At 39.7% G+C, this 72089-nt stretch overlaps 1 non-coding gene across 1 annotated transcript; it reads left to right on the top strand.

Annotated features, from left to right (window-relative positions):
• Positions 1-45145: 45145 nt before the first annotated feature.
• Trnat-ugu (transfer RNA threonine (anticodon UGU)) lies at positions 45146-45220 on the top strand. Its single transcript has one exon. It is a non-coding gene; the product is annotated as a tRNA-Thr (tRNA).
• The last annotated feature ends 26869 nt before the right edge of the window (positions 45221-72089 follow it).

The raw sequence follows: 72089 nt of genomic DNA, 5'->3' as shown, positions 1-72089 counted from the left end.
CAGTCACTACTCTTGATGAACTGTGGTATCGTGTTGAAGCTGCATGGGCATTTATACCTGTACACACCATCCAAGGTCTGTTTGACTCAATGCCCAGGCGTATCAATGACGTTGTTACGGCCAGAGGTGGTTGTTCTGGATACTGATTTCTCAGGATCCCAGCACCCAAACTGCGTGAAAATGTAATGTCAGTTATAGTGTAATATATTTGTCCAATTATTACCCGTTTATAATCTGCATTTCTTCTTGGTGTAGCAATTTTAATGGCCAGTAGTGCAGAATGGATTGCATATACTGGCGGAACACCCAGCGGTCGTCTGCAAAATGACCAGACAACAACATTATTGTATTATTCTTCGTTTTCGGAAAAAAAAACAAAGTTGCAGGCCGCAGAACAATATCAGCAGTGCAAGCAGTCTCAGCAGATCTGGTAAGAAAAGACAAATGTTTCTGAAGTCAGTACTAGTTCCTCAAATGTCCACAGCAGACAAATCGATGCTCGACGGTGCCTGTAAGAGCTCTCTTATTGCATTTGTCCATCCCACTCACGCAAATGCGAGGCACAGACTCATTAGTGGGTATCAAATTATTCTCAGCTCTATACCAAGAAGGCGCTATTGCCACGAAATGAACCAGGACACTGACGTTGTCCCACACAGAGTTCCAGGGGATCTGCGGCGAAGCAGACTGTGCGTATAAAACGATCGAGGTGAGGTCAGAAACACGACACCCTGTCTCCCTACCGAAATCGAGTATTTCAGTCTCGGCGATGGGAAAGAAAAGGGCGGCACGTATCGCGTATTAAGGCGAAACATAAAAAACAGCCCAAAATCCAGGGAGAGCAAAACCGGCGAATAGACCTTCTTGTAAAATAATATCACCACAGGAGTCAAATTGGCGCAATGGAGCCAAATGTAAATCTATTCAATCCTATGAACAATTAGGGTAATACAGATATGAAGCAAGACGAAAATTTAGTAGTCATGGGAATGGGGGAATGGAATGCTGTTGCAGGGGAAGGAGTAGAAGTAACGTTTGAAGGAGAAAATGGGCTTGGTACGACGAATCAGAGATGAGACATCTACAATAAATTGCAGCTAGTAATAACGAATACCCTGTTCAAGAATCACAACAGGAAGAGGTATTCATGGCAAAGGCCGGATGATATGGGAAGATTTCAGTTAGATTAAATCATGATCAGGCAGAGACTCCGAAACCATTGCTGGATTGTAAGGCGTATCCAGGATCAGATGTAGACTCAGATCACAATGTAGTTGTGATGAAGAGTGGGTTGGATTTTAAGAGATTAGTCAGGAAAAATCAATTCGCAAAGAACTGGAAGACGAAAACACTAAGGAATGAAGAGATACGCTTGAAGTTCTCTACGGCTGTGGATCCTGCTGTAGTGAATAGTTCAGAAAGCATTTCGGTTGAAGAGGTATGGACAGGTCTATAAAGGGCAATCACAGAAGTTGGAAAGAAAAACAGGAAAAAGAAGGTAATTGCGAAGAAACTGTTAGTAACAGAACTACCTCAGTTGGTCGATGACAGAAGCAAATACAAAAACGTTCAGACAAATACAGAAATACAAGTCACTTAGGAATTAAATAAATTGGAAGTCCAGCGAACCGAAAACAAAATAGGTGCATGAAAATGTGATAAAATCGGAACATAGATGATGGTCGCAAGGACTGACTCAGTACATAGAAAAGTCAAAACGAACTATGGTTAAATTAAAAGAAAGTGTTGTGGCATTAAAAGTGCTATGGGAATTCCACATTAATTGCAGAGGAGAGAGAGAGAAAGAGAGAGAGCAGACATGTCGGAAGCGCGCACCGAAGGCCTCTATGAGTGGGCAAGATTGGTCTGATGACGTGACGAAGAAGAAACAGGGTTCGATATATTGATAGGGCATCCAGTATTGGGATCAGAATTTGAAAAAGCTTTGCAAGACTTGTGGTCATGTAAAACAGAAGGGATTGATAACATTCCATCGGAATTCCCAACATAGCTGTCGGAAGTGGCAACATACCGATTATTCACGACGGTGTGTACGATTTATGAGTTTGGCGATAGACCACCTGACACTCACAAAAAAATATCATTCACTTAATTGTGAAAACTGCAGTGGTTGAGTGTGCGAGAATTATAACAAAATCAACTTGACAGTTCACGCAGCCAAGTTACTAGCTGGAATACAGAGGAATGGAAAATAAAATTGAGGATCTATTACATGACGATCAGCATGGCCTCAAGAAAGGTAAAGGTACCAGAGAAGCAATTCTGACTAATAATGGAAGCAAAACTGAAGAAAAATCAAGACACGTTCATATGTAGACCGGAGAAAACAGTTCGACAATGTAAAATGGTGCAAGATGTTCGAAATTGTGAAAAAAAATAGGGATAAGCTATAGGGAGAGACAGGTAATATGCAAAATGTACAGGAACCAGGAGAGAATAATAAGAGCGGACGACCAAGAACGAAGCACTCTGATTAAAAAGGGGGACTGACAGGGATGTGGTCATTCCCTCCTATTGTTCAATCTACACATCGAAGAAGCAATGAAGGGAATAAAACAAAGGTTGAAGGAGAAAGGAGGTGATTTGATGATCACGGGATGACGTTGTTTCCTCAGTACAACTGAAGAAGAATTGAGAATCTGTCTAGTGGAATGAACTGCGTAATGAGTACAGAACATGGATGGAGAAGAAATCGAAGAAAGAAAAGTAATGAGAAGTACCAGAAACAAGAATAGCAAGGAGCTTGACATGGCGACGGATGATCACATAATAGATTAAGTTAACGAATTCTATTACTTAGGCAGCAAGGTAACTCACGACCGACTGAGCAAGAAGGGCGTAAAAAGCAGGATGGTACTGGCAGAAAGGGCATTCCTGGCTAAGAGAAGTCTATTAGAATCGAAGATGGGCCTTGATTTGAAGAATAAATTTCTGAGAAGGGCGTTCGGAGCACGGCATTGTATGACAGTGAGGCGTGGACTCGGGGAAAACTGAAACAGAAGGGAACTGAAGCATTTGAGATGTGGTGATAGAGGAAAATGTTGGAAAATAGATGCAGTGGTTAGGTGTGCAGTAGTGACGAAGCAAGCTGGGATTATTTTACTTCCCCTCTTGTTCTGCCATCTGTCTCCTTAAAATTCGTTTTTTCATGCCTGACTAATTACCGTTAACACACGGTAGTATAATCTGCATTTTCATGAAAGAGAAAGGTTGGCTCTCAGTTTTAAAGAATATAATACCAGATCTAATTTTGTGCTTAGTTTTTTGTATGTAATTGTTTTTCTAATTTATTTCGACTATTCCAAGTTTGTATCTTTTGTTATAGGGTGAAATCAGTAAGTGTTTCGTAACTCAAATTCTATTGTTGACACATAAACAAACATAAATTCTGTACTAATTATGAACATTTGGAAGAAGTAGTACTAGTAATCTTGAAGTATTTATTTGGGTCTATTCGAAAACATGTTAGCAAAGCCAGCTCTTAATTAATTCCAAAGTAATTAACAGTTTTGACAAAAGTATTGTTTGCCTAACTACATCTGTTAATTTGATCATTTAAACAATTAATTCGACCTAACTCTTGTTGTAGAAGAAACTGTTAAAAAAGACGCAATTTTTCGATCTATTCAGTTAATTTAATGAGTTAAATTTAAATTGTTATTTCTGTAAATTAAACATCAAACAATGTGTAGTTTCAGTGCCCAATTTTTGGTCTCGAGACAGTGAGTCCACAGCCGAGTTTCAGACGAGGAACCCGTATTGGTTAGGTCAACAACAATGCATCCACTTAACTGTGGCCGGCCGCTGGTGGCCGAGCGGTTCTGGCGCTACAGTCTGGAACCGCGCGACCGCTACGGTCGCAGGTTCGAATCCTGCCTCGGGCATGGATGTGTGTGTTGTCCTTAGGTTAGTTAGGTTTAAGTAGTTCTAAGTTCTAGGGGACTTATGACCTCAGCAGTTGAGTCCCATAGTGCTCAGAGCCATTTGAACTTAACTGTGAAATAAGTGTAACAGGCCGTGTGCTAAAATAATGACAGAGTCTGTTCGATACGTACCATTTTATGTGGCAAGAACAGTGTGGTTAGGTTTTTACTGCTCTCAGATGTTCAACAGTAAACTATTGTAGCAGTATGTCGGTGTTTGCTTGCAACCTATTAATGAGACATCGAAAGTTAAACAATAGTGCACTGGCGATATAACTCTGTATTATTGGAGGGTTGTGAATATTGAAAGCAAAGAACTGTGAAACGCATATGTGCACCTGTTTGCTGCATCATTTAAAGTAATCAGTGTTGAACTTCGACCCCCCTATTTTTCAGCCAATGTAGCAACGCAGTAAGTCGACACCGAGGAGAATCAACGATGAAGTAAAGCAGGAAAACGTCGCACAATGAGGTGGTTTCCAGAGAACCGGCGAGAAAAGGAATACATGGTAACAGACGGGAAGAAGGGACAAGATGGTCTGTTAAGACACCACGGAATAACTTCGATGTTACTGGAGGGAGCCATGCAGGGTGAAAACTGTAGAGGTAGACTGATTTCATGTGGTCGGCCACTTGCATTCTACATCCTCGATTATATGCAGGATATATTCGAGTCTCTGTCTTAAGACTGATGACTCAAACAATAAAATAAAAAATACAGAAGAAAATAAAGATAAAGAAAAAAGAAAAAGGATAGGAAAAACTGGTGTAGAGTCATCAGTGAGGATAAGAACGGTTGGAAATGGCAGTATCTGGCTGCAGTCATGATTTACGCCGTCTATGCAGCAAGTTGTCCTCCACCGCCAGCGAGGTGAGAGCATCATTCACCGCATCCAAGTCAGTCGTAGCCGGCCCTGAATCCGGAAGCAGTCCGCACAGAACGAACCCCTACGAAAGCGACCGACTCACGTCAGCGAGGCAGTCCACTGGCGGATGGGGTGGACGGGAGACGACTCACGTGGAAGTGCCCTCCAGGGCGGCTCCTCCGAGAGCAAGGAAACGGAACCACCGTCTGGAGTACTGGACAGGGGAACAGGGAGGGGCTGCTCTGACTCGACAGGTGGGCCGAACGGAAGAGGCGACAACGGAATCGACACCACGTGCTCCGACCTCTCAAGAGGTCCAGAGGAAACATCTCCGGAAATGAAACTTCCTGGCAGATTAAAACTGTGTGCCGGACCGAGACTCGAAATCGGGGCCTTTGCCTTTCGCGGTTAAGTGCTCTACCGTCTGAGCTACCCGAGCACGACTCACACCCCGTCCTCACAGCTTTACTTCTGCCAGTATCTCGTCTCCTACCTTCCAAACTTTACAGAAGCTCTCCTGCGAACCTGTAAGGTTTGGAAGGTAGGAGACGAGATACTGGCAGAAGTAAAGCTGTGAGGACGGGGTGTGAGTCGTGCTCGGGTAGCTCAGACGGTAGAGCACTTAACCGCGAAAGGCAAAGGCCCCGATTTCGAGTCTCCGTCCGGCACACAGTTTTAATCTGCCAGGAAGTTTCATATCAGCGCACACTCCGCTGCAGAGTGAAAATCTCATTCTGGATCTCCGGAAATCTAAGGAGGACCTGGAGCCCCCATCTCAAATCTCGTCTCTATAGTCCTGACTCCATGCCCACCGTCTGGAGAACCTGCAGCTGCACGAGGTTGAGGGGAGCGGGGGACGACGTCAGCAGTGTCCTCGCTCCGTGTGCGGCGCCTCTGTCCTGGATCACTTGGGCAACTGTGCGATGGACTGGCGGGCCAGCTGTAACGGTGGAAAAATCACCCGAGGCGAAATTCGAATCCGTCGAGCGGGCTTCGTTAGCAGAAGAATGCGCAGTCCCTGCTTCAGTTCCACTGGAGACGAGGTCCGCGGCAGTTCAAGAGGACATCGCAAAACAGAAAGACCTTATCGGGCAATTGGTATGATGATGACCACTCTCTTTACGCAAGCCACTGTATACAACAGTGTACGGTAACCATTTACTTATAAATGAGTCGGGATATTCCGTTTCACCCGCATTTGTTCAGAAACAATTCCATAGTAAGTCATTCGCTGGAACGAAGACCCAGTCAGCACAGTTTTCAGTGTCTCCAAATTTACCTTAAAGATGTTTTGCTTAAACATGATCTACCTTAGCAGGCAGATTGAACGCACCATCATTTGTGTATTCTCTGTAGTGATTGATCTCTGTGATGGGAAGGAACTTTAGGACAATTTAGAAGCAGTAATGTTTTTTACTTGTAAAGGATTCGCAGATTTCTGTGTATACCTGATCCGAAGTATCTACCAATCAATCGTGCATTTTGCGTCGGTACCTAACGGTTTTCTACTGCACAGTTGCTCTTCTTAACAGCGTTCAGTACGAACGAACCAGTGCCGTCTTTTTTATTGTGGTGACTCATACTTCAGTTAGTTGGGCTATGCTCGGCCCTGTTTACAAGGAACAACTCGATGAAATCACATGGTGGAGGTACACGCCTGTTGCCACGCCCTGCAAATAATAACCAGGAGCTGAGATCCTGCAGTCAAATACTCTGTGCACTGCCTAGACCCATCAGTTATTAAATTATGTCGAAATACAAAATATAAGTTAAATAAACAATTTATTAGCAGGTGGTATCTAACGTCTGTAACTGATGTGGACGACCGATAATTACGTTGAATAAAAGGGAAATGCATAGGTCAAAGTTAGATATAGTGGGAATTAGTGAAGTTCGGTCGCGGGAGGAACAAGACTTCTGGACAGGTGAATACAGGGTTATAAATACAAAATCAAATATGGGTAATGCAGGAGTAGGTTTAATAATGAATAAAAAGATAGGAGTGCGGGTAAGCTACTACAAACATCATAGTGAATGCATTATAGTGGCCAGTAGTATAAGTTTATATGCCAACTAGCTCTGCAGATTACGAAGAAACTGAAGAAATGTATGATGAGATAAAATAAATTATTCAGGTAGTGAAGGGAGACGAAAATTTAAGTCATGCGTGACTGGAATTCGAAAGTAGGAAAAGGGAGAGAAGGAAACATAGTAGGTGAATATGGATTGGGGCTAAGAAATGAAAGAGGAAGCCGTCTGGTAGAATTTTGCACAGAGCATAACTTAATCAAAGATAACACTTGGTTCAAGAATCATAAAAGAAGATTGTATACATGGAAGGATCCTGGAGATACTAGAAGGTATCAGATAGATTATATAATGGTAAGACAGAGATTTAGGAACCACGTTTTAAATTGTAAGACATTTCCAGGGGCAGATGTGGACTCTGACCACAATCTCTTGGTTATGACCTGTAGATTAAAACTGAAGAAACTGCAAAAAGGTGGAAATTTAAGGAGATGGTACCTGGATAAACTGACTAAACCAGAGCTTGTACAGAGTTTCAGGGAGAGCATAAGGGAACAATTGACAGGAATGGGGGAAAGAAATATAGTAGAAGAAGAATGGGTAGCTTTGAGGGATCAAATAGTGAAGACAGCAGACGATAAAGTAGGTAAAAAGACGAGGGCTAGTAGAAATCCTTGGGTAACAGAAGATATATTGAATTTAATTGATGAAAGGAGAAAATATAAAAATGCAGTAAATGAAGCAGGCAAAAAGGAATACAAACGTCTCAAAAATGAGATCGACAGGAAGTGCAAAATGGCTAAGCAGGGATGGCTAGAGGACAAATGTAAGGATGTAGAGGCTTATCACACTAGGGGTAAGATAAATACTGCCTACAGGAAGATTAAAGAGACCTTTGGAGATAAGAGGACCACTTGTATGAATATCAAGAGCTCAGATGGAAACCCAGTTCTAAGCAAAGAAGGGAAAGCAGAAAGGTGGAAGGAGTATATAGAAGGTCTATACAAGGGCAATGTACTTGAGGACAATATTATGGAAATGGAAGAAGATGTAGATGAAGATGAAATGGGAGATACGATACTGCGTGAAGAGTTTGACAGAGCGCTGAAAGACCTGAGTCGAAACAAGGCCCCCGGAGTAGACAACATTCCATTAGAACTACTGACGGCCTTGGCAGAGCCAGTCCCGACAAAACTCTACCATCTGGTGAGCAAGATGTATGAGACAGGCGAAATACCCCCAGACTTCAAGAAGAATATAATAATTCCAATCCCAAAGAAAGCAGGTGTTGACAGATGTGAAAATTACCGAACTATCAGTTTAACAAGTCACAGCTGCAAAATACTAATACGAATTATTTACAGACGAATGGAAAAACTGGTAGAAGCCGACCTCGGGGAAGATTAGTTTGGATTCCGTAGAAACGTTGGAACACGTGAGGAAATACAGACCTTACGACTTATCTTAGAAGGAAGATTAAGGAAAGGCAAACCTACGTTTCTAGCATTTTTAGACTTAGAGAAAGCTTTTGACAATGTTGACTGGAATACTCTCTTTCAAATTCTGAAGGTGGCAGGGGTAAAATACAGAAAGCGAAATGCTATTTACAATTTGTACAGAAGGCAGATGGCTGTTATAAGAGTCGAGGGGCATGAAAGGGAAGCAGTGGTCGGGAAGGGAGTGAGACGGGGTTGTAGCCTCTCCCCGATGTTATTCAATCTGTATATTGAGCAAGCAGTAAAGGAAACAAAAGAAAAATTCGGAGTAAGTATTATAATCCATGGAGAAGAAATTACACCTTTGAGGTTCGCCGATGACATTGAAATTCTGTCAGAGACAGCAGAGGTCTTGGAAGAGCAGTTGAACGGAATGGACAGTGTCTTGAAAGGAGGGTCTAAGATGAACATCAAGAAAATGAAAACGAGGATAATGGAATGTAGTCGAATTAAGTTGGGTGATGCTGAGGGAATTAGATTAGGAAATGAGACACTTAAAGTAGTAAAGGAGTTTTGCTATTTGGGGAGCAAAATAACTGATGATGGTCGAAGTAGAGAGGATATAAAATGTAGACTGCCAATGGCAAGGAAAGCGTTTCTGAAGAAGAGAAATTTGTTAACATGGAGTATAGATTTAAGTGTCAGGAAGTCGTTTCTGAAAGTATTTGTATGGAGTGTAGCCATGTATGGAAGTGAAACATGGACGATAAATAGTTTGGACAAGAAGAGAATAGAAGCTTTCGAAATGTAGTGTTACAGAATAATGCTGAAGATTAGATGGGTAGATGATATAACTAATGAGGAGGTATTGAATAGGATTGGGGAGAAGAGAAGTTTGTGGCACAACTTGACTAGAAGAAGGGACCGGTTGGTAGGACATGTTCTGAGGCATGAGGGGATCACAAATTTAGCATTGGAGGGCGGCGTGGAGGGTAAAAATCGTAGAGGGAGACCAAGAGATGAATACACTAAGCAGATTCAGAAGGATGTAGGTTGCAGTAGGTACTGGGAGATGAAGGAGCTTGCACAGGATAGATTAGCATGGAGAGCTGTATCAAACCAGTCCCAGGACTAAAGACCACAACAACAACAACAAACATTATTCAAGAAAGGACGTCTCAAATCTACAGGAAGAGATCCTATGGTAATCAGTTAAAATGCAGAAAAGTTACATTGAGAGAGTTACAAGAATGGTGGAAAAATCTCCAAATAGTCACCAGAGACATGTGAAAGCTAAGTACATTTTGTAATCACAATATATGAAATATTCATCAGCTCGAAGCAGTTCAGAATTAAACACAATGATTCACATATTTATACACGAGACATGACAAGTAGTAATACAAACGGAAGAAGTTAGAGTGCTACTCTGGACCACATTCAGACATCTCGAAATATAAAGTCCTTTGAGAAAAAGTATGGTAACAGTTGTTCACTGCCCAGAACCAATCACTCAATCCATCAATAACCACATTACACCACACGCAGATCCGCCTTCTTCCATAATGAACATGCAAGTGTTCCGAATTACTCCGTTGAGCTGTTCATTCTGAAAGTCCCAGTCTCCAGTTGACTGCCATAGTGTTCGGCTACTCTCTGCTTTTCCATTGCCTGAAGGCTATCCCCACCAAAAATAAGTCGTTCGTAAGTTCTACAGACATATTAGTTTAGACTGGGAAGTGGGCAATTAGAGTCAAGTGATGTTACACATTCTTTAAATACAGAAATGTTGTAAACGTTCTGTCACATTCAGACCACTCACAGTAAACACACTTAACAGCCAAAGAAACAGGTACGCCTGCCTAATATCGTGTACGGCCAGCTCGAGCACGCAGAAGTGCCGCAGCACAAAGTGTCACGGACTCGACTAACGTCTCAAGTAGCGCTGGAGGGAACTGACAGCACGAATTCTGCAGGGAGTGTACAGCACTTTGCAAGGCATCCCAGATATGCTCAATAATGTCCATGGTTGGGGAGTTTGGTGTGTGTGTGTGTTTGAACTCAGATGAGTGTTGCTGGGGCCACTCTGTAGCAATTCTGGACGTGGGAGGTGTGGCGATGTCCTGCTGGAATTGCCCAAGTCCTCCGGAATGTACAACGGACATGAATGGGTGCAGGTGATCAGACAATGCGCTTACGTACGTGTCACCTTCCAGAGTCGTATCTAGACGTATCAGGGGTCCCATATCACTCTAAATGCACACGCCCCACACCATTACAGAGCCTCCACCAGCATAAACAGTCCATGCTGACATGCAGGGAAACGAGACTCGTCCGACCAGGCACCATGTTTCTATTCATCAGCAGTCCAATGTCGGTGTTGACGGGCGCAGGCGAGACGTAAAGCTTTGTGTCGTGCAGTCACCAAGGGTACACGAGTGGGCCTTTGGCTCTGAAAGCCCATATCGATGATGTTTCGTTGAACAGTTCGCACGCTGTCGCTTCTTGATGGCCCAGCATTGAACAATTTCCGGAAGTGTTGCACTTCTGTCACGTTGAAAGATACTCTTCAGTCGTCGTTGGTCCCGTTCTTGCAGGATCTTTTTCCGGCCGCAGTGCGATATTTTACCGTATTCCTCATATTCACAGTACACTGGAGAACTCGTCGAATGGGAAACTCCCTACTTCGTCGCTACCTCGGAGTCGCTGTGTCCCATCGCTCGTGCGCCGACTACAGCACCACGTTCACACTCACTCCACTACCACTGTAGCAGCAGCAGCCGATCTAACAACTGCTCCAGACACTTGTTGTCTTACATAACCGTTGCCGCCTGCAGCGCTGTATTCTGCCTGTTTACATATCTCTGTATTTGAATACGCATGCCTATACGTTTCTTTGGCGCTTCGCTGTAAATAAACGCTAGGATTACAGGCAAACGTGCATTTCCCCTTATTTTCACAATTTTTTTTCATTGTAGGTAGGATTTCTAGTCGAAGCTCTCTTTTCTGATTTTCGCTCATTAGATGAATACATAAAATGCTGTACGTACGAGGGTAATCCCAAAAGTAAGGTCTCCTATTTTTTTATAATTACATAGACCTGTTTATTTCTACAATGGTTTACATCAGTTTACAGCTTGAACATTTAGCTATATTTCGACATGATCACCATTTCTGTCGACGCATTTTTGTAGACGCTGTGGCAGTTTTTGTATGCCCATGTCATACCAGCTCGCCGCCATGCTGTTCACAAAGTTATGAACCTCTTCTTTCACCTCGTCGTAGGAGCTGAATCGCTGGGACCACAATTAACGCTGACAGGTACTGCGAGACTCTGAAAAAAAAAAAACCAAACGGGCAATTCAGAACCGGAGCAAGGGCGTACACATTCTCCACGACAGCGCTCGCCCGCACATCGCTCGGCAAACCGTTGCTCTCCTGCAACAGTTTCAGTGGAACGTAATCACCCACCCACCTTGGCGCCCAGTGACTATCACCTGTTCCCTAGGTTAAAAGAACATGAGGCCGGAAAGCGATTCGGCCCCGACGACGAGGTGAAAGAAGAGGTTCATAGCTTTCTGAACAGCATGGCGGCCAGCTGGTATGACATGGGCATACAAAAACTTCCACAGCGTCCACAAAAATGCATCGGCAGAAATGGTGAATATGTCGAAAAATAGCTAAATGTTCAAGCTGTAAACTAATGTAAACCATTGTAGAAATAAACAGGTCTATGTAGTTATAAAGAAATAGGAGACCTTACGTATAGGATTACCCTCGTAAGATGCCAGTCAATTAAATGAACGACCAATGGAAAACCAATATGGTATTGAGCGGCGTAGTAAAAACTGAGAATTTAGAACTTTATTTTAATTTTCAGCTGGTCGGATTCTCTCTATCGCGAAGAAGTTCTAAATTTTCAGTTCTTATCACAGTTCTTATTACATTGTAGCCAAGATAGACAGGAAGTCGAAGCCTACCACAGTAGTACAAGTTTATACGCCAACTAGCTCCGCAAATGACGAAGAGATTTAGGAAATCTACGATGAGGTAAAATAAATTATTCAGATACTGAAAGGGAGACGAATATTTAACAGCGGTAGGTGACTGGAATTCAGTAGAAGGAAAACGAATAGAAAGAAAAGTAGTAGGTGAATATGGAATGGGGGTAAGGAATGAGCAAGGAAGCCGTCTGGTAGAATTTTGAACAGATAATAACTTAATCATAGCTAACACTTGGTTCAAGAAACATGAAAGAACATTGTATACATGGAAGAGGCCTGGCGATACTAGAGGGTTTCAGATCTAGGAATCAGGTTTGAAACTGTAAGACATTTCCAGGGGCAGATGTGGACTCTCACCACTACCTACTGGTCATGAACGGTAGATTAAAACAGAAGAAACTGCAAAAAGGTGGAAATTTAAGGAGATGGTACCTGGATAAACTGACTAACCCAGAGCTTGTACAGAGTTTCAGGGACAGCAAAAGGGAACAATTGACAGGAATGGGGGAAAGAAATATAGTAGAAGAAGAATGGGTAGCTTTGAGGGATGAAATAGTGAAGGCAGCAGACGATACAGTAGGTAAAAAGACGAGGGATAGTAGAAATCCTTGGGTAACAGAAGAAATATTGAATTTAATTGATGAAAGGAGAAAATATAAAAATGCAGTAAATGAAGCAGACAAAAAGGAATACAAACGTCTCAAAAATGAGACCGACAGGAAGTGTAAAATCACTAAGCAGGGATGGCTAAAGGGGAGATGTAAGGATATAGAGGCATATATCACTAGGGGTAAAATAGATACAGCCTACAGGAAAATTAAAGAGACCTTTGGAGAAAAGAGAAGTACCTGTATGAATATCAAGAGCTCAGATGGAAAACCGGTTCTAAGTAGGGAAAGGGAAATCAGAAAGCTGCAAGAAATATATAGAGGATCTATACAAGGGCGATGTACTTGTGGGTAATATTACGAAAGTGGAAGAGGACGTAGATAAAGATGAAATGGGAGATACGATACTGCGTGAAGAGTTTGACAGAGCACTGAAAGACCTGAGTCGAAACAAGGTCCCGGTAGTAGACAACATTCCATTGGAACTACTGACGGCCTTGGGAGACCCAGTCCTGACAAAACTCTACCATCTGGTGAGCAAACTGTATGAGACAGGCGAAATACCCTCAGATTTCAAGAAGAATATAATAATTCCAATCCCAAAGAAAGCAGTGTTGACAGATGTGAAAATTACCGAACTATCAGTTTAATAAGTTTCGCCTGCAAAATACTAAGACGAATTCTTTACAGACGAATGGAAAAATTGGTAGAAGCCGACCTTGGGGAAGATCAGATTGGATTCCGTAGAAATGTTGGAACACGCCAGGCAGTACCGACCCTAAAACATATCTTAGAAGATAGATTAAGGAAAGGCAAACCTACGTTTCTAGCATTTTTAGACTTAGAGAAAGCTTTTGACAATGTTGACTGGAATACTCTCTTTCAAATTCTGAAGGTGGCAGGGGTAAAATACAGGGAGCGAAAGGCTATTTACAATTTGTACAGAAACCAGATGGCAGTTATAAGAGTCGAGGGACATGAAAGGGAAGCAGTGGTTGGGAAAGGAGCGAGACAGGCTTGTAGTCTCTCCCCGATGTTATTCAATCTGTATATTGAACAAGCAGTAAAGGAAACAAAAGAAAAATTTGGAGTAGGTATTAAAATACATGGAGAAGAAATAAAAACTTTGAGGTTCACCGATGACATTGTAATTCTGTCAGAGACAGCAAAGGACTTGGAAGAGCAATTGAACGGAATGGATAGGGTCTTGAAAGGAGGATATAAGATGAACATCAACAAAAGCAAAATGAGGATAATGGAATGTAGTCGAATTAAGTTGGGTGATGCTGAGGGAATTAGATTAGGAAATGAGACACTGAAAGTAGTAAAGGAGTTTTGCTGTTTGGGGAGCAAAATAACTGATGATGGTCGAAGTAGAGAGGATATAAAATGTAGACTGCCAATGGCAAGGAAAGCGTTTCTGAAGAAGAGAAATTTGTAAACATCGAGTATAGATTTAAGTGTCAGGAAGTCATTTCTGAATGTATTTGTATGGAGTGTAGCCATGTATGGAAGTGAAACATGGACGATAAATAGTTTGGACAAGAAGAGAATAGAAGCTTTCGAAATGTGGTGCTACAGAAGGATGCTGAAGATTAGATGGGTAGATCACATAACTAATAAGGAAGTATTGAATAGGATTGGGGAGAAGAGAAGTTTGTGGCACAACTTGACCAGAAGAAGGGATCGGTTGGTAGGACATGTTCTGAGGCATCAAGGGATCACCAATTTAGTATTGGAGGGCAGCGTGGAGGGTAAAAATCGTAGAGGGAGACCAAGAGATGAATATACTAAGCAAATGCAGAAGGATGTAAGTTGCAGTAGGTACTGGGAGATGAAGAAGCTTGCACAAGATAGAGTACCATGGAGAGCTGCATCAAATCGTCCCAGGACTGAAGACAACAACAACGGCAACAACAACAACAACAACAACAACATTACAGTACTGAATACCAGCACTGGATTTTCATTGGTCGTCCATTTAATTGACTCGCATATTGCCTACAGCATGTTATGTATTCATTTTATGAGTGAAAATAACGAGAAAGAGCTTTGACTACAAGGCCTACCTAAAATAATGTGAGGAGAAGGGAAGCTGCACGTTTCCTGGTAATCGCAGCTTTTATTTAGCTGGATTACTTTTGAATACATTACGGGAAAGGCAGTGGTCAATGTCTTACAACAGATAGAGGTTACTACTCAATGGTCTGAAGATGACCACAGTAGTGGTCGAAACCGGTCACATTGATAAATAAATCGTGATCAAGACTGTTTTAATGGTAAATACTTCAGTCTGGAACCGTGCGACCGCTACGGTCGCAGGTTGGAATCCTGCCTAGGGCAGGTTAAGTAGTTGTAAGTTCTCAGAGCCATTTGAACCATTTTTATTTAGTTTCGGTCTGTGACAGGGGCCAGGTGGGCCTCCGTCGGCCCGCACGGGCCAGGACGAGTAACTCGGGCTGGCCGGGCCGAAACCCGCACCGTGTGCCACTCTAGAGTCCATATTGTGACGCATAACCTGTCTGCCTGATGCAACCCCCGCACCGCTGACGACACCCCGCCTCCGGCTGCAGACCGCGCTGAGAGCCACGCCACTCCGGCGTAAGCGCGCTGCGGCCGGCGTTGGCGTACGCAACCCCTTAGGGCGCCTCTGCGGCGGCGACGCCTGTCAGCTGCCGTCGCGACCGTGTCTACTTGCCGTTCACCGACCTCGTTCTTTGGACGACACCACAGTAACCTTTTCCGTCTTTTTTTAAAATCGGAGTACTCTCCAAGAAAAGTACAAGAAACGGTTAATTTTGGGTAAATGTTCTGCGGAGGAGGAGTTGTATACATTATTACCTCTCTTGCCCAGCAAGTGTCTGGTATACCTAACTCTGAACGCCCTTATAGTTTGTCTCATTACATAATGTTCTCTCATAACTTTCCAAAATGTTTAAACACGTGAGTTGGTAACCGAAAAAAATAAATGTCGTGTGGCTAGAGCCTCCCGTCGGGTAGACCGTTCGCCTGGTGCAGGTCTTTCGAGTTGACGCCACTTCGTCGACTTGCGCATCGATGGGGATGAAATGATGATGATTAGGACAACACAACATCCAGTCACTGAGCGGAGAAAATCTCCGACCCAGCTGGGAATCGAACCCGGGCCCTTAGTAATGACATTCTGTCGCACTGACCACTTTTTTTTTCATTTTGTTCGTTGTTGATCGTTGTGTTTGGTCGTTGCGGACGTCACATGACATCCGGTCAAGTTCGTTTGTTGATCTTTCCACTCGGTTTTTTTATTACAGAGGCCAACCAGCTCTCTGACCGGACACGCTGAGCTACCGTGCCGGCATCACTGAGCTACTGGGGGAGCAGAATTGGTAATTGCATCGACCTTAAGCCCATCCGTGTGCAGTACATTTTTCTTCAAACTGCTGTCGGTAGAGATTGACATACCCTTGCGATCCGGTGGACAAAGCGTTAAAGTTATGACGCTAATGACCGATAATCACGCAGTATTTTTTTGCCGATCTCTACATATGGGCAACTGACAAGGGAACCTCCCCATCGCACCCCCCTCAGATTCAGTTATAAGTTGGCACAGTGGATAGGCATTGAAAAACTGAACACAGATCAATCGAGAAAACAGGAAGAAGTTATGTGGAACTATGGAAAAAATAAGGAAAATATAGAAACTGAGTAGTCCATGCGCAAGATAGGCAACATCAGGGAGAGTGTGAGCTCAGGAGCGCCGTGGTCCCGTGGTTAGCGTGAGTAGCTGTAGAACCCGAGATCCTTGGTTCAAGTCTTCCCTCGAGTGAAAAGTTTTCTTTATTTTCGCAAAGTTATGATCTTTCCGTTCGTTCATTGACGTCTCTGTTCACTGTGATAAGTTTCTTTATTTTCTCAAAGTTATGATCGGTCCGTTCGTTCATTGACGTCTCTGTTCACTGTAATAAGTTTAGTGTCTGTGTTTCGCGACCGCACCGCAAAACCGTGCGATTAGCAGACGAAAGGACGTGCCTCTCCAATGGGAACTGAAAACATTTGATCGCAAGGTCATAGGTCAACCGATTCCTCCACAGGAAAACACGTTTGATATATTCTATACGACACTGGTGACGGCATGTGCGTCACATGACAGGAATAAGTTGTCGACCCACCTAACTTGTACACTTGGCGAATGGGTAAAAAGATTCTTCTACCTTGCCCGATTGAGGTTTTCTTGTGGGTGTGATAATCACTCCCAAAAAAGTGATGAAAACATAAGATACTTGAAAAAAGAGACAGCATTGGTCGTATATTTTTACTATTGCAAAATCGATTTTCTGTCACTGAGTGACCATCTTCAGTGCTATATTGTACAACTTAAATTGGGATGCACTGTTGACACTATGCTTACGGCGATCACATAGACTCTGATATATTCTATACGACACTGGTGACGGCATGTGCGTCACATGACAGGAATATGTTGTCGACCCACCTAACTTGTACACTTGGCGAATGGGTAAAAAGATTCTTCTACCTTGCCCGATTGACAGTGCATCCCAATTTAAGTTGTACAATATAGCACTGAAGATGGTCACTCAGTGACAGAAAATCGATTTTGCAATAGTAAAAATATACGACCAATGCTGTCTCTTTTTTCAAGTATACCTGTTATCTGGTCGTTGTGCACAAGACAACATGGAGTCGCCAATCAAGAAAACATAAGAGTTTGTCACATAAACTGCAACAAATGAATGCAGCAGTTTACAGTCGCACAGTTTTCCCTGTGCTCTGTCAAAACATATGTTTTTAACGTTTTCAAATTTTTCCGTGTGTAGACCGTCAAATCCTGCATATGTCCAAGCAAATATGAACATGTTCTGGAATTTTGGAGACCGAAGTTGATTATGTGTGAGAGCCTGAACTTTGATACTTGTCTGAAAATAAAAAATTAAACTTTTCAGTCGAGGGAAGACTCGAACCACGGACTTCTCGTTCCGCAGCTGCTCACGCTAAGCACGGGACCACGGCGCTCCTGAGGTCAAATTACCCTTGATGTTACCTATCTTGCACATGGACTACTCAGTTTCTGTTGTTGTTGTGGTCTTCAGTCCTGAGACTGGTTTGATGCAGCTCTCCATGCTACTCTATCCTGTGCAAGCTTCTTCATCTCCCAGTACCTACTGCAACCTACATCCTTCTGAATCTGCTTAGTGTATTGATCTCTTGGTCTCCCTCTACGATTTTTACCCTCCACGCTGCCCTCCAATGCTAAATTTGTGATCCCTTGATGCCTCAAAACATGTCCTACCAACCGATCCCTTCTTCTAGTCAAGTTGTGCCACAAACTTCTCTTCTCTCCAATCCTATTCAATACCTCCTCATTAGTTACGTGATCTACCCACCTTATCTTCAGCATTCTTCTGTAGCACCACATTTCGAAAGCTTCTATTCTCTTCTTGTCCAAACTAGTTATCGTCCATGTCTCACTTCCATACATGGCTACACTCCATACAAATACTTTCAGAAACGACTTCCTGACACCTAAATCTATACTCGATGTTAACAAATTTCTCTTCTTGAGAAACGCTTTCCTTGCCATTGCCAGTCTACATTTTATATCCTCTCTACTTCGACCATCATCGGTTATTTTACTCCCTAAATAGCAAAACTCCTTTACTACTTTAAGTGTCTCATTTCCTAATCTAATTCCCTCAGCATCACCCGACTTAATTTGACTACATTCCATTATCCTCGTTTTGCTTTTGTTGATGTTCATCTTATATCCTCCTGTCAAGACCCTGTCCATTCCGTTCAACTGCTCTTCCAAGTCCTTTGCTGTCTCTGACAGAATTACAATGTCATCGGCGAACCTCAAAGTTTTTACTTCTTCTCCATGAATTTTAATACCTACTCCGAATTTTTCTTTTGTTTCCTTTACTGCTTGCTCAATATACAGATTGAATAACATCGGGGAGAGGCTACAACCCTGTCTCACTCCTTTCCCAACCACTGCTTCCCTTTCATGCCCCTCGACTCTTATAACTGCCATCTGGTTTCTGTACAAATTGTAAACAGCCTTTCGCTCCCTGTATTTTACCCCTGCCACCTTCAGAATTTGAAAGAGAGTATTCCAGTCAACATTGTCAAAAGCTTTCTCTAAGTCTACAAATGCTAGAAACGTAGGTTTGCCTTTTCTTAATCTTTCTTCCAAGATAAGTCGGAAGGTCAGTATTGCCTCACGTGTTCCAACATTCCTACGGAATCCAAACTGATCTTCCCCGAGGTCAGCTTCTACCAGTTTTTCCATTCGTCTGTAAAGAATTCGCGTTAGTATTTTGCAGCTGTGACTTATTAAACTGATAGTTCGGTAATTTTCACATCTGTCAACACCTGCTTTCTTTGGGATTGGAATTATTATATTCTTCTTGAAGTCTGAGGGTATTTCGCCTGTCTCATACATCGTGCTCACCAGATGGTAGAGTTTTGTCATGACTGGCTCTCCCGAGGCCATCAGTAGTTCTAGTGGAATGTTGTCTACTCCCGGGGCCTTGTTTCGACTCAGGTCTTTCAGTGCTCTGTCAAACTCTTCACGCAGTATCTTATCTCCCATTTCGTCTTCATCTACATCCTCTTCCATTTCCATAATATTGTCCTCAAGTACATCTCCCTTGTATAAACCCTCTATATACTCCTTCCACCTTTCTACCTTCCCTTCTTTGCTTAGAACTGGGTTTCCATCTGAGCTCTTGATATTCATAGAAGTGGTTCTCTTCTCTCCAAAGGTCTCTTTAATTTTCCTGTAGGCAGTATCTATCTTACCCCTAGTGAGACAAGCCTCTACATCCTTACATTTGTCCTCTAGCCATCCCTGCTTAGCCATTTTGCACTTTCTATCGATCTCATTTTTGAGACGTTTGTATTCCTTTTTGCCTGCTTCATTTACTGCATTTTTATATTTTCTCCTTTCATCAATTAAATTCAATATTTCTTCTGTTACCCAAGGATTTCTATTAGCCCTCGTCTTTTTACCTACTTGATCGTCTGCTGCCTTCACCACTTCATCCCTCAGAGCTACCCATTCTTCTTCTACTGTATTTCTTTCCCCCATTCCTGTCAATTGTTCCCTTATGCTCTCCCTGAAACTCTCTACAACCTCTGGTTCTTTCAGTTTATCCAGGTCCCATCTCCTTAAATTCCCACCTTTTTGCAGTTTCTTCAGTTTCAATCTGCAGTTCATAACCAATAGATTGTGGTCAGAATCCACATCTGCCCCAGGAAATGTCTTACAATTTAAAACCTGGTTCCTAAATCTCTGTCTTACCATTATATAATCAATCTGAAACCTGTCAGTATCTCCTGGCTTCTTCCATGTATACAGCCTCCTTTCATGATTCTTGAACAAAGTGTTAGCTATGATTAAGTTATGCTCTGTGCAAAATTCTACAAGGCGGCTTCCTCTTTCATTCCTTCCCCCCAATCCATATTCACCTACTATGTTTCCTTCTCTCCCTTTTCCTACTGACGAATTCCAGTCACCCATGACTATTAAATTTTCGTCTCCCTTCACTACCTGAATAATTTCTTTTATCTCGTCATACATTTCATCTATTTCTTCATCATCTGCAGAGCTAGTTGGCATATAAACTTGTACTAGTGTAGTAGGCATGGGCTTTGTGTCTATCTTGGCCACAATAATGCGTTCACTATGCTGTTTGTAGTAGCTAACCCGCACTCCTATTTTTTTATTCATTATTAAACCTACTCCTGCATTACCCCTATTTGATTTTGTATTTATAACCCCGTAATCACCTGACCAAAAGTCTTGTTCCTCCTGCCACCGAACTTCACTAATTCCCACTATATCTAACTTTAACCTATCCATTTCCCTTTTTAAATTTTCTAACCTACCTGCCCGATTAAGTGATCTGACATTCCACGCTCCGATCCGTAGAACGCCAGTTTTCTTTCTCCTGATAACGACGTCCTCTTGAGTAGTCCCCGCCCGGAGATCCGAATGGGGGACTATTTTACCTCCGGAATATTTTACCCAAGAGGACGCCATCATCATTTAATCATACAGTAGAGCTGCATGTCCTCGGGAAAAATTACGGCTGTAGTTTCCCCTTGCTTTCAGCCGTTCGCAGTACCAGCACAGCAAGGCCGTTTTGGTTAATGTTACAAGGCCAGATCAGTCAATCATCCAGACTGTTGCCCCTGCAACTACTTATAACTAAATCTGAGGGGGGTGCGATGGGGAGGTTCCCTTGTGAGAACGATTATGTGTGCTTAATCACGCCCCCGTTTTCTCGTCTATTGATCTTATACAAGCCACTCAGTACCCTCACTCGTGTATCTCTTGCGGTTTACACATGTGGTGCTCTCTATACGGAAGTTACAGTGATCAGCCAAAACATTATGATGACAGGTCACTGCGACGTTGCGGGCACGTGAAGGCGTAACAAAAGTATGTAAGCGCAACAGGGGCGGACGAGTTATCACCCAGTCTGACATATGCGATGTTCGCCCCTGCTGGCTGAGTGGTCAGCGCGACAGTATCTCAATCCTAAGGGCCCGGGTTCGATTCTCGGCTGGGTCAGAGACTTTCTCCGGTCAGGGACTGGGTGTCGTGTTGTCCAAATCATCATCAACTCGCCGAAGTGGCGTCAACTCGAAAGACTTGCACCCGGCGAACGGTCTACCCGACGGGAGGCCCTAGTCACAGGACATTTATTTATTTAGATATGCGATTCAAATAGGGAAATCCACTGTGATAAGCGACTTTGACAAAGGGCAGATTAGCGTTACGCAGAGCCTGTGAAAGGATATCTCGAAAACGGTGAAGCTGGTCGAGTGGTCACGTGCTTCTGCCGTGAGCATCTACGGAAAGAGTGAAACCTACATTATATGTTAAATGATTGTTCGTACAGGACTCTTCACAGAACGTGGTATTCGGAGGCTTGTCTGCTCTGTAAAGTAGCATAGACGGCGACCTGCGACATCTCTGCCGAAAAAGAGCACAATGCTGGTGTAGACCACCCCTACGTGTTCACATGTCGACCCGACGAAATCGTCAATAACGATTGCAGTGGCCACGGGGAAATCGGGATTCGACCGTCGGTCAGTGCAAACGTGTCGCCTCTTCCGATCAATCACATTTTTACTGGCTCAACAGTCGTCTCCACAAACGAGGTGAACGGCGACTCGAAACGCACAGCGCGTTGGTGGGAGCAGTGTTAAGCTGTGGCAGACATTCTCCTCCGCTCGCGTGTTGACCTGCGGTATTAATCAGACGCGCTGACGGCTGCGAACCACGTGCATCCCTCCGTGCCGTGTTCCGCGGCGGCGACGTCTTCTTTCAGCAGTACACATGCCCGTGTCTCGGAGCCAGAACCGTACAGCAGTAGTTCGGGGAGTATTATGGCGAACTCTTGTTTTCATGTCTCGGCGATCAGATTCGCCTGACGTAAATCCAGTTCGACCCATATGGGTCGCTGTCGGGAGCCACAACCGCGTACGCGTATCAGCTGACCGTTATTTACGCGTGTGCGTGGACACCTAACGGCTCGTACCTGCAGAAAGCTACCAAGAGACTGTCGGATCCGCGACAAGCACAATTAGGGATAGGTTTCGTTCCACAGACGAACAAGCTATTCAGTAAGTGGCCATAATGCTGTGGCTCCTCAGTGTACCGTAGCTTAGCAGCGTAGTGTGTCAGCCATTTTGCGAGGTACGTGCATTACTTTGGCCACACTCTAAATTCTGTTTCTTACGCAGGTATTGCTATGCATGGCTGACAATGAGCGAAACCGTGTGACTGAGTATTCTCCGACTGGCGGTAGAACAGCTTTGCTAAAAACCTTTCAGTGGAGACTCTGCCGCAATACAAAGTTACACGCATTGTATGTTGAGCGGTGTTCAGTAGCAGACGCATTTTTGAGAAAGGTCAGCAAATTTTCGTGACAATTGTGGTGCGATATCGATGGAATTAGAGTATGAAGAATTTTTCTTGCAATTATGACGAGAGAAGCTAAAGAGACTATCGGTAATTTTTCTGGAATGTAGAGGGATTGAGGTGAGCACGCAACCGCGTGTACTCTTTTGTGTAACTAAGATTGTAGCGACGAAGTTCAGATAGTAGGATTGTTATTTGGATTGCTCTGATACGAAGATCAGATTCCCTTGCTTAACGTTATTTCTTGAAGCCATGTTATGTAAACACTATTGTGAACATTCAGTTGATTTTAAAGCATTGCTTTTCAATATTGAGTTTCATTTTAATTTTGTCAAAAGACATTTCTTGACAGTTAAAATTCCCACTCTTCATTCCGTTTATTATTTACATACGCACATCGCGCTTTGTGGTACAATATTTTCAGTTTTAGTTTTTTATGTTGCTTTGCTGCTGTATACCGTACGCCGTTGCAGAGAAATCCACAAAAAATTTTTGTCAAGACACGAGGCAAGTCAAAATACAGTTCAGGGCCAGGAATTTCTTTGTAAGTTCAGTCGCGCATTTATTTCTGAAATCAGTCTACATTCAGAGTAGCACTGCAGTTTTATAGAAACATTTAGCTTCGATTTGTAGACGGTGTTGAGCAAATCGTATTAAATCCTTATACAGGGTGTTACAAACAGGTACGGCCAAACTTTCAGGAAACATTCCTCACACACAAAGAAAGAAAATATGTTATGTGGACATGTGTCCGGAAACGCTTTATGCCTAACGTTCATACTGGTGTTATCGGATGACCTATACCTAATATTAAATAGTTTTCGAAGTGAATGTTTACCTCATAACAACCAAGCGACTTTATTCTAATGTACCTTTCCACCATCATTTATTTTATCTGGATTTGCTACTTCAGAAGGAAACAGAGTCACTTGGAAATTACTCTTTGGTACAGACGGTTTATGTAAAACTGAAGAAAATTATAAAATTATCGAATTGTAGGTCAGGGTTCAAATAAACCAGTGTTTTCCATCGTCGTCGTTATAGTTGCTGTCACAGCCATGATAGAGATTTTAAAATCCAACAGGAAGTTTCTTTGAGCAAAAAATTCTTAATGGTAAAGGCTCAGAGCATGCCTGTCTATCCGCTGCAAGTGTGGAAGTGGTTCACTACTTTCCACAAGTAAGTCATCGAGTGGGATACATTCCATGGCACCAAGACAATATCCGAAGCGCTTTGTATTGCACCTTATCAACTTTCATATTATGTGTATTGTGTTCTTACAAGTGGACTTGCCCATACATCATGTTGTGGCTGTCACTGCTCTTAAACACTTGAACTTTCCTACCACATTTTTCTCCTACTTGATTGATATATGTTGTCCAACTTCGCTTACAGTCATTGTATAGGACAAGGTAATTCACCACTGGCTTCACCGGGAGAAGATACGCTGCTGGTCTCACAGACAGTATCTCTTGCTTCTGGTATGTGACTCGTTCTGTGAAATGGTTAGTTCTCCTGCATCCTGGCAGTAGCCGAGGGCTGCCACTTGTGTGTGCATTTTAAGCTGTCTTCCTCCTAGGGTGTGCAACTTGGTTCCTCAATTATTTGCTGGATGTATTCCAATCCCTGTCTTCCCCAACAGCTTTTAACCTCTACAGCTCCCTCTATTTCCATGGACGTTATTCCCTGACGTCTTACCACGGGTCCTATGATCCTAACCCTTCTTTTTGTAAGGCTTTTTCATATATTCCTTTCGTCGAAGACTCTGTGCAGAATGTTCTCATTGCACACCTTACCAGTCCACCTCGTTCTCAACATTGTTCTCTATCACATCTCAATCGTTCCCATTCTCTTCTGTAACAGTTTCCCTGCAGTCGGTATTCCACTACCATACAATACATACAGAAGAATGGAAAGACTAGTAGAAGCCGACCTTGGGGAAGATCAGTTCGGATTCTATAGAAATGCTGGAACACACGAGGCAATACTGACCCTACCACTTATCTTAGGAGACAGATTAAGAAAAGGTAAACCTACGTTTCTAGCATTTGTAGACATAGAGAAAGTTTTTGACAGTTATGACTGGAATACTCTGTTTCAAACTCTGAAGGTGGCAGGGTCAAATACAGGGAGCAAAAGGCTATTTACAATTATTACAGAAACCAGATGGCATGAAAGGGAAGCAGTGGTTGGAAAGATAGTAGGACAGGTTGGTAGCCTATCCCCAATGTTATTCAATCTATATATTGAACAAGTAATAAAGAAAACAAAAGAGAAATTTGGAGAAGAAGTAAAAACTTTGAGGTTTGCCGATGACGTTGTAATTCTGTCAGTGACAGCAAAGGACTTGGAAGAGCAGTTGAACAGAATGGACAGTTGTTGAAAAGAGGACATAAGATGACAATCAACAAAAGCAAAACAAGGATATTGGACTGTAGTCTAATTAAATCAGGTGATGCCTGGGGAATTAGAATAGAAAATGAGACATTTAAAGTATTAGATGAGTTTTGCTATTTGGGAAGCACGATAACTGATGATGGTCATAGTAGGGAGGATATAAAATGCTGACTGGCAATGGCAAGAAATGCGTTTCTCAAGTAGAGAAATTTGTTAACTTCGAGTATAGATTTAAGTGTAAGGAAGTCGTTTCCGAAAGTATTTGTATGGAGTGTAGCCATGTATGGAGGTGAAAAATGGACGATGAACAATTTAGAAAAGAAGAGAAGCATTTGAAGTGTGGTGCTACAGAAGAATGCTGAAGATTAGATGAGTAGATCACATAACTAATGAGGAGGTACTGAGTAGAATGGGGAGAAGAGGAATTTGTGGCTCCACTTGACCAGAAGAAGGGATTGGTTGGTAGGATACATTCTGAGGCATCAAGGTATCACCAGTTTAGTATTAGGGGGAAGTGTGGAGCGTAAAAATTGTAGAGGGAAACCAAGAGATGAATACACAAGCAGATTCAGAAGGATGTAGGGTGCAGTAGTTACTTGGAAATGAAGAAGATTCCACAGTTTAGAGTAGCATGGAGAGCTGCATCAAACAAGACTCCAGAGTGAAGACCACAACAACAACAAAAATTCTGCGCCCCAAACGTACATTCTCAGAAATTTCTTCCAGAAACTGGCGCCCGTATTTGATAATCTGTCATGGCGGAAAGTGTAAACTGCGAGAGTGTTAGCTCTACAAATATAAACGTAAATTGAACAAAAAAATCTACGACATACGTAAAAATCAGTGAATACTGCAATCGTAAATGCACTGTGCGTGATATTATAACTCAAGTGTCCGGAAATTCGGTCTAGAAATAGTGACCTACTGGTACGTATATGAAGTCAAATGAAATGGCTCACGAGTGTGATGTGTGCAATGTTCTACCAAACGGAAATACAGCCGTTGAAAGTAAAAATATACCATGTAAAAATGTGTAACAGATATTGAACATTTAAAAGAGTGTATCATAAGCATGCAAACAGTGATTAACACTTTAAAGAATGATTTAACGAAACTTCGAAATGAAAATACCGAACTGATAGGTTATCTGAAATCGAGTGCACCAATCAAAACAAAACCGACAAAAACTGTAAATAGTGAGAAAGAAAAGCAGCATGAATGGATCAGAAGCAAAAATACTACAGCGAAGGACTCAAGTGCTTGTGTTATGAAGTGCCCTTACAAAACCAACAGCGTTAACACAAATGGAAACTGTAAAAAAAAAAATGCAATCGACCAGTGCCCCAAAAAATGATACACAGAACAAAAGACAGAACGTATTAATTCTTTCTGACAGTCATGGTCGTCACTGTGCAAGAATTATGATCAGTTCTCAAAATCAAAAACACTACATCTCTTCTGTAATAAAACCAAACGCACAGTTAAAGGACGTGGTTTGTAACATAGACGGGAAGACGAAAGAATATACGAAAAATGACAGTGTCATCATTCCAGGTGTGCCTTAACAGATTCTCTTCAAAAGACAATCCACACAAAAGTTATCTTGTGCACAATTCCGTACAGATACGATGTACCAAAACTGAACAACAGAATCTATGCTGCAAACGAATTCTCAATGAGGACTGCAAAAAATTATGAGCATGTAATGGTAATGGACGTCAATACATTGCTCAGTAGAAGCGATTATACAAAGCATGGACTTCACTTGCGAATGAAAGACAAAGAGAAATTATGTAGACATTTACAACTAGCAGTAGGTGCCAATCTGCAAATACCGGCTCTAACATAATACAATGTGAAGACTTTTCAGCAAATATGACAGTGAAAACACAAGAAAAATCAGCAGCAGAAACGGACTTATCCAACTCGATAGTTATGAAAGATAAATGAGAAGGCGCAAAAAAGAACTGTACTACACCTTCATCTCTCAAAGAAGGCACAGCGAAACAAAACTACCATCGACTAAACCAGGCTGTGATACCGGCAAAAGCATCTAACCCAAACAAGCAGCAGAACCAAGTTCCACACCCGAAGATATTCAAGATACAACAAGAAGAACTGGGCACTGGAAACCAGAAGCAGTACCTACGAGAGACCCACTACGGACATCAGCAGATCCAGTCTCAAAAGCATCACAAAGGACAACTAATTTTACATGTATCAGTGAACACCAACAATCCACCCCAGCAACAGGAGGAAGTTCAGCAATTCAGTGAGAAGAAATGTAAGGCGACCATGTCATCTACAAGATTTTTTATTCCCAAAAAGCATCAAGACCAAATCTGGATAACTAGTGCACCTATCAACACCACCTCCAGTAGGAGTCCTTGTAGCAAAAACAGAAACCACCTCAACATCGACCACACAAGTACAATGACCAGAGAGATGGAGAACTGCCCCTTTTCACCATCAGGACATTTTCTTATGACCAATGTAAAAAACCATCCCGCACTTCTAGATGAGAACGAAGATTTCTCACACAATTTAAATTCAGGAATAAAGGTAAGTGGTCAACCAAGTACAATCAGAACAAACCTAAAATCTCACCAGGTCACTCTTCTTCATCAGAATATACAGTCACTTAGGAATGAAGTAAGAGAGCTTGAAATCTTGCTATCAAGTGAACTCATATACGTTAATATACTGTGCTTAACAGAACACTGGCTGAAAGAAAATGAGTTAAAGACAGTGAAAATAATGGATTATGTGTTAGCAGCACAAACTTGTAGAAATAAGTTTACACGTGGAGGGAACTGCATATACATAAAGAAAGATATCGAATTCAGTAACTTAGACAATGTTGAATCCTTAAACACTGAGAAAGGTTTTGAAATATCAGGCATAGAAATTCCAGCATTCAAGTTAATTGTAATATGTTTATATAGATCTCCAGATACCCACCTAAGAAAATTCAATACTCGGCTTGATACTTTACTAAATAAACTAGTAACAAATCGAAAAACAGTTCTTATGTGTGGAGACCTAAATGTAGACTTTAATAAGCGAAGCAATTCAAAATCTGAGCTGATAAACATACTGACAGCCAATAATTTGGAGATTACAATCCACTCCCCTACACGTGAAACGAATCATTCTAGCACTACCATAGACCAAATAATAATAATAACTTCCAAAACAAAATATAAATCAGTTGTAATTAAAGCTGGACTGGCAGACCATCATGCACAGCCTATAAGCTTTTGTGTAAACACTAATCCATCCTATAATTATATGAGGAAGACTACACACATGGGCAGAACTTTCAGTAATACTGCAGTACAAACATTCCAGAATTATCTCCAACAAGAACCATGTATAACGATATGTTTACGTAATGTGTATAATAATAATAATAATAATAATAATAATAATAATTTTACTGTCGTTCAGCTGATTACAGCAATAGACAAAGTCAAGAGCATATATTTCTACATAAACTTCTAGCCTATATCGAAGTGAATTGGTTTACATTCAATAGGTACACGTTAGAATATAGTATTTTCATCTTCAAAGAATTCATCAATGGAGTAAAACGGATTGTTCACTAGTAGCTTGTATAATTTAGCTTTAAAGATATTTACAGGCAGTTCTTTACAGTCAGCACTTAGTCTATTAAACATCCTTAGTCCAAGAACTAGGTAAGAGTTATGCGATTTTGATAATCTATGATATGGTATGTCTACAGATGTTCTGTTTCTAGTATTATGGCTATGAATATCACTTCTCAACACAAAATTAGACACATTGTTTCTAATGTACATTAAAACATTGTAAATGAATATGTTTACTACTGTAAGACACTGCAATTTAATAAACAGGGGTTTACAATGTTCTGTTTTATCAGAATCCGTTATTATTCTTATTACTTTCTTCTGTAAAAGTAAAATGTCATTTACATGACAGCTGCTACCCCACAGTAAAATTCCATAAGAGATGATGCTTTGGAAGAAGGCAAAATATGCTGATCTCACATACTCATTGGGAACATGTCTTTTTAAATTTCTAATTAGATAAATCACTCTTGAAAGCCTAGCCAATATATTCTTAATGTGTGGTTCCCACGTCAATTTATTGTCAATAGTAACACCTAAAAATTTAACAATTTGTAATTCCTGGTAGTTAGGAATCTCTCTGAGGCTAAAGTAAAGTGTCTGGGTTTTGGTTTCATTTAGCAAGAAGCCATTAGCTTTGAACCATACTGAGGACTGAGCAAGGGTATTTTCGGTCAGTGTTTTCAGTGTACCTAGATCAGAGCTTTTATGTAGAAAAGTTGTGTCATCAGCATATAATATTGTATGAGATTTTATGAATAAGGGCAGGTCATTAATCATTAGTATAAACAGTAAAGGTCCAAGCACCGACCCTTGAGGCACTCCGTACCTAACATTAACCAAATTTGATTTCTCCCTACCAATGCACACAACTTGTTGACGATTCTCTAGAAAAGACCTGAACATATTTATACTGTTGTCATCAAAACCATAGTAAACTAGCTTATTCAGCACAGTGTCATGCTCTACACAGTCAAAGGCTCTGCTCAGGTCACAAAATGTAGCCTGGGCATAGTCCCTAGCCTCGAACACATCTAGGAATAATTTTACGAGGGAGTCCATTGCATCTGTTGTGGATTTACCTTTCCTAAATCCAAACTGTTTATCACTAATTATATTTAGTTTACCCAAGTAGGCACTAACTTGCTCATACATAATCGTTTCTAAAATTTTTGAAAAAACTGGGGTCATGGATATAGGTCTGTAGCTAGCGGGACAGTTCTTTTCCCCTTTTTTGTATATGGGCACAACTCTAGAAATTTTTAGTATGTCGGGGAACTTACTTTCAACTAGGCATTTGTTAACACAAAAGGTTAAAGGATAAATCACACAATCAATAACATCTTTCAACAAATTACATGACATATCATAGTAATCAACACTAATTGAAGGTTTGAAATTTTTCACTATTTTTAGGATATTATTTGGGCTCACTTCTGTAAAAGTGAAGGTGCTTGGGGGAAGCTTTTCAAAGCAGCTGTCCATAATACTACGTGCATTTTCAGGTGGTTTGATTATTGAACTACTAATTTCTTCAATAGACTGAATGCAATATTTATTAAACTCTTCTGGGGTAATGGTAATTTCCTCTTTGTGTTTAGTGTGTGCAATGGAGTTTATTACACTCCAGGCCTTCTTGCATTTATTGTTAGATTTTTCAATGTTTACTATGTTATGCAGTTTCTTTGCTTCATTTATTGCCTTCCTGTACTTGCATTTAGCTTTAGCATACAGGTCTTTATACAGTTCTGATTTACTGGTTTTGTACAGACTAGAATACAGCATAACAGTATTTTTCAGTTGCCCTAACTGTGGAGTATACCATTCCTTCGTTTTCCTTCTCTTGTAATTAGTACTAATATTCACTGTACATTTTTTCAGAGGGATGCTATTTTCAAATACATTTAAAAAGATGGAGAAAAACTTTGTGAATACAATATCAGCTGAACAGTGTTGAAGCCTAATAAAACATTTGTCCCAACTGAAATAAGTGAGGGCATGTCTAAACCTATCCATCCTCTCTCTGCTCACTGGTCTAGTAATCACAGTTTTAGATTCTGGTTTGGTGCAGTCTGAAGTTACATTATTAAGACTAAGATATACTGCATCATGGTCTGAGAAAGGGAAACTAATTACATCAGTGGACATACAAGATCTCTTAACATTTGTAAATATATTGTCTAGACAGGACGAGCCTCTGGTAGGTTTGCAGTTAACATAGTACAGGTTAAATTGTCGAAGCACATTTTTGAGCTCTATCACAGTTTTTCTGTCCTGCAGGACATCAAAACTTGAATTGATATCCCCTCCAATGACAACATTGTATTTTTTCCATTTCGGTATACATAAGTACATTAAGAGTTCCTCAAGTTTCTCCAGAAAGATATGGGGGTCACCACTAGGTGGCCTGTACACTACTACTACCATTAGCTTAAGGTTCTCAACTACTATACCTGACATTTCAAAATGCATTTCATCACAAAGGGTATTGAGATCTATCCTGCCACAGTTTGGTGCAAGAGGTGTTTTTGCATATATTGCTACCCCACCACGTAAGTGCTGTTTTCTGCAATAGCAACTAAGTAGTGTGTAATCATCCAATACTTTGTACCCAAGCTCATCCTCTTTACACCAATGTTCACTTAAACATAGAATATCTATCACGTTTTCATTTGAAAATTCGTTGACAATTAAGTTTTTATCTGCCATGCCCTGAATATTGAGGTAGCATATTTTAAACTCTACTTTAGGCATTTCTTTTTTTGCGTATTCTCTTAGTTGACATGACCTACTGTTACTGCATGAAAGTTGACCAGGTTGTGTCCTTATGTTACTAGAACACCCAACCTGGTCTATGCATACAAGTTTTTTGTCATACATAAACATACAGTTATAAATGTCCCCGTTCGTAGTCTCTAATTATAACAATATGTTTACTTTTGTGCTGTAACATATAGCTATAATCAGCGGTGGAAACATATTTGCGAACGCCGACCGTGTGCGGCTGTTTCTCGTTGGATCGTCTGATCAGTCGGAAGTTGCATTGCAGAGGAGAGTAAATGCCTATTCAAAATATAATTATTTTGGATAGCTCAACATGAATTTCCTAAGGGACCGTAGTTTATCATGCATTTACCAATAGAATATGGCGCGGAGAAAATATTTCGCCGTATACAACTTCCGTCCGAACTCGACGAAAGAATTCGTGACTGTGAACTCTCTATTTGGCAGAAACATAAAGAAAATTAAATAACTTCATGAAGGAGTGAGACATAGATTCTATATTAAATAAATAGTCCATACACCAGTTCCATTTAACTCTGAATTTATGGCAAGTAATAGACAAACTTACACTGCAATGACGGATTTAACATGGATGCCGTTTTGACTGGCACTTCTCTTAATGAAAACAATTCCTTTGACGTTTTCACATACACGTCGCACAATAAATCTACTGCTAGGCACTTTTAGTATTACACATTTTCTTTACACTAGAACAATATTAATTTTGACAATAATAATACGGCGGCAAGACATGCGCGTCCGACACAAGTTACAGGAGACAAGAGAAGAATGAGTAACTGTTCATCGAGAATATCTCGTACATCTAAACAAAATGTGTAAAAATGTTCTTCTTCTGTCCGTTTTTCGCGCCGCGGTTTTCAAAGTCAATAACTCACAGCATCTCTGACGGCGCTTCGACAATAAACAAGTTACATCACAGGTCGTTCACCTTTTACATTTTCGCAACATTATTTGCTAACTGTAGCTGTTGCCGAGCGACTGCTCGATTAATGAATGATTTAAAATGATAAGGCAATCACATAATGTTACACATGGGAGATAGTGTATAGTACAGAAAATATTTCTGATAAGTTTCAGACATTCATGAATATTTTTAAATATTATTTTGATCTTGCTTTTCCATTAAAAGCCAAAACAATGCAAACCACTAAAAGCAACAAGTGGATTACTTGTGGTATAAGGAAATCTTGTGCTAGAAAATGGTACCTTCACAATATTGCAAGAAGCTACTACACAACTCAGGAATTTGATAGTTACTTTAAAAAATATAAATCTATCTTAAATAAAATAATAAAGGAGGCAAAGAAATGAGACAATGGCAAATACATAGAAGATGCTTCAAACATAACCAAAGCAATTTGGCAAGTTGTAAAAAAAGAAACCAAATCTTACAAAAGTAGTGTTAATAATATAGTATTAAAGACTGGCTTGGAAAACATTAATAACCCACAGGAAGTAGCTAATATGTTTAATAACTATTTTATAAATGTAACAGAGAAACTACTACAACAGACTTCTAATAGAAAACAGCATACAGAAACAGGGAAAAAAGTCTCAAGCAGATCAATGTTTCTGTACCCAACAAATGTAGAAGAAATACAGGTTACAATAAGAAGTCTCAAAATGAAACACTCTGCAGGTGTAGATTATATACCTGATTTCATTATAAAGAAGTGTGGGGACTTGATTACTGAACCCTTAACCCACCTATGCAACCTGTCTTTTACTACAGGAACTTTTCCTTCATGTTTGAAAATAGCAAAAGTAAAGCCATTATACAAGAAAGGAAACAAAGATGATGTTTCCAACTACAGACCACTGGCACTACTTTCTGTTTTCTCAAAAATATTAGAAAGACTTTTCAATAAGAGGCTAACAGACTTCTTAGAGGTAAATGGCATTCTGTCAGAATCTCAACATGGATTTAGAGCAAACCGCTCAACAGAATCTGCAGTTCACTCCTTTCTATTAGAGGCACTGATAGTATTAGACAACAAAAAAGTTACCATGGGCATATTTTTAGATTTGTCAAAGGTATTTGACACCATAAATCATGACAAATTGCTACACAAGCTAGAAAATCTTGGCATTAGGGGAACAGCTGACAACTGGCTCAGCTCTCATCTTAAGAACAGGGAACAATATGTGGAAATATGGCAAGAAAGGGGCAATGTCACTAGGAAATATAATTCCAAGCTACTGACTGTTAAATGTGGAGTGCCACAAGGATCAGTAATGGGTCCTGTTCTGTTCTTACTGTATGTAAATGACCTAAACATAAGCAATGACAGCAGTAAAATATTTCAATTTGCTGATGATACGAGTGTTCTAATTACAGGAAACTCAGAAGAAACTCTTGTAAAAAACATAAAAGACAGGCTAACATGTTAAGAATGACTTAATAATAGACACTGAAAAAACTGTAGCTATGGATATACACACAGCACAAACAAAAAGTCTGGTATCACCCAATCTAGAGCTACATGGACAGACAATTGCCAAAACAGCCTGTACCAAATTTCTTGGACTTCACCTACAAGACAACTTGAAATGCAAAGCACATATTGAGCAAATGAACAAAAAATTAAGTACTTCTTGTTTTGTGCTGCGTACATTAAACAATTGTGCCAGCTATAACACCCTTCAGTGTGTATATTATGCAGTTGTACACTCTCACCTCCAGTATGGAATTATGTTCTGGGGAAATTCTGGAGATGCCATCAAAACCTTCAAAATTCAAAAAAAATTATAAGAATAATGGAAGGGATAGATAATCGCAAGTCTTGTAAACCAATGTTTCAAAAAAGGAAGATCCTGCCACTTCCTTGCATACATATACTTCAAAATATAATGTATTTAAAGCAAAACTTACATACAAAAAGACCACTCATCACTCAAAATCACACAATACACAGCTATGATACAAGACAAAAATTGGATGTACATGTTCAACGTGCCAACGCAAAGTTACTTCAAAACAGCCTTATCCATCCTAGTATCAAACTATACAATGCCTTACCAGATACCATTAAACACATACAAAACATTGGTCACTTCAAATTCAAACTGAAGTTGTACTTGGTTGATCACTGCTTTTACACAGTAACTGAATACCTACAAAACTAAATTTTGGTGTGTTTACCCAATGTAGTCTCATTCAGAAGAACATTTGTATTTTATCTCTCTGTATATAGCGTAACAACATTTATTTAAGTATTCATCATTAATTGATATATTAATGTGTGTTATTATGTACAGATATCAATATAATAGAGGGAAACATTACACGTGGGAAAAATATATCTAAAAACAAAGATGATGTGACTTACCGAACGAAAGCGCTGGCAGGTCGATAGACACACAAACAAACACAAACACACACACAAAATTCAAGCTTTCGCAACAAACTGTTGCCTCATCAGGAAAGAGGGAAGGAGAGGGAAAGACGAAAGGATGTGGGTTTTAAAGGAGAGGGTAAGGAGTCATTCCAATCCCGGGAGCAGAAAGACTTACCTTAGGGGGAAAAATGGACAGGTATACACTCACACACACACACACACACATATCCATCCACACATATACAGACACAAGCAGATAGTGAGGACAGAGGACTAGATGGTGAGGCTTATGTTCCAAAACAGATCCATCCTGGGGCTGGAAAATGTTCAAGATAAGCAAATTGGCTTGCATAAATTAGTGATAAAACTATTCTACAGGTGCGAAAGGTTGTCCACTATTTATGGCATACCAATGCAGTAAACAGTATGTAGAATGAGCATATTCTTGGTTGCAATATCAAAATTACTGGTTATTTATTCATCAGTGATGTGTGTTTTGCATAATTCAAGACATCTTCAGATTTGCTGATATGTGTTAAGTTGTGGATATCAATAAAACATCCCCATGAAGGAAATTTATTTTTGTAGATGTTTTATTACAGATACCGTCATCTTGCTTTTCATCACAGCCAAGACTGCTTTCTTCTCCTTATTCTGCAGGTGTAAAGCTGAGCTTATCTTCACTGTAAATATTGTGAGTGAGGCTAAAAGGTTTTAATAATTTTTAGATGTTTCCTGTGTCTGAACTTCATTCACATTTACATCCATGGTCTGCAAACTTCTGTTAATAAATGCAGGGTAGAAAGTATGTCCCATTGTGTAACTTTGGCTACTTCCTGTAGCATTTTGATGCAGTGTTGGGATGGATGATTACTTAAGTACCTCTGTACATATTGTAATAAATAATCCAGTTCTCATGGTCATCATTGGAGAAATATGTGTATGACTGTAATTTTTTTTTTTTTTTAATTTGTCGTTCCTTACTCTTGAAATTTCTAAAGCAGTGTTTTGTGGGATAGCTGGTATCTCAAGATCCTGCCAGTTTTTCAGCATCTTTGGGATGCTCTTGGATGATAAAAGTAAACCAATAACTATCCATGCTGCCCTTCTTTGTGTTATGTTAATGTCCTGCTAGTGGTGTTTAGTATGGGCCCCACACATTTGAGCAATATTGTGGAATGTTTCTCATGTATTCATGAGCAGTCACTTAGGAGACAGGCCCAGCTGTAAGGTACAGGAAAAGCAGTGTTTGTTAACATGATTCTGTGTCCCAAAAGAAAGTTTACACCAGGTATCTGAAATAGTCAGCTAGTTAAAATGTTCACACTCTCACTGCAATTGTGAGAGACACCTGCACTTTGTGGAAAGTGTTCAGTTCTCCAAACTACATAAACAATTCACTATTCCTATAAAAATTTGTGGGGAAGGAATCTGGTATTTTAACTGCCACAATGCTGCTAATCTGAAAGTTGAAGGATGCTTCGACCGGATGTAAGTAATTCTTTTGTATGCTCATATGTGTAAAAGGAAAGAGTGGCTAACTACTGGTATAAAAATATCATGTAACAAAAATAGAGATCTGTATGTACAACAGAAGACTAGTAAAGTTACATTACAAGACATACTGTAAAATTCTAACAAGAAGGCAAAACAGTTGCACTATGCACAAATAATTAGCAACTCAAAGAATAAAACAGAAACCATATGGCACATCATTAAATGTGAGACAGATAGGAATATAAAACCTGACAATAATAAACACAAAGTTGAAGCCTCAGATTTCAACAACTTTTTTCTCTCTGTAGCTGAAAAAACAGTGAGCCATAATAAACAGTCTCACACAGAAGCTAGTGAACTACTTAACCACATGCAATAACATCTATAGTAGCACTTCATGTCAGAAGTACAACGCCTAAAGAAATTTAAAAAACCATAAAATTACTCAAAAACTCAGGTTCCTGTGGATAAATGGTATATCAAGTAGGATTTTAAAATCATGTGCAGACTTAATCAGTTATATATTGTGCTATTTGTGTAACCAATCTATGGAAACTGGTGTGTTCCCAGATAGATTAAAACATGCAGTAGTGATGCCAATCCACAAAAGTGGAGCAAGGGATGAAATATCCAACTCCCTGCTGCCAGTATTCTCAATGGTATTTGACAGAACAGTGTATGATAGATTTATAGTCACACTACACAAAATGGCTTACTAGCTCCTACACAGTCGCCTTTTGTAAGGGCTCCTCCACAGACAGAGCTATATTTAACCTAACAGATAAAGTTTTAGGTGAACTAAATTACAAAAGGTAAAAAATGGGGATATTTGTAACCTTACCAAGGCATTTGATTGTGTAGATCACAACACACTCTTCAAAAAGCTTCCACATTATGGCATTAAAGACAAATCTTTGACTTGGTTAGAATCATACTTACAGAACATGAAGGAAAGGGTTGTCTTAAGGGGGGCAGGTACAGCATTAAACTCAGACTGGGAAAATATAAAGTATGGAGTCCCACAGGGCTCAACTCTTGGGCCCTTAATTTCCTTATCTACATTAATGATCTACCAATCACAATTAACAACAGAGCAAAAACAGTAATGTTTGGTGACGATACAAGTATCCTCATAAAAGGACCCAACTCCACAATGCAGGATACAGCCATGACAGTCTCTACTCAAGTACACAAATGGTTCCCTGCGAATAGCCTAACCTTAAATCTTTCAAAAACCAATTTGATACAGCTTCTGACAAAAAATAAAACAAATAAAGCTCCTGAAATACATGTTAACAATCACAAAATTAATGAAACCACACACACAAAATTCCTAGGTATCCAGATAGACAGTCACCTAAGATGGAAAGAACGAATTGATCAGCTGGTCAAGAAGCTTAGCTCATCGTGCTTTGCACTAAGGGCTCTCCATCAGTTAGTAGACAGAGAAATAATGTTGTTGTTATATTTTGTATATTTCCATTCTGTTCTTCTCCTATGGCATAATCTTCTGGGGAAGTGCTGCAGGTGTTGAAGAAGTCTGCAGAATACAAAATCGAGCAGTGAGGCTAATATGTGGGGTCCCTAATGGGACATCGTACAGAGGTCTTTTCAAATCTCTCAGTTCTAATTATATTCAAATCAGCATATGAATAAACACAAATTATAGAAACAAAACTCGACAGAAACATAAAAGAATGAACCAACCACCAACAGTTATTCAGCAAACAAAGTGTTGTAGCCAACAACAGCTTCAGAAAAATTGTGACATCCACAACCATGACACAAGACAGGTGAAAAATTTTCACCAAGGCTCTGCAACTCTCACTAAAGTACATAGGGGAGTTACTGAGTCAGGTATAAAAGTCTTCAATAAGCTCCCCACCAATATAAAAAAGGAAATAAATAATGTACAAGTTTTCAAAAGGAAACTAAAATTATTCCTCATCGAACAAACTTTCTATAAAATGAATGAATGCTTAGTTATACGATATAAGAGTGGAGGAAACTGCCTAAGAAAAGCACTCCCTTAAAGATAAAGTGTGATGCTGTTACTTGTAGTTTAACTGAAATTGTGGTGATAAAATGTAAATTTATCTTTTTAATTACGAGAAAATGTGAACTCCCATGTATCCCACTTTCTTGAGCATTCACTTAAACCTCTTCTTAAGAAATGCAGTTAAAATTTGTATTCAATTCAAACCACAACCATTAAGGAAATTTACTTCCTTATATATGTCAGTAGCATAAAAATATGCACTGTCACATATTCTACCATTTTAAACAATCACTTAAACTGTTTTTGGCAAAATGCAGGCGTTAATACTGCATGCAAGAAATTGTTCTTGTCAAATAAACCAATGTCTGTGCAATGTAATTTATAAATGTTCATGTACTACTGTAATTGCATCAATCGACTTGTCCTGAATTACTTGTACACTGGCTGTATAATATGTAATCAACAGGACCAAAAAATAAATAAATAAAAAAAATAAAATAAATAAAAGACGTCTATAAGGACTTCAGGTGTTCAATATGAAATCAAAATTAAATGCAAGAGATGATTGCAGGTTTTTATACAACCAGCCCTGATATTCCATAATACTCATATTTAGGCCCCCTGATCAGTGTAAATTGGGGGGAATCCAGTCTTGTGAATAGTCCTAACAGGAACCGCAATTAACCCTTTCACTGTTCCAGACGTAAATATACGCTAATCTTTTCAGTGCTCCAGACGTATATATACTATTTGCTATAAAACATACTTACAGCGGTTACCTGCTACAGTCGTATAGTTACGTATAACGCCAACATTCAGGCCAGCGAGTCGGAGGTAATTGTTGCGCAAGTATGCAGTTTAATTGTTGGAATGCAAGGAAATACCTGAACAACTATTGACTGCTGAATTCTCTTTCTGCTCAGTTCATTTGTATCGCTATATTACCTAGTTTGTGTGCGGCCGTTTCCACGTTAATGAATAAAATGATGCGACGTTACCGTTCGTTTACAGATGATGACCTGCTGAGTATTCTAAACCAAAGTGACGATGAGGATATCATCATGCCCAATCCAGCTGATTGTGGGTGGACCGATAATGATGACGATGAGCTGGCAGATAAATCTGTCACCACAAATATAAAAAAATATTTGTGAACCAACAAACGTTGAACCAGTAAATGCAGATCCAGATTTTGATGTTATTGTCGATTCTTTCTCCGATTTCGGAGAAGAGCCAGAGCGTGTGCCTGAAAAATGTCCTAAGAGACACAAAACAGTTGATTTTAGATGGAAAGACACTGGTTTGGACCCTAAAATGTATAATTTTGATAAAAGTGGTTCCGGTTGCAAAATCGTCTAATTAGATGATTTATGTACTGTATACGACTGCTTCCAAGTCTTTTTTTAGCCAAGAAATTGTGGGGTACATAGCTGAGCAATGTAATTTATATTATGAACAGCTTTGCAATGATACCAGTGAAATATCAAGACTGTGACATTGGAAAATCACGAACAGTGACGAAGTTTACTGTTTCCTTGCTGTAAATTTTCTGATGGCTCAAGTGAGAAAAAATGAAATAAACAGTTATTGGACCAATTATCAGTTACTGTCTACTTCAATGTTTGCACAAATCATGCCGAGAGATAGATATCTTCTGTTACTTAGAATGTTACATTTTGCTGATAACAGTAGGGATCCTGGAGATGACAAAATCTGGAAATTACGTCGAATTGTGGATCACTTAAGAAAAGTATTTCCAGCTGCTTTCTATCCTTTTAAATATTTGTGAATAGATGAAAGTTTAGTTCTCTTCAAAGGTAGTGTCTTCTTCAAGCAGTACATTTCTTCCAAATGCCACAGATTTGGTGTAAAATTTTTTGTGTTATGTGATTCTGAAACTGATTATATTCTTGACTTTATTATTTATGTGGGCGCAACAACAGATGTAAAAAAAGAAGCTTACTTTGGTGTAAATGTTGGAATACCTGGAAGCATTGTTCTCACTTTACTTGAACATCACCTTGGTAAAGATCACACATTATATGTTGACAATTGGTACACTAGCCCAACATTATTTTCTTATTTGCATGACAGGGTGACTAATGCCTGTGGAACTGTGAGAACAAATTGCAAAGGCATGCCTGCTTTATCAAAAAAACTTATAAAAGGTGAGATCGAGTTTATATCAACAGATAAACTGATAAACAGATTTAAAAAAAAAGGAAATGATTTACACTGACAATACTGGATTTTGCGCCTCATTTTTATCTCAATAAAATGGTAGACTGGTACAGTCATATATATATACACTGGGTGAAAATAATGCGCACAGGGCAGGAGCCACTGAGAGTAAATGCACAGTGAAAGGGTTAAATAACTGGTGTCCATAGATTTCTGGCTTACACAACACTACCTCTCGTTCATCAACCAACAACTGACATTCAGGTTTTAATGTGGTCCTGAAAGTTGTCTGTTGATGGATGAAGGGCTTGTCATGTAAACCAGAGATTGACAGACATGGATTATTTAATATTGGCTCCTGTTGTGACTGCACGCAGGATTAAATTCCTCCCAGTTTACATTGGTCAATGGGCCTGAAGATCATGTAATGGAATATGAGATCTAGTTTCATAATTAACATGCAAAAGAGATGGCTGCAGCAGTTTTAGTTTTCATTTTATAAGTTAATTTGATTGCACTAGCAGTTGTAGTGTGGACTGATCAAGCACTGGATACTTAGTTGGTGTCATAAATCTCGGTACCACTAAGTCGACAGTATACTGTATACTGCAATGGTTAGATAAAAATGCTGTATATCCAGTGGATCTGTATGGGCATAGTTGTTCTTTAGATACCTGTGCATCTCCTTGTCATGCTTTATGAGGCTGGACGAAATCTGTTACTCTGAAAGTTGTACACTTTGATGTGAATCTTAGTCTTGCACTGATGTTGGACTAGGTAGAACTTAATTGTTCTCCATAATGAGATGTTTGATGTGGCAAGGTCTCTGGCTTATGGTGCCCATTTTAATGCAGCTGAAGAGTCACTTCATTGGCCTCAAAACTGCTGCATGCAGAAACTCTTGTACCTGAATAGTTAGGTGTGCTGTTGTAATTGTGGGTCATGGCTCCCATGTCATTGGCCTGAGGAGTCAACAGAGTTTGTAGCATATGTGAATAAAAATTTCCCTTATGTAGACTTCAAAAGTCCAAGTATGTTGACATCTTGGTCCATATCATGTGAAGTGAGTTCTTTTCTGACTCTTGCACATCCTGAAGGTTGTCCTTGGGCCAGAAAACAACATTCCTCCTATGTGAACTGCAGTAGGTCACACATTTGTCAGAAAATAACAGAATGTGGCATTGCATGGAATTTGTACATTATGCCTACAATGTACTGCAGGCTGCAACTTGCTGCTCTCAGGTAATTAAAACACATTTCATTATGCCTACATTTTTCAAATATTTTGTCATTTGCATTTTTGACCTCATTAATGTTTCAGCTGACATATTGTGAATAGATTTCTTTGCTAACTGCTCAGTTGGTCGAGCAATGGTAGCATATGTTTCCTTTCCCATGTCAACCACATCATCTGCTTGACACTGCCTGAAACTAAACCAGGCTTATCCAAATTAAGTAGGGGTACTTTCATGTGGTCCTGCTAAAGTAGTATCTACAAGCATTTATCTCCATCTGCCTTTTCTGTAGTTGCTTGATCAGCCCACACACATGGCACTAGTGACTCCTAAAGAATGTAACTGTATTGGCTCTGTGTAAATGTGTTGGCATCATAGCTGAAACGGTGAAATAACCCACATTACAGTAAAGCCAAAAATGCTTCTCCTAGTCTTCAGTGTGGGTATAGCCATGAAAGAGCTATTTATTGGCATATTTGTAAAATGTCAAGAGGGGACAGAGACATAAGATATGCTTAAATTGATTACGTGTAAGCCGGGTGTGTCGCAGCAGCTGGGAAGGTTTGAGTGCACCTTCCATGTGACAACAGGTGGATGACAATGGTTCATCTGTTTTAAGGTTTCCCAAGTTTGCTAATACCAGGAAACTTGGACCCTTTGTACACAGAAAGCTGGCAGAATGTGTGTTTCCTGCTGTGCTCAGACCTGCACCACTTTTTAATGTTAATTCAGTACCTTGTCTGCAGTGCTGTGTTCCTAACAAAACTAGGACTCACCTAAAGATCCTGTGACGTGAAGTATCACTCACTGCTGCACATGTTGATTAGCCTTGTAGCACTGGTTATCCTCAGTATGCCTGTTTTCATCCCCACTTTGATGTAATTTTTGGGGTTCCCTATATGTAGCAGAGGTCCCGTAACTGAAATAAACATCAGAGTAGATTGCAAAAAAGTGAATTATGCAGTGTTGTCAAAACTGTATGGAAGGCTCTTTCTCTGATGTAGTACAGGGAGTACATAACCACAAACAAACTGGTTTTAGGTTTTCAGGAATGTTCCCTCCATGGTGTGCAGAATGTCTAAAACCTTTGGTAACATTTGAAAATTTTCAAACATTCCTAATTTTCTTGCACTTCTAGCAGTGGGCTGCAATATCACAGAGCCATTTCTTAACGTACAAAATATTGATATCTTCCATGAAGGATTTGAATTTCTTCATTTGAAATTAGCCTTTGCTTCATTGTCACTAATGCTCTGACAGAACTGTTTCCTATTAATTTGGGAAGCCGTCTTGCTTGATTCTCTTCTAGGAACCAGTGAAATATTTTAAAAATGTCCTTCTAAAATAGCTTTCTCTGCTTCCTTCATTCAAGCACCTGCCTTTCCTTAAATTGTTCAAAGGCTTTTACTGACCTCATAATTGCCCTATATGATGGAATGTACACGAATGTCCTTTCAGAGGTACTGAGAAAATACTAATCTCCAAAAAATTCCAGAAAGCAGTACACTGTTACACACAAACTTGGGACTTGATAGTGTTTTCTGCAAGCTGTTGAACTCTTCCCTCCTACTTCATTTTTTTTCATCTCATTTGAACATCTGTTAAAATTTATTCACACTGACGTTTTCAAACTACTGATAATGCTACATTTGAATCTAAATTATTTTTGATTTACTGTACATGCAAACTATGAAAAATTTTTCATGTTGCTAGATGTTTTGTTTTTAGATTCTTATAGAGCATTGAGAAGCTATCATTTTCCTATGGTCAGTTCTCACTTTTCCCAAAAACTATATAGTCATAATTTTTATCTAGAGTGTCCAAACAGCAAATTGCAATTATTTCCACAATTCATTAAAATAGTTTTGGAGGCCTCATTTTTCTGTTTGTTAAATGTATACTTCTATTTATATAACAGAGGGAAACATTCCACGTGGAAAAAATATATATCTAAAAAGAAAGATGATGAGACTTACCAAACAAAAGCGCTGGCAGGTCGATAGACACACAAAAAAACACAAACACACACACAAAATTCTAGCTTTCGCAACCAACGGTTGCCTCGTCAGGAAAGAGGGAAGGAGAGGGAAAGATGAAAGGATGTGGGTTTTAAGGGAGAGGGTAAGGAGTCATTCCAATCCCGGGAGCGGAAAGACTTACCTTAGGGGGAAAAAAGGACAGGTATACACTCGCACACACACACACATATCCATCCACACATGACGAGGCAACCGTTGGTTGCGAAAGCTAGAATTTTGTGTGTGTGTTTGTGTTTTTTTGTGTGTCTATCGACCTGCCAGCGCTTTTGTTTGGTAAGTCTCATCATCTTTCTTTTTAGATATATACTTCTATTTAATTATACAAGTTTAAAGCATACTATCTCTAAACCTTTTGGTGTATTTTGAGAATCATGTACAGTGTTATCCCGTAAAATAGTTCCTCTAATGTTGCCATTTCTTAGTTGTACAGTTCAGTATTAAACTTCTTTACCTATATATGACAGTAGTATCTGTTCCCGGAAGAACACATACTGTGGATGACCATGCAGCTTTGCTAGAAATGAAATGATAATTAAATGGACACCCTAGCTGCAAACAGGCGTTCATGTACTTCATTGGGGACATGTTGAAAATGTGTGCCCCGATCGGGACTCGAACCCGGGATCTCCTGCTTACATGGCAAACGCTCTATCCATCTGAGCCACCGAGGGCACAGAGGATAGTGCGTCTGCAGGGACCTATCCCTTGCACGCTCCCCGTGAGATCCACATTCCCAACATGTTCACACCACTACATTCGTAGTGCCCCTAATAGATGTTTGCCCATCATACTCATTACTCGTGGCAGATTAATCTACCAAGTCCCGTACGAGTTCGGGTATAGCGTGTGCGTTCACACAAGAAGGTCAATGGCCGGGAAGCCATATTTTAACTATATATGACGGTAGTATCTGTGTGTCTGTTTAATTATCATTTCATTTCTAGCAATGCTGCATGGTCATCCACGGTATGTGTTCTTTCGGGAACAGATACTACCGTCATATATAGTTAAAATACGGCTTCCCGGCCATTGACCTTCTTGTGTGAACACACACGCTATGCCCGAACTCGTACGGGACTTGGTAGATTAATCTGCCACGAGTAATGAGTGTGATGGGCAAACATCTATTAGGCGCACTACGAATGTAGTGGTGTGGACATGTTGGGAATGTGGATCTCACGGGGAGCGTGCAAGGGATAAGTCCCTGCAGATGCACTATCCTCTGTGCCCTCGGTGGCTCAGATGGATAGAGCGTCTGCCATGTAAGCAGGAGATCCCGGGTTCGAGTCCCGGTCGGGGCACACATTTTCAACATGTCCTCAGTGAAGTATATCAACGCCTGTTTGCAGCTAGGGTGTCTATTTAATTATCATTTCACTTCTTTACCTAATATATCTTTGTTGCTATCTTCTGTTTAATAGCTAAATTGTAGTAGATGAGTATTTTACATATTTATAGTTTTTGCAATTCATTTATCTATAAATAGGCATCATGCACAATGCATCACACAGTTGCCAATACACAAATCTATGAGTTAGGACCAAGCAATGAACTTATGCACAGTCTATGTTTCTTTGCATAACTTGTCAGTGCCCCACAGTGAAATTGTAAACATGCAGTTTTCAGAGAGTTTGAATCAGGTATTCACTATGCGATCTATCTTAGTATTACCACATTAAAACCATGTTAAGAATCTCAGATTATGAGATGGGAGAAACATGTTGAACTATTGAATAAAAACCTTAGTAAATACTGTTATATATTAAGGAAACTTAAAGAAAACTGCAATTTTGAAACAGTAATATGTACCTGCTACTCGTACATACATAGTAATCTAAGATATTGTATTATATTTTGGGGAAATACACATTTCACAAAAAGTTGTTTTAACCTCCAAAAGAAAGCTATTCCTATTCTGAAGGGTATTGCCTAAAGAGATCCATGCAGAGGACTCATTATTCATATATGAATCAGCATGTTTCCAGAAGTCAAATCAAGAATTATCTTCTCTAAAGGGTGAAGTACACAACTATCGAACCAGAACTAGGCATGATTTCCTTAGAAACATACATTCACAATCCCTGAACAAAAATAGTTAGATGTATCTACCCACAATAATGTTTAATGCCTTACCAAAAGAAATAAAAAGCATACATATATTTAAAGAGGCTAATATTAGGTCAAAGTTTGTATAATGTTGAAGAATTTCTTTGCTATCTAAACAGATAGTGTTCATATTTTGATTTTTCTGCATAAACCTTAGTTTTTTCCAACTTTCATGTAAAAAGAAGACAAAATATGTGAAGTGTAATGAAGAAAATGTTAAAGTGTAACTAAGACAATGTTATTTCCCTTTATGGATTTTTTTTGTATAAACCTTGTATTTTTTTTCTCATCTTGCACATAAAAAGAAGACAAAATATGTAATGCGTAACTAACAAAATGTTATTTCCCTTAATTGTTAAAAATATAAATCATGCTCTCTCTCTCTCTCTCTCTCTCTCTCTCTCTCTCTCCCTCCCTCCCTGCCCCACCCTCTCTCTCTCTCTGTCTGTCTCTCTCTCTCTCTCTCTCTCTCTCTCTCTCTCTCTCTTCCTTTCTATATGACAATTCCTATATCATGTATATGATAAAATGGATGATAATAAATTGAATCGAAACTTTTTCAATATTACAACATGAAGCAGAAACATTCTGCAGTATCCATGAATTTTCAGAAATTATCTCACTAGGCTCTCTTTCTATCATTTTCCAGAACACTTAGGCATGAAAATTCCTCTTACCTGTAATGTTCAACACAGACTAATTTTGACTTTTCCAGTATTTAGATAGATGATAGTGTTCTGTGTAGTGTCATAAATGCATTCAAATATTGTCTAAAAGTCTCAGCCAAGTTGTTATGCTGAAGTCCACTGTTAATTTTTAAAGTTATCCTTAGAATCATCAGTTTGTGTTTAGTCTATTTAAAAAACTGTGTGGACTGGTGGCCTTTGCCTACTGTATTTCTGTGGATAAAAATCATAGCTAATACAACAATAACTATGAAACCTGTAACTCAATTATATTCATGTTAAAAATGTTAATAAGATGTATTTTACTATCAAAGAGTAACTGTGCAATGTAAAGACATTCTATGTAACTATGAACATCTCATTAAAAAAGGGCTTGGTACAAAGACTGACTACTACTTTTGTCTCCGCTGTTTAAGAATTGAGTCGTTTAGCTATTCTGACACACTAGGTATTGATGTCTATATTTTCTTTTGTAATATATGGCCAAAAGTGAATTTCTCCTCTTCTTATTCAAAACATCTCCCTCCCTGTGGAAATATTTAAGTAAAAAATAATTTAAAGTGAGTTGTGTAGAAGATGGTCCACTCTTAACATGATAAATGCTTAGAATAACAATACTTTTCAAACATTAATATTTGCAAAGTTCATTTTATCTGACCTGAGTCGAAACAAGGCCCCGAGAGTAGACAAGATTCCATTAGAACTACTGATGGCCTTGGGAGAGCCAGTCATGACAAAACTCTACCATCTGGTGAGCAAGATGTATGAGACAGGCGAAATACCCTCAGACTTCAAGAAGAATATAATAATTCCAATCCCAAAGAAATCAGGTGTTGACAGATGTGAAAATTACCGAACTATCAGTTTAATAAGTCACAGCTGCAAAATACTAACGCGAATTCTTTACAGACAAATGGAAAAACTGGTAGAAGCGGACCTCGGGGAAGATCAATTTGGATTCTGTAGAAATGTTGGAACACGTGAGGCAATACTAACCTTACGACTTATCTTAGAAGAAAGATTAAGAAAAGGCAAACCTACGTTTCTAGCATTTGTAGACTTAGAGAAAGCTTTTGACAATGTTAACTGGAATACTCTCTTTCAAATTCTGAAGGTGGCAGGGGTAAAATACAGGGAGCGAAAGGCTATTTACAATTTGTACAGAAACCAGATGGCAGTTATAAGAGTCGAGGGGCATGAAAGGGAAGCAGTGGTTGGGAAAGGAGTGAGACAGGGCTGTAGCCTCTCCCCGATGTTATTCAATCTGTATATTGAGCAAGCGGTAAAGGAAACAAAAGAAAAATTCGGAGTAGGTATTAAAATTCATGGAGAAGAAGTAAAAACTTTGAGGTTCGCCGATGACATTGTAATTCTGTCAGAGACAGCAAAGGACTTGGAAGAGCAGTTGAACAGAATGGACAGTGTCTTGAAAGGAGGGTATAAGATGAACATCAACAAAAGCAAAACGAGGATAATGGGATGTAGTCAAATTAAATCGGGTGATGCTGAGGGAATTAGATTAGGAAATGAGACACTTAAAGTAGTAAAGGAGTTTTGCTATTTAGGGACTAAAATAACTGATGATGGTCGAAGTAGAGAGGATATAAAATGTAGACTGGCAATGGCAAGGAAATCGTTTCTGAAGAAGAGAAATTTGTTGACATCGAGTATAGATTTAAGTGTCAGGAAGTCGTTTCTGAAAGTATTTGTATGGAGTGTAGCCATGTATGGAAGTCAAACATGGACGATAACTAGTTTGGACAAGAAGAGAATAGAAGCTGTCGAAATGTGGTGCTACAGAAGAATGCTGAAGATAAGGTGGGTAGATCACGTAACTAATGAGGAGGTATTGAATAGGATTGGGGAGAAGAGAAGTTTGTGGCACAACATGACTAGAAGAAGGGATCGGTTTGTCGGACATGTTTTGAGGCATCAAGGGATCACAAATTTAGCATTGGAGGGTAGTGTGGAGGGTAAAAATCGTAGAGGGAGACCAAGAGATGAATACACTAAGCAGATTCAGAAGGATGTAGGTTGCAGTAAGTACTGGGAGATGAAGAAGCTTGCACAGGATAGAGTAGCATGGAGAGCTGCATCAAACCAGTCTCAGGACCACAACAACAACAACAACAAAAAATCCTTATGCTATGTTGGTGGTTGTATCATATATTTGCAACAACTAACTTAATGGTCAATAACAGTAATAGTTTCATGCTACTTCTGATTATCTTCAAGCTAGCCACAAGTTTTGCTAATGTAATTTAACCATTACAAACAAAACTGTACCCATTTTTACTAATATATGTGCCTGCATGGCAACCTTAATTACCATCAGCATATTTGTAAACTGCATTTATGAGTGTGCAGAATATATGCAATGCCAACAGTGTATTAAATATCTTTTACTTTTTTCCCAACAATCTCGACCACATCTTACCTTAAAATCAAAGCTTTTCATACAAAAAAAGAGAGAGGGAAAATGAAAGGCTCTGCTTTGTGATGGAATTTATGCAACAGTGTTCAAGCAAATGAATGGAATGAATACTGCACAAGATTTCTTATGTTGTTGTTGTTGTCTTCAGTCCTGAGACTGGTTTGATGCAGCTCTCCATACTACTCTATCCTGTGCAAGCTTCTTCAGCTCCCAGTACCTACTGCAGCCTACATCCTTCTGAAACTGCTTAGTGTATTCATCTCTTGGTCTCCCTCTACGATTTTTACCCTCCACGCTGCCCTCCAATGCTAAATTTGTGATCCCTTGATGCCTTAAAACATGTCCTACCAACCGATCACTTCTTCTAGTCAAGTTGTGCCACAAACTTCTCTTCTCCCCAATCCTATTCAATACCTCCTCATTAGTTACGTGATCTACCCACCTTATCTTCAGCATTCTTCTGTAGCACCACATTTCGACAGCTTCTATTCTCTTCTTGTCCAAACTAGTTATCGTCCATGTTTGACTTCCATACATGGCTACACTCAATACAAATACTTTCAGAAACGACTTCCTGACACTTAAATCTATACTCGATGTCAACAAATTTCTCTTCTTCAGAAACGATTTCCTTGCCATTGCCAGTCTACATTTTATATCCTCTCTACTTCGACCATCATCAGTTATTTTAGTCCCTAAATAGCAAAACTCCTTTACTACTTTAAGTGTCTCATTTCCTAATCTAATTCCCTCAGCATCACCCGATTTAATTTGACTACATCCCATTATCCTCGTTTTGCTTTTGTTGATGTTCATCTTATACCCTCCTTTCAAGACACTGTCCATTCCGTTGAACTGCTCTTCCAAGTCCTTTGTTTTCTTAATCCTTCAGAATTAGATCAGCAGAACCATATCAGAGGAGGGAGTGTAGGTGGATGTTGTCACCCACTTTTGCCAATGGATACACCATCCCATTGTTATTTACTACAGAGAACTTTTGTGAATACAGTAATTAGTTTCATTGTCTAATTATTGTGAATGTGGGGTTCTAACTCTAAGAATGTTAACTGTTCAGTTAATTTAGCATTGGTAAATGGCCCAGACAAACAAAAACTTCTGAACACAAGGTGCATGGGGTCGGGTATGTGCCAAGCTTGGGTACATTACCACTTTTGATACTCATCATGTAACATGATCCAAGAAAATTCAAGACAACTCCCTTCTCAGTGCTTTCTCACACTGACGTTGCATTCTATAATGCTGTAATCTAACTTCACTCTTATCTGAAACCTAAGATATAAGAAGACGTTAGTACGAGGGTGAGTCAAATGAAAACCTTAAATTTGTAATAACAAATCGAAATTTTGCCCCGTATCCTGTAAGTTGGTAATCATGCTACAAACAGCATGCAGAATGACCTGTAGGTGGCAGCATAGTGCAGATGCACACATACCATCGCAGTATCAGTATAAAGATGGCCGCCCCACTTGTGGCTTGTACCAGGAAAGAACAGCCTTCTGTTATTTGGTTTTTGCATTGCGAAGGTGTGAAACCCGTTGAAATTCATTGATAAATGTAGGTTCAGTACAGTGATGCATGTTTTTCACAGCAGCAAGTCTACAAATGGAGTAGGAAGTCTGCAAATGGTGTGACTTCAGTGGAAGATGCTCCTCATTCAAATCAGGCACAACAAGTTGTGACTCCACAGAACATTGCAGCAGTTGAAGCCATAGAGAAGGAAAATGCCGAGTGACACTAAATGATGTCATAGCATGTTTACTGATCAGTCATGAGTCAGCACACTACATTGTGCATGATGTGCTCCAGTTTCACAAAGTATCTGCAAGATGGGTGCCACGGCAGCTGACTCCTGAAATGAGAGGACGACATGTTGATGCTTGTGAAGAACTTCTTCAGCACTTTGAAATAGAAGGTGATGGCTTCCTTCCAAGAATTGTTACTGGAGATGGAACCCGGGTTCACTTCCACCAACCAGAAACGAAGAGATTGAGCAAGAAATGACGCCATTCCTCATCACCAAAACCAAAGAAGTTTCGAACAGAATGATCGGCAGGGAAGGTTATGCTGACTCTCTTTTGGGATGAAAATCACATCATTTTGGAGCATTACGTGCCTAGAGGGACCACTGTCACCAGTGAATCATACAAAAATCTCCTAAAAAATCATCTGCAGCCTGCAATCAAATCAAAGCGAAGTGGATTGCTGTCAGCAGGTGTCCTTTTGCAACATCACAATGCAAGGCCCATGACTGCTCGTACAACAATTGCAACAATCACAGACTTGCAATCTGATTGTGTCTTTCTCATCCACCATACTCACCAGACCTCGCCCCAAGTGATTTCCATATGTTTCGACCACTCAAAGACGCAGTGGGAAGAAAGAGGTTCCATTCTGATGAAGAGGTATGCCACGCGGTGTATGAGTGGTTGCACGGACTACCAAAAGATTTTTTTTCTAAAGGAATTTATGCACTTCGTAAGTGCTCGAGGACTTGCATTGAGCATGGGGGAGATTATGTTGAAACATGATACAGTTTTGTACGACTTCTGCACAAAAAAAAAAAGTAAGGTTTTCATTTGATTCACCTCGTAATATAACATCATTTCCTGCATCCTTATGCTGATACTGCATCTGAAATTACAGGACATTAAATGTCACATATTAATCCCCTACTACAATGTTTTGCAGTAAGCAGTTGAGCTATTTATTTTCAGCCATTGTGTCTGTCATTTGTGTATTTATAGTCTGATTAACAGCTTCAGTCATCTGTCATGGCAGGATGGGATGAGTATTGTTTTAATTTTCTTGCCAGTAAGGAGATAGTCACTGAATCAAACAGTTCTGTTTACCTCTATGGCTCTATGTGTAACTTCCCTGTTTTCAGCCCCAATGTATTACATTTTTAAATAGGTGTATAAAATGTCCTAGTAATTGAAAGGGGTCATTTTTCAGTATGAAACAGTATAGCATATTATTTCAGTGAGTTTGAGTCTCAGCTGCAGAAAACTGAGTGCACAGTTCAAAGAATGAAACTAGTAACAGCACACTTGCACTGTATATGAACAGAATGAAAGAATGAGTAAATCACAGGGAGTGTCCATGTCTAAAGAGTAGTGTACTTAGGTTGGTTCAATCTGTGGAAGTAAACAAGCTCATTTAACATCACTGATTAAGATTCATAATTGTAGGAATTCCAAAGTCCATTTAATTGCATGCAGACAAAGAAAAAATAATGTTGTGAAGAACGTTGTAGCTGAACAGCAGAAAGACATTTTTCAAAAGTATTAAAAATGTCTCACACAGCAAATTTTGTAGCTAAATCTTAACCAAATTTGCTATTCCAAAATATTGTAGATTTGTTAATTCAAAATAGTATTCATATGGGCAAAGCACTGATGGCTCAGCAGTTTACAGTGCAGACACCGAATTGCAGAATCTGCGGAAGAAGATCTCTTCATAATATCATAGAATTCCACTATGTGACAATGTATGTAATTGACTGAACTTCAGAAAAGATATGCAGAAACAATAGATCTGAACTTTTAAAATTTCTTAGTATGGTTTTTCTTCGAGGTATTTGAATGACAATTGGAGCATGTGTAATGCTAGATAAAAATTTTTGTGTTTTATAACTATTTAAGCACAAGTACAATTATCTACTGAAATGGCATTGTGCCAGTGCATTGAATTGATTAAAACAAGAAATTTCCTGTAAATATTGTGTATGCATTGTTGCCAAAATCAGAAAAGGAAAAATTAAATAGGCATTCCACATGCTATAAAACTGATATGAAGGTCCCACCTTGCTCTGACAGTTTCTATTAGCAGCATGTGACATCTGCCTGAGTATAAAAATTTCCATTATGAACCCCAAATAGGGATGCAAAAGTCACATCGAAATTATTGAGCCTTCGGGTACTCTGGTTGTGAACTGCATGATTCATCCTACAGTCGCCCTTACTGTTAAGCACAAACATTAGAAATTAAAACATACAATAAATGTAATAATCTCTAGTTTCCTGAAGATTTTCTGAAAGATACTATCAAATATGCATAGTTTTGTAGAATAAATCCTTCTGATCTCAGTTGAATTGTCTCGAAGATAATGCTGTAAGACAGCATAGAGTGAAAGTTTTGTATCAGTCATATTTCTGCCCCCAACGAATATTTAGTGTTGGGTGGAAGAAGTTCTACATGCAGAAACACATTGTAGTAGAGTGAGAACATCTGCAGGTATTGACCACCACGTCTTCAAGAGGCTCGCAGGATCCACATCAGTAACTTCTCTGGGGCATGATCTGTTCTGGGCCATAGTGGCCAGTGTGCTTTGTATTTAGCCAACAAATTCGATGGTGCTTCCAAAGTGAAGAAGATTGAGCTTAGTAAGTGTGCCATGTAGTGAAAGCCAGTGCAACATTTGATCTTGCCGTGATTGGACCAAGTTTCATTGACATAGACATAGTAGTTCCAAAGAAAATTGTATTTAAAGCTAAAAATGCAATACTTTTGAGGAAAATGCATTTAAAATTTTTGATAAAATGTGTTCAGGCTACATGCAAAGTTAAAACTCATCGGGTCAATAGCTCTCATTGTTGTAGACTTCTGTATACTCCAGCATAAATTTGGAACTATTCTTTAAAATCCTGGTCTTGTCATTTGGAGGGCATTTTCCTCAGCTTCCTGCACCTTCAACTGGTCAGCTGACATATGCATTTGTGATGTTCACACCAGGTTCTATGTCCGTACTTCTGAAAACTTTCAGGTTGCTGTCCAACCCATCGTTGAAACACATCACTGCAGCCGTGATACCAGTATTTACTGTTGTGAATTGGGGTTCTCCCCCACACAATTATCAAGAAAGATTTTGTTAGCTAAGTAATTATAGATAGATTTTATAACATCTGCTGTTGACATTTGTAGGGGGGTGGTTTTGTCTATATTCATTGGCAGTTACACTAATTCTCCAACATGTGGCAACTTGGGGCCTCGGGACAGAGAGAATGAAAAGATCCTCTGTTAACAGCAGCAGAAACTGCTATAAACTTTAATTAGTATGAGAGCCTCTCATAAGAGCTCGTGCATGTGTGTGATTTATAAAAACACTCCATTCTTGGTACAGTTTATTGTAATAATAATTATAACTAAACATCATATGACTTTTTGATGGCTGAGCATGGAACATATGTGTATTAATATTTGCGGTACCCTGTTTCAAGGTAACAGTGCACTGAAAATTTCATACATGTAAAGATTATTGCTAAATTTCATTCACAATGCTTTAATTTAAGCCTTCAAAAGGTGATATGATGACACAGGACACTAATGTCACATGATGAGGTGCTAACATATTGGATAATGTTGTAGTTGTAATTTTTCCTTGTACATAAAAATACATTTTCTTAGTGTTAAAACATTCTGGGAGTTCATTAGGAGAGTAATAAAGTATGTTCTGCAATATTAAATGCTATTTAAGTTTCCATCAGGTTTGAGAACAGATAATGAAGTAAATATTTGGCAGTTTCAGAGTGTGGGGTTAGGCAGGAACATGAGGACAGTTTAAATTGGTGTGAGTGAAAGAAAAAGCAATAAAATTTGTATGCTTCCTAGTTACAAAATAGATTGCAGCTCCTTCACTTGTCAGTATTGAGTCTGATGTCAAAACGTCATATTTGCAGAAAGTCTTGTGAAATGAGTGCTACCCTATTTCAGATCATGAAGAGTAAAATGAAAACAGTGCTGTAATGATGCTCAGCTGTTACCTACACTCACTTAGCACCAGGCTGACCAGCTTGTAAAGCAGAGGTCAAAGAATAGACACATATTCTGGTTCAGCAATGATGGCGGTGTAACTAAAATTGATGAATAAGTTTGTCATTTTTCCACATCATGGATCCCTCAATTATGATTATTTTCTCATAAATGTTGGTGGATCCTATTCTTGAAACTGTCATCTTGTTCGCACAACTCATTTATCCTGGCATATTCAAAGATCAAATCCCACATAAATAATTTTGCTGTAGCCTCACTAGCCAGTAGGTATTTATGAAGAACTGTAGTGTTATTGATTTGTATTGTTTCTAACAGTGTAGAAACTGTAATCTCATTCCTGAATAAGATTTTCACTCTGCAGCGGAGTGTGCGCTGATATGAAACTTCCTGGCAGATTAAAACTGTGTGCCCGACCGAGACTCGAACTCGGGACCTTTGCCTTTCGCGGGCAAGTGCTCTACCATCTGAGCTACAGAAGCACGACTCATGCCCAGTACTCACAGCTTTACTTCTGCCAGTATCTCGTCTCCTACCTTCCAAACTTTACAGAAGCTCTCCTGCGAAGCCATATCTCTGCAATATCCTTTCTTTCAGGAGTGCTAGTTCTGCAAGGTCCCGAGTTTGAGTCTCGGTCAGGCACACAGTTTTAATCTGCCAGGAAGTTTCATATCAGCGCACACTCCGCTGCAGAGTGAAAATCTCATTCTGGAAACATCCCCTAGGCTGTGGCTAAGCCATGTCTCCGCAATATCCTTTCTTTCAGGAGTGCTAGTTCTGCAAGGTTCACAGGAGAGCTTCTGTAAAGTTTGGAAAGTAGGAGACGAGATACTGGCAGAAGTAAAACTGTGAGTATCAGGCGTGAGTCGTGCTTCAGTAGCTCAGATGGCAGAGCACTTGCCCGCGAAAGGCAAAGGTCCCGAGTTCGAGTCTCGGTCGGGCACACAGGTTTAATCTGCCAGGAAGTTTTGTAATCTCATTTCCTCAGTGGGATTAATCATGTACACCCTTATTTTTGGCAGAATTGTAAATTGCTCTGACCACTATGGGACTTAACTTCTGAGGTCATCAGTTCCCTAGAAGTTAGAACTACTTAAACCTAACTAACCTAAGGACATCACACACATCCATGCCCGAGGCATGATTCGAACCTGCGACCGTAGCAGTCGCACAGTTCCAGACTGTAGCACCTAGAACCGCTCGGCCAGCCCGGCAGCAGAATTGTAACTTCCAGTTTTGTGCACAATATTTTGATGGCATAGTCATCTTCTTCAGGTGCTGGAAGTTTGGCTGTTACATGTACTTGTTACTTGGACTCCTGCTAGGCTGAACTATTGAACAGGCAATACAGTCAAAAGCAAGAATGCCTGAGAAAGAAGAAAAGGAGACTGAGGAAGAGAAGCCAAAAATAACTTGTCCGTCTTAGGTATGCCAAAGAGGGGAAAGAGATTTGTGGAATCAAGGCATCTAGTGTAATTCCCTCCCTTCAACTTACTTAGTTACTCCTCAGCTCTACAGCCCTTGAAGGGCCTTGGACTGCGTCACAATATCCTGCCATTCTATCCGATCCATGGCTTTCCGTCTCCATCCTCTGATACCCAGCTTTTTCATGTCTTCTTCAACTCCATCCACCCATCTCTTTCTGGGGCATCCCCTCTGCCATCTGCCTCCAGCCTTGCCATCAAAAATCCTCTTACATGCTCTGTCTTCTTCCATTGTGACCACGTGCCCTGCCTTCCGCAGTCTTCTTATTTTAATGGTAGTAACAATGTCAGGTTTTTCAAAAAGGTGTTGTAGTTCTGCATTCGTACAAATGCGCCAACCTTCTTGCTCATATACTGGGCCATATATTTTACGTAGCACCTTTATTTCCCATATGCTAAGGATCCTTTCCTCATTTACAGTCATGGTACACATTTCGGCACCATACATAACAACTGGTCTTATAATTGTTTTGTAAATGAGGATTTTGGATTTTCGTGATAGAAGCGAACTCCTAAGCATGGGTAATGTGGCAAAGTAGCATCTGTTACCTGCTGCTATTCTGGCTTTCACCTCACTACCAGTGTCATTTGTCTCAGTGATAGTCAGCCCAAGGTACTTGAAGTCTCTCACCCTTTCAAACTCCCTGTCAGCGATCCTGAGATTTGGTAGGTTTTGTTGGTTGGTCATTGCCATATACTTGGTCTTTTCGATGTTGACTGTCAGGCCAAGTTCCCTTGCACCTTTCTCCAGTTGTTGATAGGCTTCGCCTAGCACACCAGTGTTTCATGTGAGTAATGCCACATTGTCAGCATAGGCTAGGTATTGTAGTGAACGATTTAAGAAGGTTCCTCCTTTATTTAACTCTATCTGATTTATGACTTTTTCTAGGCAAATGTTGAATAGCAATCAGGAGATATTGTTAACCTGTCTAAGTCCCTTCTTCACTTCCACTTCTCTGGAGATTTCACCCTGTATTTTTACTTTACAGTTGGTTTCACTGAGCGTCATCACAGAAAGTTTAATGAGCTTCATAGGTATCCCAGCCTCTTCCATTACGATCTTCAATGCCACTCTTGAGACGATATCATAAGCTTATTTAAAGTCGATATAAAGCTGGGGTATGTTAATTTGATGTTTATAATATTTTTCAAGTAGTATGCGCAATGTGAATATCTGGTCAGTTGTTGACGTATTTCTTCTAAAGCGACTCTGATAGTCTCCAACTCTTTCTTCCACATATGGAGTAAGCCTGCTGGTTACAATCTTGGAGAAAACTTTATACGTAGTATTTAGTAGGGCGATTCCTCGATAGTTCTAGCAGTTTAATTGATCTCCTTTTTTATGTATGGGGCACATTATAGCAGTTTTCCATTCCTTTGGCATGCTCTCCTCTTGCCAGATATTCAGTATTATTTTATGAATTGTTTTCCACAGCGTTTCTCCACCATACTTGAGAAATTTGGGCTGGATCTGATCTTCTCCTGGTGCCTTATTGTTTTTTAAGGTCTTAATGGCTTGCATCACTTCCCTCAGTGTAGGTCCTGGTGTTAAAACCTCTCGTCCATAGTAAGTTAGTTCCGACTGTTCTTCTCATTCTAAACCTTCTACTTCTGGGTTCAGTAACTCCCTTCAACTAATGGGGAGAATATGGCAAGTGCCCTAATGAAGTTTATCAAAAACTTTGCTCGGTGTAAGAGGAGTCAGAATAAGCGAATGCATGTTGGCCTATCTGTAGATACCTAAAGTTTCTGAAAAATGACAGTTGTAGACACAATTTAAATGTCATTAAGCACACTATTTTCAGCCAAAATAGTCACACAGTAGCAACTATGGCAGCCTGTTTTTCACCCTGTGATCAAAACCAAGTATTTTCTTTACTTCTTCATTTTTCCCCATGTCCATGAGTTGCTACATGAATGGTTCACATTTGTGGATACAAGAGGTTTATTAATTGTATAAGTAAACTGGGTTTGTGCCACACATTTACTATACAGGGTGTTCATTTCAACTGATGGCATTGAAATATCTCAAACTACACGTCAAATCAAGAAAATTATAATTCCAGTTTGTATGAGAGGGAACATCCAATGATACCACACTCAATCTGCCACCCTACTGTGTGTGGAGGGCAGGGGGAATCTTTGAAATATCTCTTGGCGTAATGATAGTGCCAAGCATGTACATATATAACTGATTAATATATGCCAGAGAAAATCTGAAAAAATTGAACATGAGAAGTGATGTGAATGCACACAGTACAAGAAACAGTCACCTGCTGGACTTGCCTTCCACAAGACTTGCTGTAGTCCATAATAACTATAAGTACCCAAGCATAAAAATTTTCAATAAGTTACCATGCTCAGCTCATACAGTGCCACTAAATAAATATAAGAATAAATTGCAAACCTGTCTAAAAAACAACGAATTCTATACAACTGAAGAATTCTTAGAAACTAATCATCAAAATATATGTTTTACCTAAGTTATGAAGAAAATGTTTTGATATTAAATAAGCTGTGATTCTTTTCTTATGTGTGTAATTTAATTATTGTATAAAACATTGTTTTACATAATGCTGAAGAAAAGGGCTTTAGTACCTCTTCTCCCCTTTCTGTAACTATTTGAATATCGTACTGAAACTAAAACCCTCTGTAAACTTTGACGAAGCCAATTGTATAAAAAATATTGAAAGGCTAAGAAAAATATTCTATTCTATTCTATTCTAAATGGTTTTGCACCTTACATCAAAATTAACTACTTGAACACAATATCTGGTAATAGAATTCCTTGAAGGACCTGGATTTCGTGTTCTGGCATGTTGGGATTGTTAGAAACATAACTCCAACTAATATGTAACCATTAAGAAATATAGAATCTGGTATCAAATCTGAGTTATGGAAAACAGGAATTATTAGAGATAGTGTTAACATGTGATTAAACATAAGCGAATCTTCTAGGGTCAGAGCCCAAAAATAAAAACTGGAATGTAAAGTTCTCAGTCTTGTTTGTGGGGCTCAGACAAAATGGAGGGTTTATTTACTCTACGCTACTGTCAGTATATTATGTGGTAATAAATTTCATAAAGTTGACTACCCAGGCCAGCTATTGAGTTCCAGATGACCGTGCTTTTCTTGCTGGCACACTTTTCTTTTGCAGTGTTTTCAGTCCTAAAGGCTGAAATAAAGCTGGAATACTTCTAACTCCTGATCTACTGTTGAGTATTTCTTTTTTCAACACCGATGTATTTAACCTACTTTATACATAAATTGTTCTCAGGTTTAGTCCTATCATCACTATTTAGATCCAAATATCTTTGGTAATGAGATTACACTTTGACCTTGAATTACTTGAGCATGATTAGAAAATCATTTCTCTGGCAATATGTTGTCCAGAGCTTGAGAATTAATTAAAAGAGTTATTGAACAACACAACCATCTTGCATTTTCCCTCAAGTGGTATTAAACCTCACAACTTGGGTTTATTCACACTTACATATTTGTCTATACTCCAGAAACATTTAATACAGTAAAAACATTGTTAAGGTTCCTTATAAAACAGTATTTTTCTTTTGCTGTGCAAGATGTACTTCTTGTAACATTAACTAATTTTTGTATAAAATGTCTGTGCAAAAGATATAGAACTGTAGATGCTGTGAAGTTTTAAGAAGCTATCAAGCTGAACATTATGAACAAATACTATTTTCTTCCACTATTTTTGCACCTACCCTTCCCTTCAATAGATTCTCCAGTTGTTGATAAAAGTGTTTGTATATACAACAATGCAGTTCAAAATGTGACTAATTTTAAATGTTCCTAAAGTTTCACGATTTTTGGTCATTATTTAAGTTGACTGGTTCCGCACAATATGTTTAAACATTTTTCACTGCTGAGGGATACATAATGAAGGATTTAAAACAGTGTGAAGAAACAGCAACAATTTACTGCCAGTCACAGAAGACCACAGTAGGACATATGTGGAAGGGATAGGTAACTCAACAGAGGTGGCAGTAGACTGGATCTCAAAGAATATCTACCATGTGAATGATGTGCCGGCTGGGCAGAGTGACGTACAAGTGGGTGCGAGGGAGTGGAACTGATACTCAGTTTGGTTAAAACTGCTTGTCAGTTGATTCATCTCCTCAGAGTTATTCTCAGATTGGAGCTCCCACCGTAAGGCTGTCGAGTGTCACGTCAATGCGTCACTTCACTTGCAGTTTGCAAGTAGTGCAGTAGGCATGGGTAATTATGTGCATTTCTAGCAGCTAATTTAACTCCTTTTGGTTGCCGTGGTCTCCTCTGCGACTGCAGCCTACTTTTGCCAAAGCGTTGAGAGGCGAAGGCAACAGCCAATGTGGCGACACTCCAGCACTGTGTCAAGTGAGTTAGGTGACAAGTAGTTTCACTACAGAGTATACCAGAAGTTGTTTCTCAGCAGTGTTTTTCCTTCCCACAGGTGTGCCACCTGACAGAGAAGCTCTGTGCTGTCGTCGTGGTGGCCGAATGTGGCAGCAGGATTGGCAATGACACAGTTGATGCACTTGTTTGTGAGTATATGAGAAGAAAGAGTAAGTGAGCTGTCAGGTCTCACAATTTGTGTAACATCAAGAAATAAAAAAATTCTTAAGAGTTTCACACAGGTAAAAAAACATTACTTCAGTCTCATTCTGGCCATAAGCCGACATGTTCAGTAGTCTTTGTTGTTCATGTCTGTGACTCAAAATTTCTGCCATACAGTGAGCACCATCCTACCCTCATCATAATATTGTTATTATTCCATCCTAGATTTTCCATTGCTTCATTTTGATTCCCAAGTCCATGATTTAGTTTAGGATTTTGAGGGTTTCCAGAAGATTGCAATATTTTTGGTATCAATATCTTGTTGGTACAGAAATATTTCCTTAACTTTTAGATTTGTATATGATTAGTTCAATAGTTGAATTCTCCCACTCACTGATTTGTCAAAAAGTGAGTATTACACAATACAACTTTCAATGCATTTAGTGAAAGGCATTGGGAAATAACACAAACAGCACATTGAAACAGTAGGTAATGTTATTCTAGATCACATTTCTATCATCACAGTGGGAAAAGTGGATTTGTGTTCATTCTTTTTGCTTTTTCAAATCTACATAATATTCCATTACAAATAGAGAAGTTACGAATTAGAAAGCAGTTCTGAGCTACCAGTGCTGGATTTGTGAACATGTGAGGTGTGGATGTAAAATAATGTGACTATTGCTGTAAAACATCTGGTTTCAAAAAGATAAATATTTAGTTGTCATCCTCAATACACTCTCTTCCTCTCTCTCTCTCTCTCTCTCTCTCTCTCTCTCTCTCTCTCTCTCTCTCTCTGTACAACACTCAAAGGGAATTTTCTGTTGATGGAAATGGGAAATGGTGTTTGAAGTCCTCATCTGTGAGCTCCTTGACACGTGCTACTTTTTTTACTGCTTAAAACAGACTGAAATTTTGTTCCTTCTGATGCAGATTTGATCTTGGGAAGGGATAAGTGACACTGTGCTAAGTCTGGCAAATATTTAAGTGGTCTAACACTGAGATGAGATATTTTGCTACAAACCTACTTAACAAACAATGCAGTACGAACCTGTGGCACTGTCTTGATGCAGAACCTGTAATTTGTCCTTTGACAATTTCTCATGGAGTTGAGCAAGAATCTCAAGGTAGTAATGCCTGTTAATAGTTTGATATTCTGGAACCCAGCAATCATAAAATTTGAAGAAGTTTCACACCAATGCAATTTGGACTATCCTTAGACACTTGTCACAAACAGCTGAATGCCTAGGGCATGCAGCACGCTCATGTCAGACGAAACAGAAAGTGTGAGACAAAGGGGGCACATGGCCGCTGTTGTAATGTGGCCTGTTGCTGCTGTCGCCTTAACTGACGCTGCCCTGTGTGATGCTGAGTCGAAGGTTGTACAGCTGCCACAGGTCCCCACCAGCCTGAACACTTGCAGCGTAGCTAATAGGAGACGACTGAGTTAGCTCAAATACCTCCCACAACCCCCCCCCCCCCCCCCACACACACACACACACAGCAATGTGATCGCCTGTGGCACGTGACACTTCACAGGGCTGTGCTGTATTGAACACATCTGTAAGTGTCAGATTCTCTCATGAAATGTGTTTTCTGAGTCTTCCCTTTCTGATCGAAACAACAATTGTGTACCATGTAACGAGTGGAGGATTTGTGATGGGTACTAGTGACAAATTTATGACAGTTGCCCAACCTGTGTAATTCTGCAGCCCACGCTTTGTAGTATTGGTTTGGGTGTTTCTGACAAAGTGTAAAATTTCTACATGCATCACAGTGACAGTGTTCTGTCAAAGTAAAATGTTGAGAGAAATTGACACATTTTATCAAATAAGCCTGCCAGTTGTTGCAAAAGTTCAAGTTGGCACAACTGATGACTGTGGGGTGAAAACCAGGAACGAAAGCCCTGCATAGGTTAGTCATTGCCCTCACAAAAAACCTAGAAATGCTGTAATAACAGTGTCTCATAGGAGTCCCAGTCTTCAGGTGTTTCGTCATATGCCAGAATGGGCAACAGTTTCACTGGTGGGAGAGCAACCTGTTGCAAACAAGCAGATGCCACTTGAGAGCAGTGGCGAGAGCCTGCTGTTCTGTGAAAGTGTGCTGCTGGGCAGTGATGTGTGCAAATATTTCTTCCATTGAGATGTTTGACAGGTGACTCAGCACTGGCACTCGTACATGGAGGAAACGTAACCCTCACTTGTTGCCAAGTTTGTTATATTAAGAACACACACAATTTGTGGAACTCAGTACTTTATAGACCAACACGTAAGATAAAATGTACAGGTTGTGTGTAGCACTGAACACATTGACTGGACTAGTAATACAGGTTACAGAATAGGCTGAGCAGTCCTCTGTGGTCACATAAAGAATACCTACTGTTACTCAAGTGGCTCACCAGAGTGCACCAGTGAGCTGACACGGGTGGCTTCTAAACAGCTTGTGAATTGCACGGATGTGTTATCTCTGAAATTGTGTGTGAATTTAATATGGGCTGTGAAATTCATAACCACAATACTAGACCCAAATGAATTTCCATATCGAACATGCATCTGTATCTGGGATTTGGAATATAATTTACATTCCAATGCAAAAGTTTGTAACAGGTTCCTGGTAGATATCAAGCAGGAACAGAAAATTCAGAAACAAAATAAATACCTTGTTAACATCTTATTTACTGTAATACTTAGACTTGGGAACATTTTGTAACTGGAGTGTTTATGTGAAGCAGATGGTGTAACTTGGACAACTATCAGTTTTTTCCCAATGCTTTGTTTGATGCATTAGACAGCAACTGATTAATGTAAGAGCAGCAGCAGCAGTAACAGCAGTGGCTTCTTTGAAGTAGTTGTTTTGTTTCCTAATACGCTCAAGCAAATACAAAGTAATTCAGAAGCAATTTTCATTATTTCACCAAGTTAGTACTAATAATTTTTGTGTATGGAACAGAACAGAAATATCTGAGTGGTGATAAAACAAATACAGCCATTCCACCTGATGTTTCACATTTTAAGATACTTAGGAGGAACAACAGCATTACTCTTTTTTTTGTAAATGTATTGTGTTCCTGCTTCACGTGTTCTCCATCCTTGGATCTATTGAACAAAAAGAAGAGGGTGACAATTATTAAATTATATGGAAAAAAGGTAAATTAATTTTTATTCAACATGTAAATGTCACTACAGATATTTGGATTTAGGTTATGACACGTTAGATATGCTTGCCATCATTGGCGATGATGTGGCACGGATGAGTAGCAAAATTCTGCCTGATGTACCGAAGTGTCGGAATATTGCAGCTGTCAATGACCACCTGAATAGCTGTTTTCATCTCAGCGATTGTTTTGGGGTTATTGCTGTACACCATATCTTTAATATAGCCCCACAAAAAGGAGTACACGGTGGCCAATTGAGAAGCATGCCAGTGGCCTCTGTGTACCCCAGAGCTCGAATACAGTTCTCAAAGTGCTCCTCTTGGGCATAAAACCCTCTCATCTGTCAATGGGGTTGAGCTCTGCCATGTGTGAAAACATCTTGTGAAATCAGGGTCACCTTGGATAATGGGGACGAAATCATTTTTTGAAACCTTCGTGTACCATTTGGCAGCCACCATGCCATCAATGAATATCACAGAGATTATTCCATGACTGGACATTGCACAGGACACAGTCACCCGCTGAGGTTGAAGAGACTTCTCGATCACAAAATGTGGAATCTCAGTCCCCCAAACCCATCGAAATGAAAGTGGTATACCAATCCATACTTGCATCAAAGTCCTGTTCGTCAATTCTGTGGACAAGAGTGTTTGCAAAACTCAACAGTTGTTCCATGGCCCGGGGGCTTAATGGCTGATGGGTTTGAATTTTGTATGGGAGGAGATGCAGATATTGAACAACAATTTGTTGCAGTCCCTGTCAGTTGATTTCCTCCTGTTGTCTCTCTTTGGATGACCGACATTGCCAATACTGTCATCACAAACACTACCTCTTCTCTCAAACTTGCGATTGAAATCCTTGATTGTTGCCACACTTGGACTGGTTGTTTATAGCTCAACTCAGTCGCAAACTTCTTTTGAGCTGTTGTTGGGCTGTTATTGCTCACATAATAATCCTTCACAAGAGCTATACAGTCATGACATTTTCATGTGCAAATGTCTGACTACAACAAGGTGCATGCATAGGTGCATAGTAATTCCCATTGCGCCTTGTGGCCAACTGTGCAGTTTGAAAGTCCTAATGCAAACTGTTCACAAGCCATGACAATTCAATTCACATAGTTTAAGAATTGTACGTTGAAAATCTAAAATATGTAATGTACCAATGCAAACATAGAATATATAAATGCTAACTGCCATTGTGACTTGCACTGCTTCCACATGCGCATAATCACTCCTCGAGGTGCCAAGTGCTTGTGTGCTGAGTGGCAGATTGCAGGTGAAAGCATCTCCTGCAGGAATGAGGTAAGGTTTCTATAGTGGATGCTTCCCAGACACAGTAGTCTACAATAGTGTGAAGCAGTCAGAGCTGATATGTGTGTTTGACAGCACATTGGTAGTAAATACAGTGCTGGAATAATAGATCATCTCTAAAGAAATGTATTAGCCGAAATGGTTCATCACTGAAAAGTATGAGCATTTACAGGGTGCAAAGGCCTCCTGGGAATTGTGGGTGTTTGGAAAACCAGTCCAGTTGCTGACTGTGTGAGCAGAGCACTTGTCACTGTGCTGGTGGTGGGGTGCCTGCCAGCTGCTGTGTGCCACATGTACAAGAAGCAGCTGGTCACATTCAATGACCTGGACTACAGGCACAGAAAGTGTAGCGCTGGCTAAATGTGATGAAAAACTGTTTTAATCCTTCTTTTCCATAAAGAAATGGAAGATTTGTCTGCATTATCCCTTTCCACCTTGAGAGAAAAGTTAGCAAACCTCTCTCTCAAATATGCCATGTCCCACGCATTATGACCTGTGGAATCAGGTAAAAATACTGAAATTCTCAGGATGATTGTTTTCTCAAAATGTCAGTAGCACAATCGTGCTAGTTAGGTTTTATCCCAGTCCAAACAATACGTACTGTGCTGCTAAAGAAGTGCTTCTATTTATTTTTCTACAGCTACATGGTTACTCTGCAATTCGCACTTCAGTGACTGGCAGAGGGTTCATCTAAGCATTTTCATACTACTGCTCTACCATTCTGCTCTCAAATATCCCGTGGGAAAAAGGCACACCTAAATCTTTCCGATAGAGCTATGATTTTTCTTATTATGATGATCATTTCTCCCTACATAGGTGGGTGTCTACAAAATATTTACTCATTCAGAAGAGGAAGTTGGTGACTGAAATTTCATAAATAGATATCACCGCAAAGAAAACCACCTTTGTTTCAGTGACTGCCACCCAAACTCGCATATCATATTAGTGACACTCTACCCCTATTGTGTGATAGCATGAAACCAGATGCCCTTCTTTGCACTTATTCGATGTCCTCTGTCAATGCTACCTGGTAAGGATCCCATACCATGCAGCAATATTCCAGCAGAGGACAGACAAGTGTAATTTAGGCTGTCTCTTTAGCGGGTTTGTTGCATCTTCTGCCAACAAAGTGCAATAGTTTGAGAAATAATTGTACTACTTCTTGCTGTTGTGCAGAAGGGGAAGCTGTCTTGCTTTTGTCAACAAAGACAGAAGTTCAGGTGTACCTCATGTGGAAAGAGGTGTAAAAGTTGGTGGCAGACGGGCAGCAGCACACGGCAGGAGTAGCTCACAGCGGGCCGTACGTCTACTGAGCAAGCGTCCACAGCGGAGAGGCGCCCGTCGCCCGGAGCAACCACGACGGCTCCGTTACTGACGTGCTTGTATCTTCTGGCAAGTGTGGCAGACAGATCCACCTGCTAGTTTTCTTCTTTCTCTGTTAGATGTCTGTTGATAAGAAGCTCAGTGATGCAGAGGATTTTGGGAAAATACTGACAAGCGAACTGATGTTGCCCCCACAGATTCTAAACTGGAGCGTCCTTAAGGACATGAAGCAAAATGTGAATGTATACATGCCAAAGTGCATGAAATTCAGTAGCTGTAGTGAAGTAAAACAACCTGCAGGTCTTGCTTGTTGGTTACATTACGTCATTACAGCCTAAATTTACTTAGCATTCCTGTTGTGACCTAGTTAATAGGTAAAAGAATTGTTCAGTACCTCGAAAGGTGATGGACACTGATAAGCCTTTGTTGGTATAGGAGCAACTGCTTTTGATGTGCAGTCATACAAAGACTCATACTCTTGCAGTTCTCTGAAACCCACATAATCGGAGAATTTTAGGTAAGTGACTGCATATAGGGTGCTGCTAGGGTGCTTGGATCCTCCCCCAATCAAAGAAGTTAAAAGCTGACTGCAGAACGATTCTACAGCCCCAGCAAAAAATCTGTGTATGGACCATGAAGATAAGAGAAATTAGGGCTCATATGGGTCATATTGACAATTATTTCCCCCTCATTTTGTTTGCAAGTGGAACAGGAAAGCAATGGCTGGTATTGATACAGGGTACCCTCTGTCACGCAATGTATGGTACTTGTGGAGTATGTATGTAGATGTAGAAACTGAAGAAAAAAAAGTAAAGTATAATGAACACAGTGACAAATTTCAGATTGTCAGTAACTGTTGAGATGGTGTGTGTGTGTGGGGGGGGGGGGGGGTGGTTCAGCCATTACCTATTTCCATATACAGTAGAAGACTGTATGGTTTAGTTATATTATATCTAATCAATCTCTCTTTACCTTTTTGTCCTGTAACTTCATTCCCTATCTCAAAGACAGTAACATATCTTCAAGCAACATCCCCTGATTATGTCACTTTGTTATAGCAAATGCTAGACTGATCAGTAAATGTTTTCTAAAACAGGAAATTAAAAGAAATTTTATTCATACAAATTTGTTAGGTGATTTCTATATGGACACACCTGTTTATTCAGCAGTAAAGCTTCAGTTCAGAATATGATTAGGAGTAATCTGCTTACAGGCCTGTATCACTAACGTCGTCAGAAGGATCACAGTTCATAGTAATAGATGGAAAGTCATCGAGTAAAACAGAAGCAATATCCGGCATTCCCCAGGGAAGTGTTATAGGCCCTCTATTGTTCCTGATCTATATTAACTACTTAGGAGACAATCTGAGTAGCCATCTTAGATTGTTTGCAGATGATGCTGTCATTTACCACCTTGTAAAGTCATCAGATGATCAAAATGACTTGGAAAATGACTTAGATAAGGTATCTGTATGGTGCAAAAAGTGGCAGTTGACCCTGAATAAAGAAAAGTGTGAAGTTATTCACATGAGTACTAAAAGAAATCAGCTAAATATCGATTATGCAATGAGTCACACAAATCTGAAGGCTGTAAATTCAACCAAGTACTTAGGGACTACAATTACAAATAACCTAAACTGGAACAATCACATAGATAATATTGTGGGTAGAGCAAACCAAAGACTGCGATTCATTGGCAGAACACTTAGAAGATGCAACAGGTCTACCAAAGAGGCTGCTTACACTACGCTTGTCCGCCCTATTCTGGAGTATTGCTGTGCAGTGTGGGATCCGCATCAGGTGGGACTGACAGATGACAACAAAAAAGTACAAAGAAGGGCAGCTTGTTTTGTATTATCACGAAATAGGGGAGATAGTGTCACAGACATGATACATGAATTGGAGTGGCAATCATTAAGTAGGTAAAAACACGCGGGCTAGTAAAACTCCTTGGGTAACAGAAGAAATATTGAATTTAATTGATGAAAGGAGAAAATATAAAAATGCAGTAAATGAAGCAGGCAAAAAGGAATACAAACGTCTCAAAAATGAGATCGACAGGAAGTGCACAGTGGCTAAGTAGGGATGGCTAGAGGACAAATGGAAGGATGTAGAGGCTTATCTCACTAGGGGTAAGATAGATACTGCCTACAGGAAAATTAAAGAGACCTTTGGAGAAAAGAGAACCACTTGCATGAATCTCAAGAGCTCAGATGGAAACCCAGTTCTAAGCAAAGAAGGGAAAGCAGAAAGTTGGAAGAAGTACCTAGAGGGTCTATACAAGGATGATGTACTTGAGGACAGTATTATGGAAATGGAAGAGGATGTAGATGAAGATGAAATGGGAGATTGATACTGCGTCAAGAGTTTGACAGAGGACTGAAAGACCTGAGTCGAAACAAGGCCCCGGGAGTAGATAACATTCCATTAGAACTACTGACAGGCTTAGGAGAGCCAGTCCTGACAAAACTCTACCATCAGGTGAGCAAGATGTATGAGACAGGCAAAATACCCTCAGATTTCAAGAAGAATATAATAATTCCAATCCCAAAGAAAGCAGGTGTTGACAGATGTGAAAATTACCAAACAATCAGTTTAAAAAGCCACAGCTGCAAAATACTATCGCGAATTCTTTACAGATGAATAGAAAAACTAGTAGAAGCTGCCTCAGGGAAGATCAGTTTCGATTCCACAGAAATATTGGAACACGTGAGGCAATACTGACCCTACGACTTATCTTAGAAGCTAGATTAAGGAAAGGCAAACCTACGTTTCTAGCATTTGTAGACCTAGAGAAAGCTTTTGACAATGTTGACTGGAATACACTCTTTCAAGTTCTGAAAGTGGCAGGGGTAAAATACAGGGAGCGAAAGGCTATTTACAATTTGTACAGAAACCAGATGGCAGTTATAAGAGTCGAGGGGTATGAAAGGGAAGCAGTGGTTGGGAAGGGAGTGAGACAGGGTTGTAGCCTCTCCCCGATGTTATTCAATCTGTATATTGAGCAAGCAGTAAAGGAAACAAAAGAAAAATTCGGAGTAGGTATTAAAATCCATGGAGAAGAAATAAAAACTTTGAGGTTCGCCGATGACATTGTAATTTTGTCAGAGACAGCAAAGGACTTGGAAGAGCAGTTGAACGGAATGGATGGTGTCTTGAAGGGAGGATATAAGATGAACATCAACAAAAGCAAAACGAGGATAATGGAATGTAGTCAAATTAAGTCGGGTGATGTTGAGGGTATTAGATTAGGAAATGAGACACTTAAAGTAGTAAAGGAGTTTTGCTATTTGGGGAGCAAAATAACTGATGATGGTCGAAGTAGAGAGGATATAAAATGTAGACTGGCAATGGCAAGGAAAGCGTTTCAGAAGAAGAGAAATTTGCTAACATTGAGTATAGATTTAAGTGTCAGGAAGTCATTTCTGAAAGTATTTGTATGGAGTGTAGCCATGTATGGAAGTGAAACATGGACGGTAAATAGTTTGGACAAGAAGAGAATAGAAACTTTCAAAATGTGGTGCTACAGAAGAATGCTGAAGATTAGATGGGTAGATCACATAACTAATGAGGAGGTACTGAATAGGATTGGGGAGAAGAGGAGTTTGTGGCACAACTTGCACAGAAGAAGGGATCGGTTGGTAGGACACGTTCTGAGGCATCAAGGGATCACCAATTTAGTATTGGAGGCCAGCGTGGAGGGTAAAAATCGTAGGGGGAGACCAAGAGATGAATACACTAAGCAGATTCAGAAGGATGTAGGTTGCAGTAGGTAGTGGGAGATGAAGAAGCTTGCACAGGATGGAGTAGCATGGAGAGCTGCATCAAACCAGTCTCAGGACTGAAGACCACAACAACAACAATTTTAATGGTACTCACTATATCACAATTCTACTATTACAGGTAAGAATCTTGTGCAGACATATTTGATTTATCTTGTACTTACATTTAAACCTGTAAGTAGCTGAAAAATAAATTAATGTGTAAGCATTATTGATATCAGGGGAAAACGGATTGTTCCTTTACTTGGATTTTTACAATGAATTAGTGCTTGTTTCTATTTTGTATGAATTGTGAAGACAATTTAGTCTTATGCTAAGAACATGACAGTTTAAATTTTCTTCCAAAGTAAGATTTACACAACAGTAAACATTGGATTATACATACAGTTTGCAGTGAGTTGGGGGGAAGAAAATTTTGTATCTTGTTCACTCATCACAGTAAACAGACCCAAAATGTGTGATGAAGCAGCATCAGCTGTTGACTTCTGGATGACGAGTATGATGTATACTAATGTAGTATTAATCATGTGCTTTTAACATACTCTTTGTCAGGAATTAACCTCACACAAACATGAAACAAAGTTCATGCAATTGGCATACACACATCAGATGTACAAAAATGCTAGTAAAAACTCGCTGTTAGCAGTAACTTTTTAACGTGGTACAGCATCTAAAAAGTTTAGCCAATAACCAACTAGGCAGGTTCAATACTGCTGCCAGACTTTCTGATCTAACCACCTAAATTAGAGACCATGCTATTTCCACTTAATGTGGTGGGAAATTTTTTAAGGATATTTTTCAGATAGTGCTATTGTGCAGCAGTGACATGCCATTTTCCTGGAGCAGAGGAAATATAATCAGATTTTGCAGTTACAAAAGTAAAAATTGTTATCCTTAAAGACAGATACATGTAGACAAAGGAAGGTAAAACGTAGTCCAAGAGGACATAGCTGAAAGAAAGGAAATTGTGCCAGATTTTTAATTTTTATATAAAAGCATTAATTACATTGATTTGCATATTTAAGCAGTTTTGTTGCATGCTTTAGCACTTTTGTTACAGTTTCTAAGTGCTGTTGCAATTCTTTCAGTCACTATGGTTTGCACTGGAATACTGTCTGAAGAGCAGTTACATGCCTCACTGTGTCTTTGCTTTCCCGTTTCCCACATAAATACTTCCTAAGTTATCAGATATAGCCATCTAATCATTAGCATTCTTCTGTGACACTGTATTTCAAAAATGTTCTATTCTTCTCTGCACTGTCAGTGTTTCCGTAGCACAAAATGCTGCACTCCAAATAAATTCCTTCAGAAGGAGTTCCTAACACACAAATTTTTGATTTCGCCACAAGTTTTTCAGAGAAACTTCTCCAGCTGTTGGCAGTCTGTGCTTTGTTCTCTTTGCTTTGGCCATACCAGCTGCCCAAATAACTCTGGCAGTGTATAGACTAGATTAAGAAATAAACTCTACAGCATTGCTTGATTTAAGTTTATTTACATTACCTTGGTTGTATACATGGAAGAACCCTGGAGATACTAAAAGGTATCAGA

This window comes from Schistocerca nitens, chromosome 11 (assembly GCF_023898315.1).
Source record: "Schistocerca nitens isolate TAMUIC-IGC-003100 chromosome 11, iqSchNite1.1, whole genome shotgun sequence".
NCBI classification, from domain to species: Eukaryota; Metazoa; Arthropoda; class Insecta; order Orthoptera; family Acrididae; genus Schistocerca; species Schistocerca nitens.
This window is presented reverse-complemented; position numbering and strand designations above follow the sequence as displayed.